This window comes from Rhamphochromis sp. 'chilingali' (genome assembly GCF_963969265.1).
Source record: "Rhamphochromis sp. 'chilingali' genome assembly, chromosome: 7".
Taxonomy (NCBI): domain Eukaryota; kingdom Metazoa; phylum Chordata; class Actinopteri; order Cichliformes; family Cichlidae; genus Rhamphochromis; species Rhamphochromis sp. 'chilingali'.
The window spans coordinates 27,921,588-27,993,676 of NC_137934.1; the positions used below are offsets into that span (position 1 = coordinate 27,921,588).

At 40.5% G+C, this 72,089-nt stretch overlaps 3 protein-coding genes across 3 annotated transcripts; 1 reads left to right on the forward strand and 2 right to left on the reverse strand.

Moving 5' to 3' along the window:
* Positions 1-1,463: 1,463 nt before the first annotated feature.
* atpaf1 (ATP synthase mitochondrial F1 complex assembly factor 1) lies at positions 1,464-6,126 on the forward strand (the record flags this gene model as incomplete). The annotated part of the gene is made up of 9 exons (XM_080886620.1): positions 1,464-1,678; positions 2,299-2,407; positions 2,607-2,669; positions 3,038-3,100; positions 3,195-3,245; positions 4,512-4,559; positions 4,905-5,000; positions 5,317-5,424; positions 5,568-6,126. The coding sequence occupies 9 exons, from the start codon at positions 1,464-1,466 to the stop codon at positions 5,748-5,750; spliced, it is 936 nt and encodes a 311-aa protein (XP_080742746.1). The 3' UTR covers positions 5,751-6,126.
* A 137-nt stretch (positions 6,127-6,263) lies between these two features.
* Positions 6,264-27,337, reverse strand: rhpn1 (rhophilin, Rho GTPase binding protein 1). The gene is made up of 16 exons (XM_080886619.1): positions 27,111-27,337; positions 26,821-26,920; positions 23,982-24,097; positions 19,287-19,415; positions 18,646-18,721; positions 18,194-18,271; positions 17,897-18,021; positions 17,270-17,436; positions 14,475-14,662; positions 14,236-14,392; positions 13,565-13,690; positions 13,220-13,414; positions 13,060-13,136; positions 12,821-12,967; positions 12,201-12,353; positions 6,264-11,723 (listed from the first exon to the last, which is right to left on the reverse strand). The coding sequence occupies exons 1-16, from the start codon at positions 27,128-27,130 to the stop codon at positions 11,511-11,513; spliced, it is 2,067 nt and encodes a 688-aa protein (XP_080742745.1). The 5' UTR covers positions 27,131-27,337; the 3' UTR covers positions 6,264-11,510.
* Positions 27,338-34,629: 7,292 nt separating this feature from the next.
* On the reverse strand, positions 34,630-43,814 carry LOC308400271 (uncharacterized protein). The gene is made up of 3 exons (XM_080887863.1): positions 43,706-43,814; positions 39,821-39,874; positions 34,630-35,752 (listed from the first exon to the last, which is right to left on the reverse strand). Exons 1-3 carry the CDS (start codon positions 43,782-43,784, stop codon positions 35,529-35,531), a joined length of 357 nt encoding a protein of 118 aa, XP_080743989.1. The 5' UTR covers positions 43,785-43,814; the 3' UTR covers positions 34,630-35,528.
* Between the last annotated feature and the right edge of the window lie 28,275 nt (positions 43,815-72,089).

Sequence of the window (72,089 nt, forward strand, 5' to 3'; positions counted from 1 at the left end):
TTTACATAGACTTGCAACGCTACTTTTACTAAAGGAAAAAAATTAAATCCACCAACACTCTTCATTGACTAATGAAATAATAATAGTGAAGATTTTAATAACAACTATAGAAATAAGAATATTTTACAATTCTTCAGGTGAAGGAGTCTATGCAGAGTGCATAAAATATTGAGAGATAGCGCAAAGTCATTAAATATTGTGTTTTAATAAGGTATTTAAACAGTAGCAAACATGCATTTTTCTTCTTTTAAAGGAGGTGGTGATCGTTACCTCTGCTTCTTGCCTTTCTGTAAAATCACAACACACCAACAACACATACCAAGTTCACTTCTAGCAGCGCTAAACACATGTGCTGCGTGCATAAACTGTATACATACAGTTTCCCCTAAAGACGTTCAGCAACATTATCTTGGATCAATCAATAAAAACTTTTCCTGCAGACAAAAAAATCTTCAGAATTCATCATCTCTTATTTAAATGAGCTAACCTCCTTAATAGTGTTGTCTCTTATATATGTTATGCAGCATCTGCTACACATGAACACATAACCTCACAACCACGCATGCCATAATCATCTGCTGTGAACTGCTCCCAACTGCTTTGTTTATTGATTAGTGATTGAAAAATGATTGGCTGTGGAAAGTAAACACAGGAGCACTCAGACAGTCACCATGGAAACACACATCTCATTAAATTTACAGCCAGCATAATACACACACACACACACACACACACACACAAAGTCAGAGCTGTAAGTGACTCTTCGGAGTTGGAGCAGTTTATTATATAGCTGATAGTCTTCAGTAAGTGAGGGCATTAATATAACAAAGGCTGCTTTGATGTATAGTGAAAACACTGAAGTTTTTATTGAAAGTAAACAGTGACCTCTACAGGTTACAGTGTGTCAGAACAGGTATCAGACTTAAAGCAGTTCATCTTTCACCACTGCTGTTTGATACATTTGGAGATACATAACGAGAATAATCCTCCAGCTTTTAAGGGAATGGCTGTAACATAAGGATGGAAATTGCAGGCGTCCACTTATCTCTGAGATCATCTGCCTAGAGATACAAGCATTGTAAAAATGTACACAAACCCGCATGGATTGCCTTCATCTTATCTTATCTTCCCAATTGTTATACCTATATATATTTGAAGATGAATTTTAAAGGATTACGTGTTGTGAACTATTAATTTTTCATTTAATTTTACTTAGTTTTACTTTATTTACACATTTTATGAACACGAAGTTGTAATTTTCTCTCTCTCCCTCTCTCTGTGTAAAAAGTCATATTTTGCTACTAAAAAACATGACTTTGTTATTGTGGTGTAAATGGGTAGTCCAAGTACAAACATGTTAAAACAAGTCGATACTTTATTTGCGATAACTGTTTGTTGTTTTTTTGTTTTGTTTTTTTAGCGGAACCAATATGTAAACCGTTCTCTCCGCCGGAGTATTATAGATGTGGGACGGGAACGATGGAAAGATGGCGGCCGCAATGGTGCAAATGTCATGTTTGTACCGGGGGATGTTAGCGGTCAGGGCCACTGGCATCAGGACGCTGATCCCCGGGCTGGTCCCGGTCCAGTTCCGAGCCTTCTCGGTGCGGAAGGAGTCCGAGCTAGAGGAGAATCCGTACTACAGCAAGTACCAGGACAAGATCCAGAAACTGCGCAGGTCAGCCACCAGCCACACACCACCACAACCCCCTTACAAACGATAGGTTTCCCGTCGTTTACAGTTTCACATTAACGCTGAGGTATACGGAGTATCTCTTCAAAGATTTCACCCACAGTGAAGTTGTCTAATATTATTTATTGATAGGTTTTTAATATGAATATCTATTGTTAAACTATAATGGGTCGGCGTGTGAAAATGCAGGAGAAATCCAGCATGTAGTATATATGAAATATATATAAATATTAAAAATATCCATTGAATTCATTTCATAAATGTAATGTGAATCTTTTATCATTTGTTTACTTTGAGAGTTGTTGGAATAGTACCCAGTGGAAGATAGTGAATGAATTTCTGCTTTTAACAGTTTACTTGTTTCATTATGTTATCATTATAAAGCCACGAAAATGGATTATAGTATAACTACAAACACTCTCCACTGTTACCGTTGACTTATTGGTTGTTTTAATGTTTTCATCAAAAGTTCCTGAAGATAATAATAACTGTGATCAGATGATAATGATGTGTACAGTTACAGTCATGATAGAATAGTGATATTAAACACAGATAGCTAGTTAGTTAATTTGTTTTTACACTGACTTTGTCTGAATCCTCTGTAGTGCCAAACCGCAGGAGTACAAGACCCGACTGGAGAAAAGGCATGAAGCCAATAAGGAAGTGCTGGGACACTCGAAGCAGGCAGAGTTTGTCCGATTTATGGAGCAGGAGGTGGAGTATCAGCGGGGCTCACAACTGAACAACATGATGAGACAATGGACTAGTTAGAAACTGTTTCGTTTCTAACAACCACTTGTTAACAATTGTGTTGTTGCGTAGACAATTTTATTCAGATGTGTGTAACTGGTTTGCATTAGGATGGTCTGGTTGTAGTCAGTGAATTTCCTTTTTGCTGTGGAAATCTTTGCAGCTGGAAAAAAGGGACAAGATGGCAGCTGGTGACGCAACATCAGGAGGTTTTACAAAGAATAAGGTGAGCTAAAGATAGAAGAGGTTTAGGCCTCAGTTGGCAGCAGTGGATCTTGAATAGGACACAAATGGAATACTGAGACAGTTCGCCTTCAATTTAAGAGTTATGTCTAACTGCTACAAGCAAAGCATTTTAAAAGCTGCAGCTTTTATTTTGAAGGTGAATTGTCTCTGTTTCTGGTTTACATCGCACTTTCCACTGTTTTACATCACTTGGCATGTAGCGCACAAGTGTCTGCAGGCACATTAGCATCTTCCTTGCAAGCTGTGAGTGACTGCAGTAGCTGGTTAGCAACTTAAGTGATTACAGTGAGGTTCTCAAGTCACTTTCCCCTTTTGCTGTTGTCTCAGACTGTGATGTGTTTTCTTTAGACTTTGGGCTCCATCCTCAACTTGGAGATGATCAAGGACAAGACAGGCGAGGAGATTGCAGAGGTGATTGTGTGGGATTGGCCTGTGCACATCAGCCTCAGACTCTCTGTACAGAAACCTTTTGAAACTGTTTTCACCTTTCCTGTTTTTCTCTCAGCTTTGGATGAAGTATTATTCTACCAAGGATACAGTCAGCGCCATCATCCCAGTGAGCTTTATGTTTTTATCTCCTTTATTTTTTGCTTGGATTTAAATGTGAAAATAATATTCATATTTGGTGGCTTTCTGATTGTTTGTTTTTGTCTATTAGTCTTTAGAGTAAATCTGATGGTTCAGTGAGCTTTGATGGAAAGATGTGCTTTTAAACACCGAATGTGACAGAGAAATCAAGTGACACAACATGCTCATTGGCTAAACAGTTGTGATTAACTAATTGGCCAATGAACGTAGCGTAATTTTTCTGTCTTTCTGATTCTAATAATGAGCTCAATTTCCAAAATGAACTTTGTGCTTTATTTAGCATAACTTATAAATAGGAGCTGAGACCACAGACTGACCAAAAAAGTGTTTACTTAGGTCACAGAGTGACAAAGCTGAGGGCCATGTTCTTCCTCACAACCAAACCAAGTAGGAGGAATCACCCCCTGCTGTCCATGCAAGAGAATGCAGGTTTTTGTAAATTTAGCATCGGGTTTAATTTTTATGATGTGATATTTTATACAAATACTTAAAAAAAAAAAAAAAAAATTCGATGGTACTGCATGAGGTGGTCAGCAGTGATAGAGAAGTATGTGAGTTGTGGTGCAGGACTGGGTGGAGACGAGCGCCAGGGGTGATTTGTGACAGAAGGACATGAGCAAGGGAAGGTTTACAAGATGGGAGTGAGACCAGCTGTGATGGTCGAACTAAAGACAGGAGGCAGAGATTCACTTGGAGTGACCAGGATGGACAAGATTGGAAACAAGTGCATAAGAGGCACAGATCCGGTTTGGAAACAAAGCTGAGATGGTTTGGACGTGTGCAGAGCAGGAAGAAAAGAGAGAAGAGTCATGGATGTAATGAAGGATGTTTGGTGAGATGGAGGAAGATGATCTGCTGTCTGACAGGGCAAGATGATATTTTATATACAGTCTGTGGTCTCATTGCTATTTAGGTAATGCTAACTCATATATGATGTACAAGCAAAAGGACAAGCTGTGCAGTGATGCAGAGAGTTCCTTTGACATGGTGTCAGTAATAACACAGGAAAAAAATAAAGTGCTTGCTTTCATAGAATGTTTGTTTTTGACTCATCTACACATTTAAATTGCAGATTTTTTTTTCTTTGGGGCTTTTCTGTGCAGTTTGGTATTGACTGATAATAACACTCTAACACTGCAACGATGCCATTAAGATAATATTTATAGTTGCAGATTAAATTGTGATAAGCACTGTTCATAATGATCTAATATTCTCTCCTCTCTTGTATTTGCAGACACAGATCTATGAGATGATTTTCAGCAGATCACAGTCCTGCCCAATGGTAAGATCAATGCAGCAAGCTATGGAAGCTAAGCCAACGTTATTTCTGAACACTTTAATAACAGCAACACTGACCAAAGTTCGGAGCGAAGGAATAAAAATACTGAAGATAAGAAAAAAAAAAGCTGCAGAAAGTGATTGATGGGTATTTCAAAAGCAGCAACAAAGTTTGGCTGAATAGCTGCAAAGTACTAAACTTTAAATTGTCATACCTGTGATTATTCATTAACCATCTGATCATCAAGACTTTCATGATGCTGTTATTGTTTTCAGGCAGCCCAATTTTTTTCCCTCTTTTTCTAAGTCGTCACCTCGGTGACTTTTCTCTGTTTCTCCTTCATCTCAGTTCCTTTACGCTTTGCCTCAGAAAGAGGGTTACGAGTTCTTTGTGGGTCAGTGGTCCCGACACGAGCTCCACTTCACCTCCCTCATCAACGTCCAGGTAAAGTGCTTCAGACTTACAACACCTCGACATGCTTCTGGGAAAGGTCATTACTCTCTGGATTCCGGAGCTTGTGAAACTAGGCTTTACAGAGTCATTCCTTCTGGCACCTTTCCTTTGGTATTTTTAACCATAAAAGATGGAAAGAGAGTCTTTATTTTGTTTTTTTACATTTTTGAAATTAGCAATTACGTTTTTTGGAAATGAGTTGATCTGTTCATGCTTGGCTATTTACAGTAACAGCAACTTTGCCCAAACTCTCGTAATTCCACTTTGAGTTTATCACGGTAAATTACCTGATGGTGTCTGTGTGCAGACGCTGGGTGAGAATGCTCCCAGTCAGCTGATCCTATACCACTACCCAGACCTGAAGGAGGAGAAGGGCATCGTGCTCATGACAGCAGAGATGGATCCCAAGTTCATAGTAAGTCCACATACGAGCCTATATGAATAGACTTCAGAGGTTTTATGTTCTTGAGAGATTCACAAATACAGCGATGCAGCGGATGTAGTGTGTCACACCTGATGTGTATTTAAGGCCTCAACATCTGTCCCTCATCTCCACAGACCGTCCAGCAGGCTCAGTGTTTGGCTAACCAGGTGCAGCTCTTCTACGGCACCCAGAGACAGGAGACTTACCGATTGGTGGAGATGTTTAACCACCACCCTGCAGAATTCAAGCACATGTCAGTCATAGCAGAGCTGGAGCAGAGCGGTTTGGGGCCTGCAAACCCTTCCACGGGTTCCTGAGATGGACTGAAGTTGCCACCAGACAGCCTGCTGAGGAACTGTTGGTCTCCGTGTACAGTCGCAAAGATATCCAAGCTTCTTTGCTCAGCACGCTCCAGTGGGATATAGCTGCTTCTTGCTCTGTGTGTGCAGTCTCCAGCAGCAGCTGTGAATTACAGAAAAAAGAACTTAAAGAAGCACAAACAGCTTCTCTCAATATTTACTACACATCTTGTGTGTTGTCAGTTTGCCTCAATGGGAAAATAATGTTGAAGTGAGCACTTCTATAATAAATAGTTCTCACTTTGTCTTGTTTTTCATATCAGACTGTGATGTAAGCAGAAGAACATTGTTCATAGGAATCCAATTAAGTAATAAATCATCTTCAAAACTGTAACCTGTTTATATAGTCAGCGTTCTAACCAGAAGAAAAACTTTAAACACAATACTGAGGCAAACAGGAAAGTCTTCACAGCCTGGATTGTGACTGACCACTTATTAATGATCAGTGTGGTATCATTCCATACAACTGTTACTGTACGTTAGAGTTCACATTAACCAAATATTTATGACAGATTTTACTTATTTTTTTAACAGTGATGGAAACATTTCACGTGTGTCCTTCCTTTTGACACATAACACTGATGGATTTATCAGAAACTTCCATAATAACACCCTTAACAACAGTGCAGCAGAGGTGGGCAGTCTCTGCATAAAATGACATAAACATATATTCTGGGCCTAAAGTGGAACTTTGCAAGTGAGGCACCAAAGGCTCTGGTGCAGAATTTAGAAATAACTGAAAGTAGAAACGAGTCATGTACAAAATTGTTTTAGCTTTACTAGATTTACTTTCTTTACATGTAAGCTGTGGGCAGGTAACCTGTGCTGCTGCTTCTGAGGTTTGGTATGCTTTGTGGATGTACCCAACTTTACCCTGTAGTATAAGAGCAGATATTACATAAGCCTTTGTGGCTGGTTTCAAACCCTCCAGCCAGAATACAGCTGTGTAAAGGTGGAGTTTGATAAGTGATACTAAAGAGAATACTCAGCAGACTGCGCTACACTGCATAGGAGCACTTTGTATTTGCTGATATTTATTGAGTTGTATGAAACAATGCAATTGAATGTACAGATTAATTTTAATCGATACAGCTTCAATTCACAACAGTAACTTTAAGGTGCTTTATATTTTAAGGGAAAGACCACCAATCACACGACCCCCTGTGAGACTGAAAACAGCTGAATTCAAAGATTAAAAGCTGTGGCTCAATGCATCATGGTTCTATGATGCGTGCTACTGCATGTGTTACAGTAAATGCAACAGTAAGAATGGCAGCAGGTCATTATTCACTTTTATTGTATTTATTTAAGGAAAAAAGTACTGTGCAAATCCCCAAATGCAGTATTAGGGATGGTCACATATTCAGGCAAAAACACAAATTCATTTCTCTTAAAAACAGTCAATTCCAAGCATTTACTCAAATGTACACACACACACACACATGGAAAGCCAGAGAGGACATAACAAAAAAAAGTATTTGGGTCTAATCACAATAAAAAGATTTAAAAAGTATTTTCAAAGAGTTCAAATCTATTTTTCTAATGCCATAAACAAAGTTTTTGTAGTGATAGAAACACATAGTCAACAGACATAAATCTATGTCATTGCAAAATAATGCAGTGCATCTGCAGGTTGCAACACCTTAAATTTAAGCTGGGAGCTGTAAATACAATTATAAAGCCAATTTAAGACTTACTTAATAATCACACAAAAAAGTACAGACAAGGAAAAAAATGAATTTCTATTAACTTAATCTCAACTTTTACTAACTCCAAACGAAACAAGTTAGGCCAGCGTCTCTTCAACAGTCAGCAGTGGCTTCTGGCCCTGGCAGATCCCCAAAGAAAGCAGAATGGATTTGCACGGGGTGGCTGTGATTGTATACCGACTAAATGCTAATGACGTGTTAGGATCGGGGATCGGAAGTTAAATGTAGACAGTGAGAGAAATGAATCTAATGTTAAAGGCTTGTAATGAGTAGTGACACTTTGATGGTACACATTTTAATTCACATAATAGGGAGTGACTGAAAATTCAGAAAAGCAGGTTTGGGATGAAATGAACCAAATTTCTAAATCTAGTCATGTTAAGTCAAAGACAGCAGTTGCTTCTGTCTAAGATGGTTATGTCAAACAAGGTTGGGTTGTCTACGTGAATGAAAATGGATCTCTTGATGATTTATGCCTGTGGAAAAGAGCCACTATTACTACCGAACAAATTTGAAAACAGCTGATGTTGGCTAGAAGAAACTTTTCTGACTGAACTTGGGTCGTTTGGTGTAGAACCGCATTCTGCCATAAAACTGGCTGGATTGGTATTTGTGCAGTGCTAAGTGTTTTGCTGAAAGTGCAGCTGGCCCTAAAAACTGCCATTGAAGCTGGCAAAGGGTGTCAACGTAATTGTGCTGTTGGGCAACTGTGGAGATGTGTGTGGTCACGTTTCTCAGTGGTTTCTGTCTGAAATGGCTTGATCCCTAAGAAACAGGGTGTTATGGATTTGAAAGCATCAGAAGTTTAACTTATCAACATTGGGTGCAAGTAAACCAAAGCCGTGCAGCAGCAGTTCATCAACAATAGGTAGACTGCTTGAGGAGCAATCTGCATTTCCTGCATATAAATGTGTAATCTGAAGGAAAGGAACAAGATCTCATACTGCAGAAAATCCCATCTGGTTTCCATTTGTAGTCAGAGCACTACTGATCAAACACATCTGACCACATAACTGCATGCAACAATGCTTGCAGAGAACGGAAATGCAATGATAAGACCACTGAGTAATACTTTCTGACAAAGATTTAGCTTTCGAGTGAAGGAAGATGGAAGAAAATCATGGCCTAGATGTACACTGGCCTTACTTAAGCTGTGAAAACAGAGAGCTGAAATCAGGTGCTGGATTGTAGCAACGTTCTTTCATTTGAACCAGTTTCCTACAGCACCTGAACTGATAAGGGGTGTGAGTATATTTCCCATACATCCATCCATCCATTCACTTCCGCTTATCCTTTTCAGGGTCACGGGGGGGTGCTGGAGCCTATCCCAGCTGTCATAGGGCGAGAGGCGGGGTACACCCTGGACAGGTCGCCAGTCTGTCGCAGGGCCAACACACAGGGACAGACAACCATTCGCACTCACATTCACTCGCACATTCACACCTAGTGGCAATTTGGATTATCCAATTAACCTATCCCCACAAGCTGCATGTCTCAGAAGACAGACATGCTATATTTCATAACATGTAATTGCTAAATTTTATTGGGGCTAAACACAGTACAGGAGAATGCTCAACAAATACAAATTAAGCAGACAAATATAACAAGTAGAATAGGGAAAGTGTATCTGGAAAACTGCTGACAATGTGAACTGAAATGTAATGGAAAAAATAGGATGTAGAGAAGCATATTTGGTAACTCAGTGTCTCAACAGGGAATTAAAAAATGTTTCAAAAGCAGGATGGAGGAAAGATTATCTGGCAGCCTCGGGTCAAAAACGGGTTATCAAGAATGTTCAAACACAGGATGGAGAAAATGAAACTGTTATCTCAGTTCCAGAAACTGGAGTAGTTGATGTTAGTGAACAGAGGAAAGAAATTAGCATCTCTGTGCTAACACAAGTGGAGAAAAGTAAATGTTAAATGGACTGGTTGTTATATAGTGCTTTTCTACTATAGCTGAGCAATCAAAGTGCTTTATACAACGTACCTCGTTCATGTCTATTCATACAAGCAATTTTTTCTATGCTTAAGTGTTTTTCTTTCTATCTAACATTCATACTCTGGTGGATGCACGAATCATGGTATCGCATCGCAATAGTCTTCTTACTGTCAAAAGTGGCACAAAAGTTGCTAATTTCCAAAGGAATGTGAATATCATCATTGTGAAAGAAGTTGTCAGACCTTTTAAAACTATATTTAAGATTTTCTAGACGAAACAAGACTCAGATAAACACTAATTTTTGCTCTTGTCCCCTCATGCTTTCCACACTCATGACTATGGACCGTCATGTCACAGTGAACACGACAAACTCAAATAACATTCATTTTAAGCTGGAACAAAATGCTACTTCAAGTTGTATCAAAATTTTACAAAAAGTTCAAACAGCATTGATTTAAAGAAAGAAACATTTTCTCAATACAGCTCTTACAACTACAGATGCAACATTGGCTGTTTCTAACATACAGTACAGTGGCTGGACATTGTTAAACACAGTGGACTTTGATGTAATCACACCTCATGTCATGCTTTTCCTACATGATCGCTCTCTATCACATTTGACATCCAAACACACATCCTCTCAATGTGAGTACATCATAGGCATTATTGTAAAACCTGAAACTACATTTACAAAATATTTGTCACAGTGCATTCAAAATACTAAAACTACATTAGAAAACAGAGCAAAGTTCAAGTGCTTTAGTCACCTAGAAATGATAAAACTAAACATAAAAAAATGATCTAAGGATTAATTCCAACATGACACTTTTAGTAATAAATCCAGGTTGAACTGACTGTCTGAATTAATCCTAATCTATTAAAAACTGAATGTGCTTTCTGTCAGAAGTGAACAGATTAACCGTTGGAGGCCTTCAGTGGTTAATCACAGGTGACTGCTGGTCTATTCGGTCCCATCAAGAATACAGTACAAGAAATTTTGTGCTTCCTTGCTAATTCTGCTCTATCTTCTTCAACGATTATTAACATTTAGAGAAGCTACTTTCAGCTGTATTTACAAGGGATCATCACAGTGGGTAGCACCACATTGGCAGGTTTTTACACCAGATATCTCTTCTGACGCAACCCCAAAGTAATTTGTGTAAACCACTACACTCTGACAGAAGCTGTTTTTTTTTTTTCTTTATTCTTACCAAATAACTTTGCCAGCTGTATCAGGCAGAATTGTACAGTGCTTGAACACTTAAAGTGTGTCCATAAAGAAGGGTACTGTACAGCTGTCAGCTTCAACACAGCAAGCATGTATGTTTGTAAAGCCTTGAAATTAATTAAGAAGAAGCCTCAGTTCTGTTATTTTGCTCCCTTTATACTTTTGTGCTTTTATTTTTGTAGCTACTGCACTTATATGACATAAAGCTCATTGAAATTCTACAAATGTAACTTTGCTAGGCCCTGTGGAAAATTTGCATCTATTTACTCACACACTTACTGACTTTATATACATTGCCACCACATTCTTCCTAAACATGCAATTTAAATTCAAAGTCAGGTTACCCCAGTGTAGGAACTGGGGACACTGTTCAAGGCCTGTACAATGTAGACAGTCCCAAAAAGTGAAGCCATGGTATCTTGGATGTGGGCAGTGCCATATTGTGCTGCTCATTTGCAAACAGATCCTTCATAGTAGTGACTTCAGGTGAGAAATTACAGACATATTTCCACTATCGACTTCCCTACTGCGCAGTCTCTGTTAGAAAGATGCCAGGACACAATTCTGTGATACTTCAAATTCACTTTTGTACAATGGGTAAAAGTAATAAACATCACATTTCAATGATTAACTGACGAAGATGTCAGATATGCTGGAGTGTGCAAGAAGAACCTGGCACAGCACGTGTTCCTTGACTATACATGTTTTTTCTTTTCCTTTGTCCCAGCTTTGCATCATCACCTACCTCCTCAACTCAGGAGAGGCTGTTTCTTTGTGTCTGCTGTACTTGTACCGTGTGCTCCGCTGCTATTCCCTGAGTGATTCTTCTGAAGTCGTCTCTTAGTACATGGCCTCAGTGTCTCGGATGCTTCCGAACGACAAACTGAAAGCACTTCCAAGTCTTTTTGTGATCGTGCTGTCTTCCCTCTTTTTCTTCCTGTTCCAGTTCAGCAAAGAGGCGGAGCTCTGGCCTTTAGCCCCAGACAGCAGACGATGCCGAGTGTTTTCTTTGTCGCTGCACAGCGACAGCATAACTGCCCTCCTCTCCACCTGCTAAGAAACAAAAAAGCATACACACAGGTACACAACCACTGAAACAGCAGCCAAACCCCACAGATATTTCCACAATTTAAGGAATCAAAGAAGAGACTTTCAGTTTTGATTCAAAGGTTTGAAAATAAAGTATTGCATTGACCTGAGCCTTCAGGCTAATACTAGGTTAGTATAAAGATGGCTCAAATGTAATCAAATGACAAACACTCATATTCCCTTGTTTCAGCATTTTACAGGTGAGGGGTAAAAAGCATCCATCAGAGAGACAGAAGGGTAAATTCTGAAAAAAGGTCACTGAGCACGGCCTTTTCATGCTGCTTATGCTGGAAAAGGGCTAGACATCCATGGAAAACAACAAAAAATAAATGCCACCAAAAAGCTTTGCAACAATTTATTGTTCTCTACGTCTCTACGAAGGAAGTTTATCTGAAATCTACATGCTTATGAATACCCTACATAGCTCATACACATATTTACCTGTGTATCATGTGAGTGTAATGTGACCACACTGATCTCCACCCCTCTGTCACTGCAGCTCTTCAGCATGTGGACCACCTCACCATGTTTGGCCCACTTACAGTCCTTTCCATCTACTGCTACTATGTAGTCTCCTTCCCTCAGTCCAGCCTCCTGAACACATCATGTAACATCATTAGTTCATCTTAATTACATGTTTTGACCTCATTTTTTTCATGCAAGTATGCAGGCCCGCAATATATTCCCACAATGAAGAAGGAGACAAAAGAAGGAAGTGTATTGCATTTTGTCTCCTTCATGTCCATCACAACTCTTTTCTAAATAACAAATGAATGGCTCTTTTTTGCAGTTAACTACTTAATCAAGTTCAATTCAACTGTATTTATGCAGCGCCAAATCACAACAGTCACCTCAAGGCACTTTATATTGTAAGGTAGACCCCATAATAATACAATAAGTAGACAGGAAAGCAGGTCTTAAAATATTTAAATCTTAGAATCAAACTGCAAATCAATTCCTTTTGAGAGGATAAAAATAGAATAGAAATAAGACTACAAGAATACAAGAGAAGATCTTTTCTTCTCACAGAATCTTCTCTAGATGTGCAGGGTATATCTCACCTCTGCCCAGCCTCCAGGCACCACTCCAGCCACCAGGACAGGAGAGTCTCCTCTGAGCGTGAGCCCCAGTCCTCCTTCTCTCTTATTCAGGCAGATCACACGCATCGGGCCCCAGCGAGCCCTCGCACAGAACACTGACAGTGGACCCTAGAGCACAAGAACAGGAAACAATTTTAATGGTTACCTAACCTGGGTAGGTATCTGCCAAGTGTGTATTATTTCTTCCCTGTGGGACTTACCAGTCTTTGGAAGATATCAGTAACCTTGACTGTGGAGAAGTTGGGTGGAATGACGTCTGGTTTCTGGTGGGTATGAGCTGGTAAAGAAGCCAGTTAGTCACTATGATTTAATCAAACAGAAAATGTAATCACTGACTTTACGATTATACGTGACACTCACACTGTATCTCTGGGGCCTCTGCAATTTCATCAAAGTCGTCCTCTCGGTCGAGCTCTGAGTATTTGTCCAGGGAACGTTTGTGTGTGACAGAGAGCACATCCTGCAGGATATCCATCTTTCTCAGGATCTTGCACAGACTGTGGACACGCATGGCCTCCTCATGTCTGATTACAGCACGCCGCAGGTGGGCCTTACCTTCATGTAAGCAGAAATTATTATTAAAAAAATAAAGGTTTCAAAGAATGGGAATATAACTATTCAAGTTATAACATGAGCATTTTGGTTCATTTTCAAGATGCTTGCACAACGCAGCTCATAGCAGCTACGTGATGAATACAAACTCACCAAGTTTTCGTCTTTTTTCAGGATCTTGAAGAACCTGGCTGAGTTGTGGCCCAGCAGGAACACTGGCATGGCACTGAAGGAAGGCCTTCTCAGCTTCCTCCTCCTCTTCCTCCCCTCCTGCCAACACTATGGAAAAATATATACAGCTAAGATCTGTTTAGAAATGCTAATTAGGTGAGCATTATCTCTGGAAAAGAATACAATAGTTAGGTTTATTGGGTAAATCACTAGAAATGTCAGTTTTCTTCTTCAAAACACAGTGCTTTTGATGCTGCATAGGTGATACACAGGACAGAGGTGTACTCCATAGGTGACAGAGGAAAACAGCTTTGTTGATGAATTTGCCTCATTAGGCATTAACAGACTGCTGACAAGATGACAAGCACAGACAAGATAACGTCGCACACTGCCCGCTGGATCAGTCTGACACCACTCTCACACCACCAAGAATGTCAGTCTTTGATAAAAAATATTACATTACAGTCTGTTTATAAATTAGCAGCAAAAAGTGTCTTACGTATGTAACAAGCTTCAACTTGATTTTAAGACTTTTTAAAGACACAAGTGTACTGCTTTAATTCAAAATTAAATATAGTCAAGGCAGAAGGTTATCTACAAAACAAGAAGTATGAACTCTCCCTAATGAACATGTGAGTAAATTTTGTACTTACACATGTGGTCGCAGAGTGCAACAGCAGCGTAGTAGTGGGAGAGAGCGCGGAAGTGTTCAGATTTTACCTGAACCATGGACACCCATGAAAATGGCACGTAGTCCTTCATCAAAGGCTGTGTCATAGTCTGCTGCACTAACAAGTAAACATCTGACACCTACAAAAAACACACATGCATACGGTTAAACATAGGGCATTAAGGGTAATAACACAAACAAAGCACATATGTATTTACTCACCCGTGCAGCCTCCTGTGCCAGCCGGAGCTGGGAGGTAAAGTGCGTGTCCTGTGTGGTCAGGGTGATGCGCTCAAACACACACTCCTGTACCTGGGCAAGCATGAGCCGCACCAACATGCAGAGTGATGGACTACTCATGTCCAGACTTGGAGCGTTGGAAAAATTCTCTTTAAGATAATTAAATGCACCTACACATTAAAAAATAAATAAATTACCAATTAGCCATGTGAATTCAAACATCCTGACATCAATGTTTATTATATCAAAAGTATATAATAAAAACAACTGAACAAAAGCTTTAAATTTACAGGATTGGGTACCTCAAAATCATCAATAGCTGATTATAAACAACAACAAAATCTGTTATATTAATGGCAATCTTCTTGTTTTGGCTGCTCCTTTTAGGGATTGCCACAGTGAATCATCTGCCTCTATCTCGCCCTATCCCTAGCATTGTCTTCTGTCACAGCAACCCTCTGCACGTCCTCCTTTGCTCCTCTGAGGTCTTCTTCTTTTCCTTCTGCCTGGAAGCTTCATCTTCAACATCCTTTACACAATATATCCACTATCCCTCCTCTTTACATGTTGCATTCTTCTCTGTCACTCCTGACTTACTCATGCAATATCAATATTTCCTATTCTTGGTACCCTAACACATGCGTTCTCTAGATTCAAAAAGACAACAGTGAAGCTCTTTCTGACCTCCATCAATACTCTCAAAGCAAACATTGCATGTGTAGTTCTTGCCACGAAGCCAGACTGCTGCTCGCTGATCAAACCTCTTCTTAACCTAGCTTCCACAACTCTTTCCCTTAGCTTCATGTACAGTGGGGCAAAAAAGTATTTAGTCAGCCACCGATTGTGCAAGTTCCCCCACCTAAAATGATGACAGAGGTCAGTAATTTGCACCAGAGGTACACTTCAACTGTGAGAGACAGAATGTGAAAAAAAAATCTATGAATCCACATGGTAGGATTTGTAAAGAATTTATTCGTAAATCAGGGTGGAAAATAAGTATTTGGTCAATAACAAAAATACAACTCAATACTTTGTAACATAACCTTTGTTGGCAATAACAGAGGTCAAACGTTTACTATAGGTCTTTACCAGGTTTGCACACACAGTAGCTGGTATTTTGGCCCATTCCTCCATGCAGATCTTCTCGAGAGCAGTGATGTTTTGGGGCTGTCGCCGAGCAACACGGACTTTCAACTCCCGCCACAGATTTACTATGGGGTTGAGGTCTGGAGACTGGCTAGGCCACTCCAGGACTTTCAAATGCTTCTTACGGAGCCACTCCTTTGTTGCCCGGGCGGTGTGTTTTGGATCATTGTCATGTTGGAAGACCCAGCCTCGTTTCATCTTCAAAGTTCTCACTGATGGAAGGAGGTTTTGGCTCAAAATCTCACGATACATGGCCCCATTCATTCTGTCCTTAACACGGATCAGTCGTCCTGTCCCCTTGGCAGAAAAACAGCCCCATAGCATGATGTTTCCACCCCCATGCTTCACAGTAGGTATGGTGTTCTTGGGATGCAACTCAGTATTCTTCTTCCTCCAAACACGACGAGTTGAGTTTATACCAAAAAGTTCTACTTTGGTTTCATCTGACCACATGACATTCTCCCAATCCTCTGCTGTATCATCCATGTGCTCTCTGGCAAACTTCAGACGGGCCTGGACATGCACTGGCTTCAGCAGCGGAACACGTCTGGCACTGCGGGATTTGATTCCCTGCCGTTGTAGTGTGTTACTGATGGTGACCTTTGTTACTTTGGTCCCAGCTCTCTGCAGGTCATTCACCAGGTCCCCCCGTGTGGTTCTGGGATCTTTGCTCACCGTTCTCATGATCATTTTGACCCCACGGGATGAGATCTTGCGTGGAGCCCCAGATCGAGGGAGATTATCAGTGGTCTTGTATGTCTTCCATTTTCTGATGATTGCTCCCACAGTTGATTTTTTCACACCAAGCTGCTTGCCTATTGTAGATTCACTCTTCCCAGTCTGGTGCAGGTCTACAATACTTTTCCTGGTGTCCTTCGAGAGCTCTTTGGTCTTGGCCATGGCGGAGTTTGGAGTCTGACTGTTTGAGGCTGTGGACAGGTGTCTTTTATACAGATGATGAGTTCAAACAGGTGCCATTCATACAGGTAACGAGTGGGGGACAGAAAAGCTTCTTACAGAAGACGTTACAGGTCTGTGAGAGCCAGAGATTTTCCTTGTTTGAGGTGACCAAATACTTATTTTCCACCCTGATTTACGAATAAATTCTTTACAAATCCTACCATGTGAATTCATGGATTTTTTTTTCACATTCTGTCTCTCACAGTTGAAGTGTACCTCTGGTGCAAATTACTGACCTCTGTCATCATTTTAAGTGGGGGAACTTGCACAATCGGTGGCTGACTAAATACTTTTTTGCCCCACTGTATGGCTCACCACCTTTATCCCTCTCTGCTCATGCTTAGCTACAATCTACAGAACACTGCCTTGCAGTCTCCTTTATCTTGCAGTTTGCACATGCGGCATAAGGGTTAGTATGCAGTCATTGTTAACCCAGACCCGACAAATTCAGAATGAAAAATTCATTTTTTATGATCTGCATCTTTGATCTGGTCAAGATTTTACATCAGCTGCACTTCCTGATGCAACCCTCCCTATTTATCTGGACTTGGGACCAGCACTAGGACTATATTGCCTTGTGCTGTTTTGTGTAAAAAACAAGCCCCTCGTATTTGAAGGCTCACAAAACGAGAAATCAAGTATTTTGATGTATGATTTTGCCATTGTGCTACCTGCAGCACGCTGAAAAGCATCTATAGCTCGGTCTATGCCAGCTGTTGCAGAGCGGTCCTGTCGTGCTCCGATCTGCGTGTACAGGGCTCCGATGTTGAACAACACACTTCCCTTCTCGAAGGCCAGCGCACGCTGACACGATGGAACGCCAGTCAAAGAGTCATACCTGAATGACAAACGAAAAGGGAACCACCAATGAGCAAAGCCCCTCCAGAGTTTAAGCTGCTGGAACAAAAGTTTCTATTAAGCTTAAGTTTTTTTTTTTACAGTCATGGAATGAGACACTGCCATCCATGCTCTGCTTCATAATTAGCACCTTCAAGCTCAACTAAAATTTGTAGCCAACCACTTAGAAACATAAATGAGATTTTAATTCTGGAAAAATGGTTTTATAGTCACATTACATAAATCTGTCCCTGGAAAACAACTATTGAATGCTTCGATTTTCTCCTGAAAGAGAGAGCAGCAGTAAGGCACCAGGATGTAGTAACAACACGGCTAAAGTGCACATTTAAAAAACTGTTCCTTTGCCCATTTTTATTTTACTGCATATTGCACATACTGTAAAATGCATGTTAATGATTATGATAACCCTTCAGTATTTAAATTATGCTATCATATAATACCAGTGGAAATGAACACCCAGATTCTTCTGAGCAGAGAAGAAGCGTTGATCCAGGTAGTACAGCTGATTGTAGTACTCCATTAGCAGCTCCAGACCGGCCTGGTTTCGACTGGGTGTACGCATGGCCTGATTGAATAATCAATAAACTAAATGTTAACACTCATTTAATGTCAGCTACGGACAGCCTAAAAGAGACATCAACTTTAAATAAATCAATACTTTTCATTCCACTTGTTTTTCTACCCATGATGAGCAGAATGTTTACTCTGGATCAAACTGTATGGGTGAATTTATTAACCTGTCTAAGTTCCATAAGCTCTTTGATTTCCTTGTCATAGAGAAAGCTGTCCTCCCCGTAGTGCTCACATATGAAGTCCTGTGAAGGCAGACAGAGACACGGTGACAAAAGAATTATCTTCACGTGTCCACATGAAGATGATTTTGGTTATTCTTCCATACTATCTGGAAAAAGGAAAGCAAATAAGCACAAAAATATGATATTTCATCAAACTACCCATCTGTGTCAAATGTTTAGTAATGAACAAGTAATGAAAAGAAGTCAGGCCAACTAATGTAAATTAGCATAAAAATATAAACACTGCTTGTAAAATAAGCTTAAAAACATTGATTCAGTAACTTTTATTAGGATACATTTATTGCAATAATCTTTTACTCAAACACAAGTTTTTCTTGAAAAGAACAACAAACTGGATAAATAAAGAGAAGGAGGTAGATAGATGCTGACTTCACCTTGATAGCAACAGTGACATCCACCTCTTTGGTTTCTTTTAAGCCAAGTGGGATCATTGGAACATTGACAGCCTCACTACAAAAAGAAATTAACAGAGGTAGTGTAGGTTTCGGCAATGACTGCTGCTGCCATCTGCTTGTTTTCAAAACCAGCGAGCACTATTCTCAGTGCTTCATCCTGCTAATCAGAAAAGCTAAAGCCAAGCAGTAAGCCTGTCACCCCCCACAGTTACCTACTGCCATTCACAATAACAACAAATGTGCACACTGCCACCACAGGGTTATTGACTATACTCTAATCAGGGGATTTTTCCCTCACACGATACGGAGCCGTGGAGGCAAAAATCTTATGGCTGTGACAGAATGCATGACACACATGTGGATGCTTCTTTCCTTTAGTCTGTTTAAATAAATGTGACTGAAACCCAACTTTGACTTAAACCCCATCCTATTATTAAAAAACAAAGATAACATTTCTAAGGACTGGTCATCACAAATATCCAAGTACAAGGAGGTTATACACCCAGTGCCAGCGTCACTACAAAAATATAATGGATGCTTGTTTTCCCCAATTATAATGATCATTAGTCTAATAAGCACGGCCTGGAATTAATGGGACAAATACGCATGCATTTGTGCACCTGTCTGTCTGGTAGACGTCCATGCTGCTGTTAAGTTCCTCCAGCTCCTCTTTGAGCAGCTGCAGGTTGGAGTTGACAAAGCTGAGCTCTAGAGCCACCGTCTCCTTCACCTTGTTGTTGGTTGTCGCCCTGCAGAATAAAACACAAAGACGTCCAGGTGTTTTGTTTTGTTTTTCAGTTCTCAATACTTCTTTGTGGGCTTTCTAAAAACAGTACTTGGGCTGATTCCTAATCTGCTTTGTCGTAGAGCCCAGTATCACAATTAGAACAACACAGCTAAAAACTGACTTGCTACTTTCATTCAGTATTAGTGGATGCAGCAAACTTTTCTGAGAACATAAATTCAGGATGGGGTGAAGGCAAAAAAAAGCCTCTCTTTAATTTATGCAGCTCTCTCCACCTTCTCCTCCCTCTGTCAACCACTTTCTCCGGTTCACCCCCCAAAAACAATGAGAGGGTCGATGACTAATGCCAGCTCATACTTCTATGGGGTACACAATGTTCCCAGAAATCTGAAGCATCTCTAGTTTACAATGTTGTTGTTTAGAAAAGTGGTAGAGAATTCCTCCATTATTGGTCCTAAACAGTGCACAAAATTATTGGGACTTTGCAGTCATAAAGACATTCTATCCATGAAGGAGAGAAATGCATCAAAATGGGCACTGTGTCAAATTCACAGAAATGTAGAAGAAATGGTTGAGTTTAGATGAACTGAAAAAATAAAGGCCTGCAACATCAAATTTACTTACATTTCCTCTGGCCCATCTATCCACCCCATCTATTCTGTATCTTGTTTTAGCGGGAAATCTGGTGTCAGTTTTGGAGATGTTTCTACAAACTCCACGTCGCCTTGTTTTCAAGTTATCGATTTCACAAGACTTTCAGAAAACTTACTCTGACTTTGAGAGTGAGGTCACTGAGATTCGAACTCATCCAAGATTTTCAGTAGATGCACCTGTGGTATGAATATGAATACACTGTCGCATTCTGGAGTTATCATATTCAAAAAAAATTCAGAAAACTAAACCTCTGACCTCGACTTTGAGGATTCAAAATCCTCAGATATTTCTAGGAGATACATCGATGATATCAATTTGTAGCTCCTACGTCGCCTTGTTGTTGAGTTATCACATTCACAAGCTTTTCAGAAAACTACCCCTCACCTTTGACCTTTAGGTTGAGGTCACTAAGACTCAAACTCATCCGAGGTTTTTGGTAGATGCACCTATGGCATTTGAAAATCCTAGGTGACTTCCTTCTTGAGTTATCACAAACTTAGGTGTCCAGCCTGCCCAGCTGCCCATCTGGAGGGATGACTACAACACCCCATCAGCCTTTTATGGCTGAGCGGTAAAGAGCTAAAAAAAAAAACATATGTTTGAGTGTTTATCTTGAAATAGCACTTCAGCTTCAGTTGCATATACCTGTTACCAGAACACTCACATCACTTTGAATTTGAAAAATTTGTGGCATTTTTTCCATGTTATCCTTTAACACATGACCAATCTCAGTTCAAACACACAACTGAAGCTCACTTTTGAGGACTTTTTAAATCAGGTTAAGCTTTCCAGTTAGACCACTTCAGCTTCACCTCTCTCCTCATCTGTCACTGCCTCTCCCAGTCTCACACACACAAACGCCGATATGTAGGATCAAGCCAGGGCCAATCTGATTAGTCAGCATTAAAAAGGCTGCCAAATATCCCCTTCACACACATCCACTTACACACACAACATGCTGCAGCTCCGGAAGGGTAACACAAGTATTTCTTGCTTATGAGATGAAGAATCAGAGAAGTTTAAATGTTAGAAGTTTTTTTTCCTGTCGCCATAACACATTTTAATTATTTTAAAAGCACTAACCAAAGCAGAAACAGAAAACAATGTTTTGATATCATTAAGAACAAACTGATCGACAAAGTCATTAAAAAACTGAGCAATAGTCCTTGTCACATGACCTGTAAATAGTGTCTCTGTATGTTTTTACTAACTTGTGTTTAACACCAACCTGCCAGAGGGTCTGCAGATGGAAATTAGCACAAGGCTATAATCTGGCATATTTACATTTGTTTAAATGTTCATTAATATCTATTGCCCCTCTTTCTAAATAAATAAATGAAATAAATTATATAAAGCACCTGTGAGATAAGAAAAATATCTCACATGCAGAGATATTTTGCAGACCTCTGGGGTCTGCATGGACCCCTGTCACTGGGATGATGTTTAAACAACATTACAGCCCCTCAGCTGAGCTCCTACATGCAGCACAAAACATGACGTCTTCATTAGCCAATCACAAACCCTGATTAGTGACACCCCCTCCCCTGTATTTAATTAGCATCCCAAACCCCCCTACATACAAACACACACAAACATCGACTCCCACACACCAGCACTAATACCATGACACAGTTCCACAACAGTTTCACAACAAGTGAAGTGCAAGTGAAAGCTACATGTTTTTGTGTATGTGTGTGTTCATGTGTCTATGTGTTCCACTTGACTGGAAAAAGAAGGACAGAAAAAAAAAGGTCTGACAGCACCAGACAAATAAGTGGGGGATGAGCTTGCCAGAGCACCGCTGGGAATCTCTGCATGGGAACAGGACGGGGGCAGACACAAAGCTAGCTGATTACAGGCTGACGGGTTGTGTGGGGGTCTTTGTCTATGTGACCGGGCGTCCCAATAGAACGGGAGAGAGTGCTTGTTTTATATCCAGTAAACTGAGTCATCACCTTTCGGGATAAGAGCCTAAATAGGTCAAATGTGGAGCTAGGGAAACATTGAAAAGACAAATAAAAATAAATTAACACCCTGTTACACAGTAATTACTTTAAGGACTGTTTCATCATTTGAAACATTTAGAAAACAAAACAGCAACAGCCACTGCAGTCAGGCCACTCAAACTGGCTTGACTATGAAATAAGAATTTGCAAATAGAACGACAGATAGGGCATCAAAAGAGTAATTTATTAATCTCATACCAGCTGTGGTTTTCTACACTAACTAAACTTATGGGAGCATTTTGAAGCATCGTAATAATACAATAAAATAATACAGAGTACAGAGTAAATAAAAAAGAAAGAAGAAAGCTTTTTTTCAACTTTACCAGTTGTTGCAAAAACAAGTCCTGAGACAACAGTGTCTGTCTTAAATTAAAAACATGGTTATTTTGATTAGATTAGATTTTAATGCGGCACCACTGAGGAAGCAGAAAGGAGCTCTTTGCTTTAATTAAGTGGCTCCTCCTACTCCTCCTCCCGAATAGTCCTGGAGCAGCAGCATGTCCCATGTCTTTCCAGAGACTTTTGCACAGCGGTCTGCTCATACTTTAAACATTCTAAAACTGCCACGGCAGAGGTTTAGAGCAAATGTATCCACATACTTCATGCATATACTCTGAGGCTCTGTACTAATTTACCTCTGAGTGGGCAATAAACATGGACGTGTTGAGAATGAGTTGAGGAGACAGAATATAGAGGAGAGCCATGGAGAGACACTGGACAAAGATGATGCCAATGTCCTCGGAGACAAGACCTTGATGCTATGTGAACATTTCATTTTTAACTTCGTTCACTTTCCTCACCAGTAAAACTCTCTGGTTTGTGTGAATGACAACTGGCTGCTTCAAGACACAGGGCCAGCAGTTCAGAGAGTTGGGAGATTAGCTTCAGTGGTGCTCATGCTGCCAAAGTATGCAGTGTTCACTCACTGTTTTGTTTGAAAAAAGCATTAATACAAAAAAAGCAAATATTTGCACAACAGGGAGGAGATAAACCAGCACAAGCACATAAACAGCCATATTCACACACAGTGAACAGAGCTGTAAAACTGGGTGGTGCTGGTGTGTGTGTTTCTTTAGGATGGGAGTGATCTCTGACCTTTTCCCATCAACCGACTGAACCAAAAATGTGAGGCAACTAACAAAGACGACAACACAGATGGCACCTGAATGGCATTTCTCACAAAATCAAACAGAAAAAGTTGCTGTGTGATGAGTGAATATACATTATATTTAAAGCAACTGTGATACAGCTGACAAACACAAAGCTTCACTATTTTTTACCCATGGGATTGGAAAAGCAGCTCAACACTACAGCACTGCATCACTTATTTCCAAGAAGATTCGTGTCCATTTTTGCCTCTCCAAACTGTGAAACAGACACGCATGCAGATGTTGCATTACTAGAAGGAGGAAATAATCTATTTAAAGCCACGAATTCGGTAGTGAGAAAAATGTATGAAGTACATTCCAGGGTCCTTAATCATCAAAATTGATTAAGCTAGGCAGCTAATATGTATATACATATAACTGTTAATGTTAATAATGTCTGTTAAAATGCTTTTCCACGATTATGTTCATGTTGGCTTGAAATAAAATATCTTCCTCTGCCGTTACTGCAACTTCTGTGCGCATGTACGTGAAATGGACACCGTGGACTGCTGTGTCTATTTCAAGTTCTATTGTGATATCAGGTTGCAACCACCCTACCTATGGGAGTAAGCTAAAGTTCCTGGAGAGAACATGCAAACTCCACACACACAATAGATTCAAACTCAGGTCCTTCTTGCTGTGAGGCAGCAGTGCTAACCACTGCACCACCGTGCTGCCCTCGTGTAACATTACAACAGAAAAGTAATTAAAAATAAAATAAAAATTGTGCGTGCAATGTTCTGATCCGTCGCAATGTCTCACCTGAACAGGTTCTCCGCTCCAGTTCTCATACGCATCTCCTTGTTGATCTGCTGGTTGATGCGAGCCCGTCGATGCTGCAGCTTACTGCGCTGAGTCTGAGCCAAAGGATCACAGCCCTGCAGATGAAATAAAGAAATGGAGGAGGTAAAAGAATTACTGAATGACCAACTACAAAAGTTGCATTTCCCACAGAATTAGACTATCTTAATTAATCTACTCACCGGCAAGAAAGCAAACCCTTTTCCAAGCAATAGCGTAAATGATGCTGTATGTTATAAGGGTGTAAAGGTTATGGGGTTATCGTTTTTATCGGTAACTCGGTTTCCCTGGGTCTTTCAATTATGTTTTATGATTAAATCTTCTATTTTTTTGGTACCAGTACTGGTTTTATTTTTGTTATATTTATCCGCGACACCTTAAAGGCCGGTCCATGAAAATATTGTCGGACATAAACCGGTCCGTGGCGCAAAAAAGTTGGGGACTGCTGCTCTAAGAACAACACAGATACTTCCAGACACCAGTTTAAAACCATCCAGTTGACTACAGGATGAGAAACTCAAGCAGCTGACTAATATCAAAGATAGCAACAAAAGAAACTAGCAAGTGGACCAGACTGTAAAGAAACACGATGGTAAGGGCATGTGAACTTCCACTTATATCGTTATCAAGTCCCTGTATGAGAAACACTGGAGTCTGGAGAGGAAGCTGAATGATATCGAGCCTTAGAGAAACACAAAGTGGAAGGGTCAGGGCTGGTTGAGTTAATGAATTTGCAAAACCGGAGCAAACTGATGTAGTACCAGTAAATCCATCATGGAAGCTGCTGAAAAACCTAAAACTTAAAAAAAAAGACAGCTACACTAGACTACCAAATATACTTGGTGGCTGTTAATATATTTTGGCAGTCTGCCCAAGAAAACACAGAACAGCTGTGCAAATGTGACAACATTACTTCATGCTGTATGATCTGAGTAAGAAGTACTGGAAGCAGCATGGCAGACTTACAACCAGCTAACTAATGTTTTCCCCGATGGAAATTATCCTGTCCAAAAAAAAAAAGAAACCGTAAGAGACACAGCCACAGTGGGGATAAGATTTGATATATCGAAAATAAATCTCAAACAGACTGCGGCGCAGTGAGAAATTACTTTTTTTAAGCCTTCCTGTTTTCACATGACACTAACCCCAGTTTTACCATGGCACCATGGCATGTCATTACTGCCAGTGGAGAGCAGTCTGAAAGAATTACTTCGCACTACAAACCCAGTATAGCATAGAGATGATGGACGTGACAACACGTGAAGGTCATTGTGACTGCTTAACATGATAATACTGTGCCACAACAAAGCAGAGGACATACATTCTCTCAGAAGATAAAAAACTTTAACAGGATCTGTACATGTGTTTGAAGATTTAACAGCTTTTTAAAATCTTGCTTCAACAGAGGCAATTTGCTCACAATACTTTAAGAACTGCCTCACAGCTGGTAATTTGTGTGCTCACTAAAACCAGACATGTGTCATACAGTACAGCACACTTTCACACTCTGAGGTAAACAAATGTACAGTTACATGACAGATGGCGGAGCTGTACTGTAAACAAGCTGAATACTCCCTTTTTCTTATGCCCTACTGCTCCTTCCATCTTCTTCTCTATCCCTCTTCCAGGAATCTCAACAGTATATAGTTGTTATGTTTGTCTCTCTCTTTTTCTTCATATATCTCTTTACCTCCCAGTAAAGGAGTTTGTTTAACATGCGCACATCAAGTAACCCTCCAGTGAACTGAACTGATCTCCCACGACAGGGCAGGTTACAAAGACTGAAAATCGTACTTCTGATTGCTTTGGTCACTAACAGACTGGTGCACGGAAGATGCTGACTGTCTGTAAACACTTGCTGTTTACTCTCCAAGCGTTAGAGAAACTTGTGAAAATGTGAAAAACTGCCAACAGGAGGCAAAGAACATTCGCCTTCAACAGTGAAACTTCTGCCTGACTGCTGAAAGAAACACATTTTTAAAAATTGCAAATTTTTTGGAAGGCAAATGCTCACTCATTTTGCTTCTTGCTTTTCACAGACAACTTGGCAAGTAGTTTGGAATTGTTTGCAGACATGTCACAATCCTCCAGGTACACTACTTGCAACCGTGGCACCCAGCTAATGACTAAAGCAACCACCAAGAGGTTTTTGGTACAACACACTATTATATACATACAGTAAGCAAAGTAACTACACACTGCTGTTAATACAGCATGCATAGATTATATATCATCTATTATTTTTTTATTGGTAAAAGTGATAACTAACAGTTTGGTAAATGTATATTCTGTGATTTACTTATTTGTTACATTTTATTTAACAATGTCAGGAAAGCAATGTTTCAGGGGATCCTGATGTCACACAGTCTCATAAAAATAAATAAATTACAGACTAATAATTTAACAGTGGTATACGATCAGCACTCTGTGAACATCTACACGAAACCAAGGTATATGTAAATATAGAGCTAGATCAGTTCAGCCCTTCTCTGATGTATTGGGATGGTCACTATGTCAAAACTCAGAAAATGTGGTCAGCGAAAACATGTGCTCTTTTTCCCAATAATGTGGGTATTATCCCTGCTGCTAACTTTCTTTGTTCCCTAAGTTAAAGTTTACATTTGCCAATTTACATGATTATCGATGACATTCAGGTTTCATGTTCTTTAGTTTTAATTACAGGTCCAATAAGATCCCCATGTGAAGCCACACAGCATCATCTCGTGGACTGTATTCTAATTTTACTTATCCAGTATTTTTTTATTTATTTGAAATGAATGTAAGAGTGTGGGTGTCTGACCTTGCGGATGCTCCCACTGTGGCTGCCATCTGTGGGTAAAGTCGACGGGAATTCGTCGTCGTCGTCAGAGGGACCGTCTGACAGGGACATCTCAAACTCTCTGCAAAGATTCATGTCAGCATTTTTATTACACTCAGGCACGTTTAGACGCACTTCTCATACACCACCGCACTCTTGGAACAAGACTCTTAGCTTAACTCGCCATTTTAAAACGTAAGTTTTATCCCAACGTAAACAAAACAAAAATATCCTCCCCAAAAAGCGTTAATTTGGCTAACATTAATCCTTGCCTTATCGCTGGCTCCTCCATCGTCAAGCTACAATACCGGCGATCAAAAAGTCTCTACATGTCTCCCAACTTTCCCACCACTTTGTGAATTTCCAAGTAAGCGTACTACTCCAAAAACAGTCAACCGCAGATTAACTTTTTTACTCCTGAAAACAACTAAGCTTTCGCTTTAATGTACAACGTCGTCCGCACGACTCTTCCCGACGTGTGTGCAGCTGGGAGCGCTTACTCACAGAGGCGGGCCGCGAATGTAGAAGGTAGCCAATCATGTTGCAGCTTCTAAGACGGGCAATACATGAAACAAATCATAGGGGAGGTTGGGACGGAACAACGATCCGAGGTGACCAATTGCGAGTCGCTCGTGGCATCTCCCATACTCCGCGAGTCGTTTCTATGGTAACGGCAGGGCTTTGGCTTCTGTGTGTGGGCCTCGGAAAGATTACAGAAGCTCCGCCTCAACCTAGGACTGAAAACAATTTTCCACATTAGATCACTTATTCTGTTATTCATTGTCTCCGTGCTCTGTTCTGCTGTTGTCATATGGCAGCGTTTTTTGCCTTTTTAAAAACTTTTTAACTTAGAATGTATGTAAAGTTCATCAACAGGAAACACTAATAAACAGGTTACAACATAGGTTACAACAAGGTTACAAATAAAAAAAATATTGAATATGATGTAATAAGTTGGGTTTCATTCTGTAAATGGTGATAGAGTTTTTGTTTTATACGCTAAGTCTATATCTGAAGAAGCCACGGCAGAGAAGAAGTGGGTAAAAAGCTCAATACTTGCATGTAACAAAACATGCAGGAAGGAAGGTAAGCCAGTGCTAAGGTGGCTTAAACATGCATCCCTCCTAATAGTCAGCAGGGGGCAAATCCTCTCGATGGGTAGTAGTCTACGGGAAACCGAGGCTTTTCAGCACTTTCCTGGTGGGTTTATGGCCTTGAGGGGTCTTTACCCTTCACAGATTTGCCGTAAGGCAAAATAAATTTTTCTTAAAACCATCGTCCAGCGGATGTCTTTTTAAAAGATTGTTACCAACCAAAGTGTATCAGTGAAATAGGCTTTTTAAATATAACTGTTCTGTCTGTTATTGGTTTATACAAAAATGAAAGAACAAACATAATTTTAATAATAATGCTTAATAATAATAATGGTAATAATAGTAATAGTAATAATCGTAATAATAATGCTTTTAATAAGCAGTAACACATGAAAGGCAATCTTGTTTGTTTATTAGTCACGAGAGGATGTCACATAAAAACAGATGAAAGGGGCAAAATTGTGTGCCATAGTCAGAGGTTAAAGTGGGCATGTTTTTATTTATTTGTTTTGTTTGTTTGTTTTGCTACTACATTGGAATGACTGTGGGTGTCCATAAGTTGTGGTACTTCAGCATCTAGCTAGCCATGCAGAAGAAGAGTGAGCATAAGTGTGTAATTTTTTTGTGTCAGGACATGTATTTCACAGGGAGAGAAAAGAAATAGAGTTAAATTTACTTAGACATGGAGCAAGGTAAGAAAGCCAGAACTAGAAAGGAAGAAGAGAGGTTAGACTTAAAGGTAAGGACTGCTCAGTGGTGTTTGATAAACTGGAAATGTAAAGCTTATATTTAAGTACTCATGTATTTAAATACTGGGTCTGTATATGTGCGATTGTGTTTTTCAAGTTGTGAAACATGCTGCAAAAAAACAAACAAAAACAGCATGGATTTAAACCAAAGAACAGTGTGTGACTAGCGCACAGTGGCTGTAGTCATGGTCAGAGTTTGTTACATAAAGGGTAGCAGAGATGAATTTGAAGTTAAGCTGATGATGTTCAAATTCATTCACTGAATTCCACATTCATACCAGCTGTATAGTGCACAAATGAAATGCAGAATCAGGGACAGTACCTACAACACAAAGGCAAAAAAAAAACAAAAAAACAAAAACACACACACATAAGCAAAACAATGACATGCTAGATGCATTTTATTTATTTATTTTAGCTATAACACTGGTCAGCAGATAACTTTTTATATGAGTATATAAGACATTAAGACATTCTTCCTGAACCAAGAGAGCTCCAGCTCCAGTAACATTTACATCAACCTCCAGTGGTGCTGTAAAATCTGTAGCTGAGAGCATTGGGGCAACAGAATAGAGCTTTTACACAGTGTGAAAAGACTATGCACACTTTGCTTCTCAAATCCAACCCTCTGGCTTTTTGTGGGACAATGTGAAAGAGCTATAGTGGTTATATTGCCATTTACTGGATATACTTTACCCCAATCAAATTGTTTGCCTTGACAGGTGATGGTAGTCTCCATAGCTCATATTTAAAAGGCTCTTGTAAACAGTAGACAATATATGCACATGAGAATTCAAGAAAGTATAGAGAACTACCACTTCATCGATGGATATGATGCAGCTTTAAGAAACTTTTTAACAAAAAGGGGAAAATGATTGGTGTGAGGAAGAAGCTACGTATATACAACAAACTCCAATAAATAACCAAAAAAAACAACAGATTTTCCATTAATTGTGGTGAATTGTTATTACATGGAATGAAATAAAAACCTAAATAAATATAAATAAAAATAAATAATCTAAATCAAAAGCTCTAATACAATAGTTGGTCACTTTTTTAAAGTATTCCACTGTCTGTCTTTGATTTTTTTGATTGATCAGATTTTCCCTTCTCCTTGCTTTGTACCACTTTGGTCACTTGGGGGCAGTTTTTTCCCCTTTTAGCCAGTAAAATACTATCCTGCAAACACTTCTCTTTTCTGTGCGCTCTGTGATTATTTGTATGGAGGTATCTATGGTTCAAACTATGTACATTTTTACAGTTACTACACTGTGGTGGGGTTGGGGGCTGGTGATGTTGTTGCATTCAGTAAATCCAAATGCCAACACATAAAGGTAGTAATTTCTGTCCACCTGTGGATCCAGAACACAACCTGCCATCTGTAGATTTGACCTTTTATGCTCAGTTTGCACCTTTTTACTCTTTGAATAGCTGCCAATTCAAATTTAGAAATGCTTCAAACCACTGTGATGAAGCTCATTCATGTACACTGTTCTTTACAAAGTTTGTAGAAATAAAAATTTTTCTGCTCACAATGGCCAAGTAATATAGGAACATCTGTGACATTTTCACACTGTCAATAATTTAGTGTTGTTCTCTCCTTCACAGCAAACAATGAGGAGGACCTGCTGTCGATGTGAAAAATGTCTTCGTCCTCACATGCAGGGGGGAAATGGACATTCTGTGCAGGCCGAAATGGATTAGGGCAGAACAACTGTCATTTCAGACACCACCTTGAGGTGGCTGTCGTTGTGAATAAGAGGTATATGAATAAAGCTAAATGGAATTGAGCTGAAAAGAAAATAAGGTACTGTGCAAATGTTCCACCAGACTTTTTGGACATTTTTAAGTGGTCTTGAGCAGTAGTTCAACAGGCTTCCTGAAGGTCTTTTTGTGGACTTTAGCTGCTTTTTCATTCACTATTAGTCGGGTCCTTGTACCTTATTATTTTTGTTTGTATGTTTGTTTGTTCTCTGCATCACTCAAGCATAAAAAGATACCTAACTTAAGTGATGGACCAGTGATGTGTCCACACATAACAGACAACTTAGAAAAGAACATTTTAAATTGTAGCTTTAAGCAATTTGTTAGCAGTGACCTGCTGCAAAAATAAACTTTTTGTTCTCATTTCTTTAGTTAAATGCCACCAATAACACAGACCGGCATAAAATAGTAATTTTGCACCAGCAACATGTTTCCAAAAGAGCTATGAACCAAAAACTTGGCATATATTTGGTTGGTGTGCAGGGTGTCACTGAGGAAACTGGAAAAGTGGAGGGCAAAAGAAAAAGCGGCAACCCTTAAAAATAATCTACAGCAGATGAACAGTATCAGAAGACATGTCCTTAAGCAATAGGGAAAAATCCGGAAAAGACCTGAGACAGGACCTGAGAAATGCTTTTGACAATTCAGCCAATCCATCTACAGTACTGTTCGTCAAAGCCTCACCAGAAATGGTCTTAATGGAAGGATGGTTGAATATAAGAATCAGTCCATTATCTGTAAAAAAAAAAAAAAAAAAAAGAATGGTGGTGGCTCTGTCATTGTTTGGTGCTGCATTTTAGCCAGTGGTGTTGAGGAGCTTAATGGAGTTACGAATGCAGAAAAGTACCATCAGATTAGGATCCACCATGTATTGCCAACTAGAAAGGCTTCCCTTTTCAGTGTGACAGTGATTCAAAACACAGTGCCAATGAGGTACAAAACATGCCTGGATGGAATAATATACACTGTGAGTTGTGGACTGCTCTCCCCACAGCCCTGGACATAAGCATTAGTGAAGCAGTGTGGGATCACCTTGACAAAGAACAGAACAAACAAGCAGCCAATATCCAAAGTAGAGCTGTGAATTTCATTCAAAAAGCCCAGAGCACTGTTCTTGATGATGCCTTAAAGAAATTACAAGAAAGCTTACCTGAAAGAGTTCCTGTTGTGTTGAAGTATAAAGGTGGTCATACCAGATATTGACTTTCTAGGCCATTAGAATCTGACAAACTCTGGTTTTGCCAGTTATACTGTATTTCCATTCTTCTTTGCACATAAATTACTGCACCTATTTACCATTTTTATGGCAAAATTTAAACCACTGAGGGGTGACTCAAGAATTGTACAAGGTACTGCATACAAACTTTAGTCTTCTCTAAGGAAAGGGACACTAAAGGTAGCACATTCAGGGGTGCTGGTTGTGAGGTTGAAAGCACTTCACTGGGAAGTGGTACTAATGAAGCAAGGTGACAGCTCTTAAGACAAAGCCACTGAGGTGACAGGAGGTCCCACAGAGCAAGCTAGGGGGCAGTTTTTTGTAACAGAAGGTTACCTGAGCGGGCAGGGTGCCTGACAGGCCTTGCTGCCCTTTCATTAGCTTGCGTGTCATCCAGTCTTTTAATGGGGGTGGCCCCTGACAACAGCTACACTCAGCAGCATTATGAGTACAAAGCTGGATTGTCCTCTGCACACATGAAGACTGTAATACTTCAAACTTAGAAGGTGCTTTGGGGTGATGAAAAATTCAGACCGGGGTAGTCTGTGATGTGTGAGCTGTCAAATCAGATCAAATAATTAGCTTCTTTAAGAGGAAGATTTTTTTTAATCTTGTCTAGCAATAAATGTGTGAATTTAAATAATACAATAAAGAGACACTGATTTTCTATCAGGTGTTTATTTATTTCAGGTATAACATGAGCAACAGAATATGTAGCAGCAATTAGCAGGCTGCTGATATAAGCAGCACGGTCAGCTGCTTATATAAACTCCACACGCATGTATATGTATGTAGATAGATAGATAGATAGATAGATAGATAGATAGATAGATAGATAGATAGATAGATAGATAGATAGATAGATAGATAGATAGATAGATAGATAGATAGATAGATAGATAGATAGATAGATAGATAGATAGATAGATAGATAGATAGATAGATAGATAGATAGTGCAAGTTCCCCCACCTAAAATGATGACAGAGGTCAGTAATTTGCACCAGAGGTACACTTCAACTGTGAGAGACAGAATGTGAAAAAAAAATCCATGAATCCACATGGTAGGATTTGTAAAGAATTTATTCGTAAATCAGGGTGGAAAATAAGTATTTGGTCAATAACAAAAATACAACTCAATACTTTGCAACATAACCTTTGTTGGCAATAACAGAGGTCAAACGTTTACTATAGGTCTTTACCAGGTTTGCACACACAGTAGCTGGTATTTTGGCCCATTCCTCCATGCAGATCTTCTCGAGAGCAGTGATGTTTTGGGGCTGTTGCCAAGCAACACGGACTTTCAACTCCCGCCACAGATTTTCTATGGGGTTGAGGTCTGGAGACTGGCTAGGCCACTCCAGGACTTTCAAATGCTTCTTACGGAGCCACTCCTTTGTTGCCCGGGCGGTGTGTTTTGGATCATTGTCATGTTGGAAGACCCAGCCTCGTTTCATCTTCAAAGTTCTCACTGATGGAAGGAGGTTTTGGCTCAAAATCTCACGATACATGGCCCCATTCATTCTGTCCTTAACACGGATCAGTCGTCCTGTCCCCTTGGCAGGAAAACAGCCCCATAGCATGATGTTTCCACCCCCATGCTTCACAGTAGGTATGGTGTTCTTGGGATGCAACTCAGTATTCTTCTTCCTCCAAACACGACGAGTTGAGTTTATACCAAAAAGTTCTACTTTGGTTTCATCTGACCACATGACATTCTCCCAATCCTCTGCTGTATCATCCATGTGCTCTCTGGCAAACTTCAGACGGGCCTGGACATGCACTGGCTTCAGCAGCGGAACACGTCTGGCACTGCGGGATTTGATTCCCTGCTGTTGTAGTGTGTTACTGACGGTGACCTTTGTTACTTTGGTCCCAGCTCTCTGCAGGTCATTCACCAGGTCCCCCCGTGTGGTTCTGGGATCTTTGCTCACCGTTCTCATGATCATTTTGACCCCACGGGTTGAGATCTTGCGTGGAGCCCCAGATCGAGGGAGATTATCAGTGGTCTTGTATGTCTTCCATTTTCTGATGATTGCTCCCACAGTTGATTTTTTCACACCAAGCTGCTTGCCTATTGTAGATTCACTCTTCCCAGTCTGGTGCAGGTCTACAATACTTTTCCTGGTGTCCTTCGAAAGCTCTTTGGTCTTGGCCATGGCGGAGTTTGGAGTCTGACTGTTTGAGGCTGTGGACAGGTGTCTTTTATACAGATGAGGAGTTCAAACAGGTGCCATTCATACAGGTAACGAGTGGGGACAGAAAAGCTTCTTACAGAAGACGTTACAGGTCTGTGAGAGCCAGAGATTTTCCTTGTTTGAGGTGACCAAATACTTATTTTCCACCCTGATTTACGAATAAATTCTTTATAAATCCTACCATGTGAATTCATGGATTTTTCTTTCACATTCTGTCTCTCACAGTTGAAGTGTACCTCTGGTGCAAATTACTGACCTCTGTCATCATTTTAAGTGGGGGAACTTGCACAATCGGTGGCTGACTAAATACTTTTTTGCCCCACTGTATGAGTGCATGTATATGGATGTTCACTCATAATATGATACTTGTCTTTGTTATATAACAAAAAGATTTTTTTATTATCTTAAATATTAAATATTAAAGAAGCACAAAACCCAAAACAAATACTTTTACCAATGAGTATTTATTCAATGATCCGAAAGGAATACAGCGATTAACAGCATGGTAAAAAATGAAAGAGCATGGGTTTTTATTTGTTTGTTTGCTTTATTGCTTTCTTTTGCAGACTGTTTTCCACTTTTACACTCACAGATCAGTGTGATTAACATATTTGAGGAACAAGACTCTTAAAAAAAAAGTCTTGCAGATTGGGGAAGGGACAAACTAAGATCTTGTTGATGTGAACCAGACGCCTGTTCCTCGAACCTTTTATTCAAACCTATTATAAATGAGAGAGAAAATTGGAGTTCTAACATCAGTACTTTCAGGTAGAACAGACCCTTCAAAGATACTGTTTATAGTAGATCCATGTGTGCAGAGGATAAGGACCACATGCAAAGGAGAAATAAGCCCCATTATTTGTGTCTGTGAGCAGTGTCATCAGCAGCAGTATGTAGCCCTTAACAGTGAGGTAATAAAGGTAAACAAAGGCTTTGACAAAAGCCATTCCATGTGACATGTAACCAATAATGACATTAAAAGCAATGCACATTTTTTGAGAGTTGACAGCAGGTATAATCAGAGCTCTTGAAGGTGACTTAGCACTTGTTTCCTCTTACATCAAGCTAATACCATGAAACTACCAAATGATTTTATTTAATCTTTAGGGATAGACTTGCCTTTGGTAATTACAGTATCATCATATAGAAAGAGATACAAATTTATATAGATTATGCAAAACCTCATCTCGCAGCCTCAGCGAAAATGACAAAAGTGTTAATCTAACTGTTCTCATGAGGGTGAAGTTTTTCACTTTGCTATCAGAAATGTTACAATAAGCACTGACCACCATGTGTTGTATATCTAGAGCGATTAAATATTGTTTGCATTGGTGTTTTCATTTTAAATGGATGAGGGGTAACTTAGAGAAATAAAAGGGTTGGCACGATGAGGACTAAGCATGAAAAAATAACAGTTGTCTCTCCGGCTGCTTGTCCAAACAAGCTGTAGCTGCCCTCATCTGTCATTTCAGCCAAAAAGAATCAAGTCACATACAAACATCAGCATCTCATGCCTCCAAGTACCTTCTGGCCCAACATTACACAGCCACCTGCAGGTGAAGAAACAGTGGATAAAGCTTCCATTTGTGTCAGACTTGTAAATCCACTTTAACACAAAAAGCAAGCAAAGATGCTGCTTGATTTCTCTCAGTGAAGATCAGAAGGTTGCAGTTAAGTCCCAGAGGGAGTGTTTGGAGGTTGCTGCTGTAGTGTTTCATCTATGGTGACCACTACCTCCTCCTGTCTGTTGGAGCTCAGATGGTTGGTGTGGTTCAGGGATATGTAGCTCATTTCCACCAGCGGGGGCCTCTCACTCATCTCATTCATGGTGTTGGTGATTGAGTTAACCTCGGTCTTGTTGCGGTTGGCAGCACGGCGAGAGCCAAACACCCAGTCTGAAATAGAGACAGTCATAGTGTTGCTTTGATAGGCATCAGTTCAAAGCAGATACCTGTACTACAAGGAAGGATTAGGGATCTTACTGATCTAACTTCAGGTAATATTTTCAGCATTTTTCAAATTGGCTCACTTGTACTTGTTAGTACGTCATACTGTCACTTAGGCTACTGACCTAACATTCCCCGAAGAAGATAATGTTCACATGCAAAACCACCGCCTACTGAACAATCCCTTCAATCACCACTATTCCTGGAAGATCCATGAATTAATTGAGCACACAGTAAGAGAATCTAAAAAATATACCCAGTTCCCGAATATAATCTCTTTGCAAGCCAAAAAAAAGCTCAGAATTGCAATTAACTAAATACAAATAAAAGATAAATACTCAGTTAAAAAATGTATACTAACCTTTCAATATAAACATATTCTCTGTTTTTTTCTTTGTTTGTTTTAATAAACCTCTTATGTCTGGCAGTTTTAGCAAGCAGAATCATGGTCTTAATGGCCTGCTGTGGCATACACATTTGCTTTGCCAAGAGGAGGTCTATAGGCTCTCTACAGGCTTCTCTTCTAAGTCTTTTCCCTTTTCTCTTTCTTTTATTATTCACATTAGTATCTGTGGCGTCATACAAGGTTGGAGCAAATGGGGAGAAGTGACAGGTTAGAAAAAGAAAGGGGAGGCAAAAAAGAGAAGGAATAAGAGGAAAAGATAAAGAAAAGGGACAGAAAGAGGTGGGACCTCAAGAGAGTCGTGTAAAAACAAGCTCAACGAAGTGAAGCAACGCTGTGAAGAAGAGCAGACCAAAATTCCCCTACAATGATGTGAGAGATGGAAGTTAATATTGCTAAAGGTGGTTCTACAAGCCACAGATGCATCGGGTATACTTTATATCAATGGTTGTTTTTTACAGACCCTTACACAAACTTTCTTGGATGTAATTAGAATATATTAATCAACATAATATCATAATAATTTTCCTAAGCTAAGTGTTAAATAATTCCCACTCTTATGCCTAACCACCTACCATTCCTTAAGTCCTTTACCCTTCAAGGTGAGTTTATTCAATCTGACACTTCAATGTTAACAATAAAAACTCACAAGGTCTTTCATTTTCATTTTTTAGGTAGTTTATTTCCTCGACCCATCCCCAAATTCCAACCTCAAATTGCTATCCCCTCCCCACGGCTTGCTGTATGTCATCCCACTTAAATAATCCTGGAAATACAGCTGTGTTTATTATTGTAATTTCAAAACCCAATTTCAGGAATTTCACAGGAAGAGGTGTGAAACTTGAACTCTCCATGTAAGTGAAGCTAATAAGCACTTTTCATGCCATGGTTAGTTTATGATAAACCATCACAGATGATGCTTTGTGGAAGGGAAGCATAAACTGCAGACCCATACATTCTGCAACGGGGCAAAAACAAGCATGCTGAGCATTTATAATGTGCACTGAACAAGGCTGTAAACTTCATCTAACAAAAAGTCGTGATGGGTTCAGCCTCTGTAATTCCATTAGAGGCAAAGCACCATAAAATTGTTTCTGGGGGTAGATGTCTACTGCACAGCAGCCCCATCATGTGTGGTGGAGCCTTTTTGAATTGGAACCCATCAATCATTGTTCTGTCAGATTAGGATCTGAGATTATAGCTGACAGTCGTGAGTGTGAGGAACAGAAAGAAGGCAGGGCGGGATTCCTCAGACCCATAGATTCCCCTGTTAAATCATGCATTTCAGACTCTGCTGCAAAGTGACAGAGAAAAACTGAAAGTGAGCCAACAGCATGCTACACTAAAAATTCACATTTAGATTCATCTGATCTGATCATCAATAAATTCTAAGCCTATTTTTGAACTGATGCAGTTTAGGTGTTATTTGGAAGCCCTGCATTTTTAGCAGCCAGCAGGGTAGCTGTGGACCAGGTGGTAGAGTGGGTCATCTACCAATCAGGTCAGTGGATCTATCCCCAGCTCCTCCTATTCATATGTCAAAGAATTTGCACAAATGATACTGAAACCTCCATCCTGCATCCATCGCAATATGTGGTTAGATAAAAGTGTTTTAGCATGATATACATCATCACTTTAAATCCCAGCTGAGCAGAGATGTGGAACTGTAGAAAGGAGACTTCAGAGTGTCATGAACCTGAGAAGAGGAATACAGATACTGTAAAGTATGTTTCTTTGAGTCAAATCTCGACTGATGGAGCTCTAGAGACAAGTTTTATCACAGGAGAGGAAATATTTATTTCATATTTTTAAGACATTTCCCTCTCTTTATTGAGTTGTCGTGTTCAAGCTTGTGAATCAAGTTGTGTGAGACTTGTAGAAAAAAAAAAGACCTTTTGGCCTTGTAAATATTATCTTGATTATATATTGAAATTCAACAAGACCTTTACTATTTTGATGCATTTTCCATTAAAAAGTCTTTTATTGGAAAACTTTTATTTAATGGGTTACTTTTGTTTGTAATTTGAAAATGCAAATTTAACCCATCATACTATGTACTATTAACTGCTGAAATGTCAGACAACTAAAACCTGACAAAGTAAGTGAAATGTATTTGAATTCTCAAAAGTGAACCAGAGACGGTATAAAATATGGACGTAGCTTCCAGGTCAGAAAAATAAAGTCACAAGCAGGAGTGCTTTAAACCTTCATTTTATCCTAAAACCACCACATGGTGAATTTTGGGGCATTCTGAATAAAACATTAAATATGTTTTATAAATCTTGGTCATACCATGGAGAAATATCTGTAGCTCATTGACTAACCTGGTATCAATCACAAGTCACTAGTCAGTAAGAATGTGACTTCACAATCAAAATTTGTGTGCAGCATGTCTTTAAGCAAAGATTGAATAAAAACCCATAGTGTACACTACAGCTCATAGCATAACAGCAAATATTTGAACACTTCAGAAAAGAGTCTGTCAGCTTGACTAAGATTTTAGTGTAGTCATTAAACTAAGGATTAAATCTTTTTCATAGTGAGTAATCCAAACCCCACAGCATCTTAAATGTTCTCTTGATTAAATTCTAGTGTGTTTTTGTAGGCTTCTTAATGCTTATCTTATATGATGGTGTTTATCTCTGCTCATGACCCTCAATATGCACTTTTTTTGAGAGCAATTTAACGCTCATCCTAAATGTTCCCGTTAAATTTGAATTTTCAATTCAATTTTTCAATTCAATTCCTGAATTGTTTTTATGCTCTGTAGCTGTTTTTATGTTCTTTAGCTAGCCACCAGGTAGCACACATTTTATATTAGCTAGCCCAATATCACTAACCCACCATTTTTTATTTTTTTTGGTGCTGGTGTGCTTGCTAGCACCAAAAGATGTCATATTAAAAAAAGTAAGACTGATGCACAACGACGAGTTTTTAACAAGAGATTGACAGCTAAGTACTTATTTACTGAAGTCAGGGGTAAAGCCATGTGCTTAATGAAGAACACATTTAACAATTTACAATTTGAAACACCATTCTGAAACTAAATACGCAGAGTAATACATGAACTTTACCGATGGAGAGCAGGTATCACTGCCTCTGCTAGCTACAAAAGCATAAAAGACTCTTCTTCTTTTTTTTTACCAAGCTGGACTCTACCATACTAATATGAAAAAGCATTTAAAATGTGCGCTTCTCCAGGCAAATTTGCAAATCTGGAGCTTTAGTTAAAAAAAAAAAGAGAACAAATTTGACATTCCTCCTTGACTCTGGACAAGAGCTGTGCTGTCCGTGGAACAGGTAATTGCATGCTATGATGGGCTTGATGTGAAATGGGACAAATTTGAGAGCATCTGTGAGGCTTTGTAGTCTTTTTAACCTTCCTGTGGTGAGAAGGAAAATGTCTGCACAACACAGATTCTCCACATTTACACCTCAGCAAAATACCCAGGAGGCCAAACACTCTGTTTGTGTTAGTGCATGTGTGTCAGTTTGAATGTTCATGTGAAGGTGAACAGTTCAGGTGAGGTGAAGGAGACAGAGAGGAGGGGCAGCGTGTCTCTGTGGCAAATCTAAGTGCTGCAGCGTGTGACCCATGTGGACATTTTTTTTACCTGGTTCACTGGTGTCTGTACCGTCACCTTCCCCAACAATCGACCTGCCTCCACCTGCAAACAGTGAGCAACAGAACAAATGTGTAAGATTTGGCGCACACTACCTTCTGAGTGTTATGAAATGATAAAGACAGAAATCATATGAACACAACAGGTATAATAAAAGGTAATGAAAACACACCAACATGGCCACTGTGGTGCTGAAGACCAGTACAGTTCTGCTGTACTACTGAGTATAATTCGTGACACTTAAAATGCATACAAAGGATGCAAAGAAAAAAGTGATAAATGTTGAATAATACCTGTTTTATTTGTGATGGGAAATACCAGAACAAAAAGTACATAAAAATAGTAATATATGGTGATGCATGTTTTGTGTTGTGACAAAAGAAAGTGATAGCTATAGTGTATAGATATGAATTTAATATACATTTGCAAACTATTTTCCTTACAGCAAGACAAATTATCAGAAGAAAAGAGTAGTTGTGCTCATTTTTCTAGAAGAAATATTACCATATTAATGAAAGAAATTAAGCATACACGCTTAACCCAAAAGTCAAAGGTTTTCGATACATATTATTGTTAATATTATAATTATGTTAGCATTCAGATTATGAAAGAAATAATATCCAGATTATATCATAAATAATTTTTATATGCTGTTTTTAAATTATGACTTCATTAGTTAATGGAAATAAAGCTACCCAAACTATCTGGCCCTAGGAACTGTACACAGACATTAAATCATGAATTAACTGTGATTATTCAGATTTTTTTGGAAGCTGAGTTCAGCTTCACTAGCCATACATACCCAGGCCAAATATATATATATATGTCATCATGGAAGGACAGGCCCCTGCACGGTATGTACCACCGGCAGATAGAGGAGGTGGCTGATATCCAGAAATCCTACCAGTGGCTAGACTGAAAAGACAGCACAGAGGCACTAATCATGGCAGCACAAGAACAAGCTCTGAGCACAAGATCCATAGAGGCTGGGGTCTATCACACCAGGCAAGACCCCAGGTGCAGGCTGTGTAAAGATGCCCCAGAGACAATCCAGCACATAACAGCAGGGTGCAAGATGCTAGCAGGCAAGGCATACATGGAACGCCATAACCAAGTGGCCGGCATAGTGTACAGGAACATCTGTGCCGAGTATAACCTGGAAGTCCCGAGGTCAAAATGGGAGATGCCCCCAAGGGTGGTGGAGAATGACCGAGCTAAGATCCTGTGGGACTTCCAGATACAGACGGACAAAATGGTGGTGGCTAACCAACCGGACATAGTGGTGGTAGACAAACAGAAGAAGACGGCCGTAGTGATCGATGTAGCGGTTCCGAATGACAGCAATATCAGGAAGAAGGAACACGAGAAGCTGGAGAAATACCAAGGGCTCAGAGAAGAGCTCGAGAGGATGTGGAGGGTTAAGGTAACGGTGGTCCCCGTGGTAATCGGAGCACTAGGTGCGGTGACTCCCAAGCTAGGCGAGTGGCTCCAGCAGATCCCGGGAACAACATCGGAGATCTCTGTCCAGAAGAGCGCAGTCCTGGGAACAGCTAAGATACTGCGCAGGACCCTCAAGCTCCCAGGCCTCTGGCAGAGGACCCGAGCTTGAAGGATAAACCGCCCGCAGGGGCGTGCTGGGTGTTTTTATATATATATATATATATATATATATATATACACACACACACACTTGTGTGTGCGTGTGTGTGTGTTTTATACTCCCCTTAGGGCCCCCTATTGCTGCTTGATTAATATCCTCCTCTGTCCTGATCACTTAGTTACTAAGTGCATTTTTCTTTAAACAATTTAATGGAAGAAGCTGACTATCAGATCAAGACAGCACTGAGTGTCTGTGCCCTAAAAATAGACTCATTGTTTCATTCTTTCATATATTATGTATCAGTCACAGGAAGCTCCTCAAAAATAGAAAAAAAAAACAAAAAAACAGCAGCTTTGAGTTGTCAGACAGTGGTTTGTCCTCCACAAGGTCAATGGCTAGGAGAGCAGAGCTACTGTACATCTGCATTACAATCATTTAGGATTTTTTGTTTTTGGGGGGTTGGGGTGTGTGTGTGTGTGTGTGTGTGTGTGTGTGTGTGTGTGTGTGTGTGTGTGTGTGTGTGTGTGTGTGTGTGTGTGTGTGTGTCGGGGGGTGCTCTCACTAAAGCTCCTGTAGATATTCCTTTAATAAACAATGTTGCTTTTGCTATTTCAGGTAGTCCCCAAGTCACTTCCTTCATGCATTCCTTAAGATATTTTGATTCTTCTGCGCTGCTGTGTCACTTTCAAGCAGCAGTTCTTCTAGAATAAGGAAAAGTGACTCTCAAAGGGGGCTCAAGGGACAGTCCTTTAAGGCTTCTAGTGGTCTTACTGACATTTAGAGATAATTTAGTCTCACTTATTTATTTATTTACTTATTTATTTTTACAAATTCATGTAGGGGAGACCGGGGATAGTTGTAACGTGGGTCAGTTGTAACACTTCCAATTTCTCCAATCAGGGATAAGTTTCAAATGATGTGACTCATCCTGTGTATGCCCAACTGAGTTCTGCTATCACATGTGAAAAATCAGCACATTTCGTCAAACACAGACAATTTAACACGAAAAAAAGTAATTTGTATGCCAAAAAGTAAGTTTTTCTACTTTATTTCAATTTCTAATAGCATTATCTGCTTTGCAGCTAAACTCATCAAACTCAAATTATGTTATTTGTATGTCTATGGGGATATATTCTGTGTAAGTCTTTAGTGCTAGTGTTTTAGCCGTTGGCTGTAATGTTAGCTAGTTCATGGCTATAGGAGTCTGGGTCAGTTGTAACAGCAACAGTCTGGGTCAGTTGTAACAATAATGCAGATGTTAAAACTTACCACACTATTACTTTAACTTATATTAAACAAGTTGGGGCAACGACATCAGCAGAGAGAGGTTCACTGGTCGCATTTGTATATGCGGTTAATGCCATTGGCAACACAATTACTTCACTGTTTGTGTTCCCACACATACATTATGCAGACCTCTGTGTCAGAGATGGACCAGTAGGAAGTACTGGTAGTGGAAATAAGTCAGGATGGGTGCAAGAAACAGATTTCCTCATCTTTCTGAAGCACTCTGCAAACCACACCAAGGTAAGCCATGATAAAAAGTAATGGGATTGCGATGCTGGTGAACAACTACATTTTTTCAGCTTCATTGTTATGTTCAAAATTGGTGCAAGAGTTGTAGGTTATAATGCCCACTGAGCCAATGAGGCCAAACTCAAGGAAGACCAACCAAAATTAATGAAATATTCAGTTTCAGAAAATTTTATAATTTGTCTTCTTTGGGGGGTTGGAATATGTTCAAAGTTAGATTTCTGCATTCTGTCACACACACACACACACACACACACACACACACACACACACACACACACACACACACACACAGCTACATAAATGGATGTAAGTGCATTCATGTGTTGAATAAACAAAGATTACATGTTAATATTTTGTCAGTACCCTTATTTCATTGTGTTAGATTTCACCCCAGGATATGTTACAACTAACCCAGACTATGGGGTTAATTGTAACATTTCACTCTTTGTGTTTGAGGCCATACCATGCAATGGGTAATTGTGCTGCAGAGAAAATAGCTGCACTATTTAATAGCAGAGACATGTAAATACTTTGCATTACATTTTGAATCCACTACCTTAAAAGAGCTCCAATTTACAGACAGAAATGTGAAAAATGTTACAACTATCCCCGGTCTCCCCTAATGATATTACACATGAACGTTTTTACCACCTTTCCATGCTTTACGCTCTTTATAGTAAACCCATTGGCACTGAATGTACACTCAACACACACATATAAGCACAGTAGGTGCCACATACCGACGAAGTCATTCACCACATCTTTGACCAGGTGTCCAACTATCGCATACGCCACTGCCACTACTACCAGCGCTGCCATGACCAGATAGAGCACCGCTTTGGGAAGAGGCATGGGATCTCTCTCCGGTGTCCGATAGTCCGTGTACAGCAGGTCACTCTCCGAGTACGAGTACTGAAAGACGTGCTCCATGCCCGAGGTATGGTTGGAGTCGATAGGGGGATTACTCGCGCTCATGGCGCCGTCCGGCTGCAAGGATGTCACCACAGTGGTCGTCACAGCCTCCGCCTTGTCGATGTTGACCATCGACAAAGCGGAGGCTGTAGTTTTATTCATCAAAGGCAATATCTGAGACAGAAAGTAGCTCCAGTCCTTTATGGCACTCGTATTGCATGAAAACATCGTTTCCACCGTCATACCACACCACAAGAGGGTCACCAAGGCGCAAAAAATCCACTGAACACGGACCGATCCAGTTTCCCTTTAAAGTAACGTTTGTATATATATTTTTTTAATTCCAACAGGTACCCTCAGATGCCAAAGTCTCACTCCGACAGTAGCTCATCGGTGCCTTTGAAAACTTGCCCCGCTCTCAATGATGAAAGGCAAAACGCGTCACCGTAGCCTTACCGCGCGGCTATTACGCACGAAAGAAGGAATTTAGTGCATTCGATCTTTGGTTTATTTGCTAAAGTAAAACAAAAAGAGTGCAGTAGCAGAGCGCACCAGCCTGCAGAGTCATCGTCAAGTAAAGGAACAGAGAGTGTCCGCAGTCAGCAATCCACGTCCCTGTGCCTCTCACGTGCGCAGATGGTGACAGTTACACACTAAAAGCCCGTCCTGCACCTGCGTTATGTACGGCAAGGACGACTGCACGGTGCCAGCAGGACACTTCTTCACCTCTCTCGGATCTGAAATAAACAGTAGCCCTACGGCTGGTGTCAGAGCACTTGTCCGTTCTTCCTCCAGACTCCGGATGGAGCGATTCTCTACAGAAGCCACAACTAGAAGTAAGTTCATACCAGTTTCCTTATTCTTCCTCAATCTGGCGTTTCAGATCTTTGTTCACTACTAGGTTTAACTCAGTATTCAACAAATCCAGTGATAACTGCTGATGTTAGTAAGATGTGAGAACTATTCCTTCATGTATTTCTTATTTCAGAAAGAAGAAAAGGGGCTTGTATAGCCCCTGGGCAAGTGGATGATTAACTACCATTGTACCGGTATTACCATTCACGGTAGATAGCAACCAGAAACAATAAACATGGTCTATCTTTGCTTTGAGGATGAAGGATTTGTTGTCAAATTAGTTTAAGTCATATTAATTTACATGAGATGGAAGTGGGAGACAGGAATTATGTTCACCATCTATATTTAGCTTGTTAGCATATTAATATTTACTGATTAAAGACAGGAGAGTTAGGGCAAATGAAAATATACTTGATCTGCTTATACCCTAAATGAAAGCATTTAACAATACTTCCGATTGATATGGGGTTGATTACAAGTCATTGTGATAGCAAAATGCAAATCTGGACTAAATTTGATTGCAGTCTATTCAAAAAAGTAGGAAACATTTCACACAAAATTAAAACATGGTGGCACAGGGAAAGTTAGGGTGTCATTAAAGCCTTTGTAAATCGTATTAAAGTTTATTTAGGACAGATAGCATGTAAGTCTATAACAATATACTGCCTATGACCAGTAGCAAATGTAGAGAAGTTCAAGAATGATAACACTCCAGTGATGCAGATACTGTCATTCCCATTCAGGAAGAGAGAAATACATTCCCAGAAATAATGCACTATTTTCAGAGTGAGTGGAGGATGCGCTATAATACAAACTAAAAAACTTAATCATTCACTAGAGGAACTGAAGTAGATTCATTGAACATTACTGAAGTTACTAACTATTTCTTCACTTAGTATCCAAATTTAATCCAACTATGTGCCCCGCTGCTCCCCCAAATTGTGTCACATCAGTGCAACAGAAATTTACATGGTGGGACCTTCTCCTGTACCCCTGACAACTTGCTGGTTTATAAAGGCACTATGGCATCATAGCCTATATCACACCATGATTTGTTTGCTGCAAAGTTCTTCCTCACACAGAGACAGTGAAAAGTCAGCACTGGCACCCTGAGCTGGTATAATGCAAAAAATTTTTTAAAAAAAAGGACACTAACTGCATCTGTAACTTGAACACTGTCTTCCGCCTTAAACACTATGGACTCTAGCACTGAAAACTCCTGTTCTCATGTTTGGCATTCACCAGTGTTCATTCTGGACATGAAGGCAGGGTTGACCTGACATACATAGAGGTTGATGTTTTGCTATCTACTCATGTGTAAGGCCTGTGATGAAACTGTACATGTGGAAATTCTGTGAAGTGATCTAAAAAAAGAAAAGCAGATGTGCTGAAAGCGGTCCAGGGGTGTACAGGAAAACTACTTTATTAAAAAGATCTGGCATATTTAAACCACGAAAGGTTTTTCTATGAACAGAGTTGCAGAACCTTGTTATCATACCTCTGTATCTGTTCTAGACCAAGCTGATGACTTTGTGTACCTGTAATTATATAATATATTGTGTATCACAATAGTTACATACATACATACAGGTATCAAATACATCAGTTGTCATGCTACTGCAACATTTTAACAAATTGGATATAGTCAAACAACAGTGCTGTTGTTTGGAACCAGAAGGGAACAATGTAATACTGTGAGCATCAATTATCTCTGTGATGTTCCTTATACCTCTGAGGCCTGTGTATTTGTCCCTTCCTTCTCTTTTCCTGGGAAGATGTAACAGACTCAATTAAGATCACATCAGTTCTTCAGAGATCAGCTCAGATGAAATGTATTGGACTCACTGACCCTTAAATCAATCATGATGTCCAGTGAGGCACTGACGAAGCCACTGTGGCCTTCAAAGGTTCAGCTGTCACAAATGAGCGTGACATTTCCTTTAAGATTTTTAACATCAAGCATCATCAGTCTCAGAAAGTAGGTCATTTTCTTTTAACTTTGCCTGTAGTGAAGCTTTTAAATGTGATGTGTGCAATGTAGAATCAAGCAAGTCAATATAATAACAAAATAATAGAAAACTAGAGCAAAGATGCATTTTAAAATACCATGAACCAAGATCACACAAGATAAAAAAATTTTTATCTTAGATTCCTGCTGTTATTGGCCATCTCCAGGGCTCAATGAACAATGTGGAAGTGACAAAAACTGCATTTTCTCATCCACTTAAGAGTGTAACTGCTATCACTAGCTACTTTTAAGTGCAGTGCACACATTTTCAATGGGGTTTGAGTTGGGGCTTCGAGAAGGCCATTCCAGAGGTTTAGTGTTAGACTGCTTCATCCATTCCAAAACTAGCTATTTGTGTTTGGGATCATTTTCCTGGTGGAACACACAAATGTGTCCAGGTTTTAACTATTTAGCTGTTGATTTGAGGTGAAGTTGAACATTTCTTTCCTCATTAAATTCTATTCACAATCTCTCAGTATCATATCAGCAAGACAGCCACAGAGCATTAAAGTACCACCACCATACTTGATAGCTGACATTAACAAGATCTTTGCCAAATCAAACTTGCGGATAATTAAGAATGAGATTTCCAAACTGGACCCTATTGACCAACAGGATATGGTGGAAAGTGTGATACTGTTGACTGAAAGTGAAAGAAGAGGTAAGGGGGAAGGTGGTTTAGGAGGCAGCGAGAGAGAAGAAAAAGCAAGAATGTCAATGTAAGAGTAGGGACTGTACATAGGGACTATGACTGGTAAAGAGAGAGAGAGAGATATTGTGCACAGAGGAGTCCGGGTGGAAGGGAAACAAAGCCAACAGCAAATTGTTCTACCACTGGTACAGTGGTACACTGTCTTAGTAAAGTAAAACTCCCTGTGGACAGTGACACTGGGTTTCCAACAGTTTCCAATTCATGCCAGTCTCGAGCATTGATGGTTCCTGGGTGGTTCCGAGATGTCTTAACTAATTTACTCTCATCTGAGGGTGACAGTTTGGGTCTTCTTTCAGACCTTTTAAATGTACGCATCAGAATAACTTATATTTATGAACAGTTGTTTAAACTAATGACCTTTGAATCTGCTGTTGTTTTGCTACAAGAGAACTTCTCAACTTCTGTAAATCCAAGATGCTCACTGATGACAAATTAAAGTCATTGGTAAAAGATACTGTAGAACCAATTATTAAAATTACTTATTAAAAGATTTAAGTGCATGTATGTATTATTTTGACCCTGTACAGATTAGCAAAAATCCAAAAATAAATTCAGACTTGACCACCCGGTCTGTGCTTTTTAAAGTCAGTAAAGGTGTATGCTTTACAATGACTATCCTGAAATAAACAAAACAACAACAATTAAACAAAACAAAACAAAAAAAAGATTAAAAGTCCAAATTCTTTATGATATTCATGCCCTTGATCTGTGTATGCAACTTTTGATCATAACTGTATGCATCTCCGTGCATTCAGCTTATCTGCCAAATATGGTCACTAACTGGTTGCAAAATCTTGCATGGACATTAATTAACATCAAAATGTAAAGTTCAAATTTAGTGGGTTTGGTCACCCAATTTTTTTGTTTTCCCGTTTATAGGTGAAGCCTGAACTGATCAGCTTGGGTTTTTTTGGGACTAGGCAAAGTAATAATGGTTTCAAAATGTTACAATTTTTCATGGATGAAAGACTTTTTGGTATGGAGCTTTGTCAGGCATCGATTGATAAACATTACAGTCGAGATAAAATAAAGTGTCATTGTTGGGCTGACACTGAGTAGTCCACCTGTTTTAGGGCCTAACATTGTTCAGACTATGAACATTGTGAAGACTATGAACAGCATTCCTGAGGGATTTTCAGTATGAATATAATGCCATTTTTAAATTCATCAGCCCAACTCAGGATCTCTGACACGTCTCACCCTCTCAATACACACACACACACACACACACACACACACACACACACACACACACACACACACACACACACACACACACACACACACACACACACACACACACACACAAATCTATACCTATCTAGATAGATGTAATTATATATATTTATATATAAAATCTGAGTTATGGCTAACTTAGAGAAAAGAAATACATAAATAAAATCCCTGTTTATGTTGTGACTTGATCAGTAACATTTTACTGAGTCTTCAGCTTGGGAGAGTCAGAGTGCAGTGATGTAGCAAATATAATTCTCTGCAAAAATGAAGCAAATAGATTATGAAAATGAGAGCAGTATAGATGCAGAGACACAAATGCCCATTGCAAACCCTTAAAAATGGACAGAATAAAGAAAGCTTATATAAATACAAGTGAGGCAAGTGTTGACCAAGTAGCAATGTCTCAGGCAATGCCTCATTGCAGTTTCTGTAATGGCTAAGTGAAGCCATTTTGAAAAGCATGTCAAGCTCTATAGATTTTCTAATTAAAATGTCTACTTAAATGCATTAAAAAGCATGTTCACAGCCCCGGTGTGTCCTGGGTCTGCCCCGGGGCTTCCTCCCGGTGGGACATGCCCGGAAAACCTCGCCCAGGAGGCGCCCAAGAAGCATCCTTGTCAGATGCCTCAACTGGCTCCTTTTGATGTGGAGGAGCAGCGTCTCTACTCTGACCCTTCCCGAATGGCCGAACTTCTCACCCTATCTCTAAGGGAGAGGCCAGCCACACTTCGGAGGAAGCCCATTTCCACTGCTTGTATTCACGATCTCATTCTTTTGGTCACTACCCACAACTCGTGACCATAGGTGAGGGTAGGAGCGTAGATCGACCGGTAAATTGAAAGCTTCGCTTTTACACTCAGCTCTCTCTTCACCACAACAGACCGGTATGGCGTCTGCATCACTACAGCCGCTGCACCAATCCGTCTGTCGATCTCCCGCTCCCTTCTCCCATCACTCGTGAACAAACCCCCGAGATACTTAAACTCCTCCACTTGGGGGCAGGGTCTCATCCCTGATCCGGAGTGAGCACCCCACCCTTTTCTGGCCTCAGATTTGGAGGTGCTGATTCTCATTCCCACCGCTTCACACTCGGCTGCAAACCGTTCCTAGGCCATCACCTGATGAAGCCAACATCATCTGTAAAAAGCAGAGATGAGATCCTGAGACTACTGAAGTGAAGGCCATCCACCACTTGGCTACACCTAGAAATTCTGTCCATAAAAATTATGAACAGAATCGGTGACAAAGGGCAGCCCTGGCGAAGCCCATCACTCACCAGGAACAAGTCCAACTTATTGCTGGCTATGTGGACCAAACTCTTGCAATGGACTGGATCAGTCACCCCATATTCCCAGCGCACCACCACAGGACCCCCCGAGGGTCACGGTCGAAAACCTTCTCCAAGTCCAGAAAACACATGTAGACTGGTTGGGAAAACTCTCATGTGCCCTCGAGTATCCTTGAGAGGATAAAGAGCTGGTCCAGTGTTCCACGACCATGACAAAAACCGCATTGTTCCTCCTGTATCCGAGGTTCGACTAACTAACTAACTCTCCTCTCCAGCACCGTGGCATAGACACTCCAGGAAATGCTGAGGAGTGTGAATCCCCTGTACAGTGGGGCAAAAAAGTATTTAGTCAGCCACCGATTGTGCAAGTTCCCCCACTTAAAATGATGACAGAGGTCAGTAATTTGCACCAGAGGTACACTTCAACTGTGAGAGACAGAATGTGAAAAAAAAATCCATGAATTCACATGGTAGGATTTGTAAAGAATTTATTCGTAAATCAGGGTGGAAAATAAGTATTTGGTCACCTCAAACAAGGAAAATCTCTGGCTCTCACAGACCTGTAACGTCTTCTGTAAGAAGCTTTTCTGTCCCCCACCGCCCGGGCAACAAAGGAGTGGCTCCGTAAGAAGCATTTGAAAGTCCTGGAGTGGCCTAGCCAGTCTCCAGACCTCAACCCCATAGAAAATCTGTGGCGGGAGTTGAAAGTCCGTGTTGCTCGGCGACAGCCCCAAAACATCACTGCTCTCGAGAAGATCTGCATGGAGGAATGGGCCAAAATACCAGCTACTGTGTGTGCAAACCTGGTAAAGACCTATAGTAAACGTTTGACCTCTGTTATTGCCAACAAAGGTTATGTTACAAAGTATTGAGTTGTATTTTTGTTATTGACCAAATACTTATTTTCCACCCTGATTTACGAATAAATTCTTTACAAATCCTACCATGTGGATTCATGGATTTTTTTTTCACATTCTGTCTCTCACAGTTGAAGTGTACCTCTGGTGCAAATTACTGACCTCTGTCATCATTTTAGGTGGGGGAACTTGCACAATCGGTGGCTGACTAAATACTTTTTTGCCCCACTGTACCCAACACAGATATTGACATTAATATTCTTAACATGCTTCACCAAGAGTTTGTAGCATTTGGACTTGTAGCAAAGAGATTCACAACCAGTCTACACGTGCTCTATTTGCCACTGTTACTGTTGGAAAACAAAAGCTGGTTATTTAAAGCTAAATAAGAGTAACTTGTAAAGAAAGAGAAGCTAGAGTTAGTATAATGCTTACCATCACAATATCACACCACAGATATTTTTAGCTTGGTTTTCTTGGGTTTGGTAAAAAAACAAAAACATAACTACATAAATTAGGGTTTGGGTTAAAAAGAGAACATTCATTATAATGCTTAGAATAATAAGCACTTGGTTACACAGTGGGGGAAAAAAACGAAAACTGGAAACTAAGAGTGGCACCGATGTCTAATGACAACCACGTTTTCAACTGAGACCAGTTCTGATGAGGCTTCAGAGAGCAGTGGAAGGACCAACTGAAGAGCAAGCTGCATCTGTCAGGTCCTGTTTCAGGCCTTTACTGTTGTTGTTTTTTTTTATTTCTTTTCAATTTCTTCAGGGCACGACATTACAGTACTATGTCACATCTACTGTAGTTTATCCAAAGGTCCCCAGGCCATGCCCCCCAATGCTACCCAAGCCTAGCTTGGATATGAGCAGCAGACATAATTTAAGCCATACATTATATTATCTGTGATCAATTCTTTTTTTATTGTTTTCCTCTATAAGATTTGTGAGTTTTAGCAATGGTGCCTATGTGCACGAAAATCTCAGGCTGATAGCTGTTACATACATTTCATCAATGAAAAATGAAACAGAGGTTATTATTTACTGGAATCAAGCCTACCTTTAGATTATATAAACATTCATCCATAACTGAGCCAAAATCACAGGCAACCATGTCAAATGTTTATGACACATAGATTATGGAATATGATTGTATGTTTAGCTTAATAAAAAATAAATAAAAATCACAGCTTCCTTTTTCAAACAAGTCAGTCACAACAATATGTGAACGAACTGCCTCGTTAAGTTGCTCAGGCATGGATCTATCTTGTTTGAATATTTACTTACAACACATTTGCTCCTGAAGATATTTTCAGTCTGACACTCCAGTGGGGCTATGAGGATGGATTATGTAAAATATAAATCTCCTAAATATATTGCTAATTCGCCCTAAGGGCTTGGTGGTAGGTTACCAGGTGCTCAGGTGAAATAAACACACTGCAGATAGATTTAAGGAACATAAATAGAGCTGAGCCTGTGTCTCTTGAAGGGTTGAAAACCATGATTAGTAGGTGATGATTTGTCACTAGATGCCTTTGAATTCAGAACATTTCTGCTAGGGTAATACCGACTAAGGTTTCCATTTGACGTTTTTCAAACTGAGTCATTCTTTGAACCACCTGACAAACATTTAGGTTCACTGTGAGGTCTTGCACGGGTAAGACACTCATTAGGTCACTGCATCACACTTTTGTTCAGACCATTTTACTTCAACAGCTGAGTCAGCAAACACACAGAGAGGAATGGCTACAGCCATGCTGCAGATGTGAGTCACTAGGGATGAAAAGCCACACCTGTGATTTCAGATGTGGAAACATTACGTACACCAACAGAAACACATCTAACTGCAATTTGTTTTTTAACCATTAAAAATGGAAAAACTTGCTTTGTGTATGCAAATCACAAAAACTTCCATGAGACTGTCTTGAATAAATGCATGACAAAAAACATTAATTTGAGGTGACCAAATAAATAAGACAATTAAGACGAGGACAGAGAAGATGATGTAGTGAGTTTTTACCAAAAAAACGTTTTTAAAAAATGTGTCAAAGAAAGAGAAATAACAGTGGAACACTCTTCCTACTCCTAACTAATCAGCCGGGACTGTGATAGCAATGGAGGACACATGCCTATGATTGAGTCTTGCTGAATAACAAAGAATCCGTGTCTTTGTGATTCTGACTTATCTGGCTGCCTGATGAAAATTACCCCTCATACTGGACTCATATTTTAATCAGATATAACCCGAGCCAGACAAATGTGTGATTCCACCTACCTTCTCATCCTTTCTCTTTATCCTCCATCCCCTCCATCCTGCAGACTGAATTAAGCTCTCTTGTGTCACTCAGCACCCTTCATCTTTACAGCCAGCCTGGATGAAAAGTCATTTGCTCTCCCTAAAACCATCAAGGTCACTCTCTCTTTCCCTGTCATGTCAGATCCTAATCCTCAGCAACTCTTAGGTGAGCCGAGTCTCAGAAAGTGGATTCACTTTCAGCTCGTGTTCTCCATGATCCTATCTGCCGCTCTTCACCCTTTTTCTTGACATTTCCCTTCAAATGAACATGTTAGAGTTCAACAGCTGTTTTATTTTTTTTAACATTTTTGCACTTAACAAATGTCATATGTTTCAGGGGAAAACCTTAAGAGTGCTTAAAAAGCAGTTGTATAAAATAACTTAGGATTTATTGTCAATGAAGAGTCGCAGGATTTTTGGTGAATTGTGTTAGCCTTATGGCTTTAGATTAAAAGATCTTACAAAACCTTTAATTTGGTGTACCCTGACGACAAAAAACTGGATAACAGGTTTGATCAGTCTTGCCTTCATGAAACTGAATGATTACACAAAAGAAAGAAAGAATACCTCATCACATATTGTGTAAAAATTACTGCTCTGAAAATACATTCAAGAAACAAAAGTAAACAAACCTGGGCTCACCCATATGGAAAAGATATATATAAATCTTATAAAGTTTGTATCTGTCTTGTGTGAAACAAGTATGAAAAGCATACAAGAGTGAAAATAGATATAAGATCCATTGAAAAATTATATAATGAAACTTGTATGTTTTGGATACTTACTAAAACAATATATGAAAGTAATGAAAGTGGCCACTTTCATGAGTAAATCATATAAGTTTTTACTATTTCTTTTCCATATGGGCATGGGGAAAAAAGATATTTAGGAGGATTTTGAGATACAACGTGTCTTAGTCCTCATCACCACTCCAGGCTCTGGTTGTGTATCTAATCCTCTAAAGTAGTTACAAACCCATCATTTGTCAGTCAACAGACTCATTAATCAGAAATTACTCTCACATGCTTTGTCCTGTGGTCTCAAAAGACCACAGGACAAAGCATAAAATTATCGAAGAATCCTGCTGTCTTTGTATCCATTCATTTTGCCTGTCACCACCGCATGTCACTGAATTTCATTAACATTCCTTGGTTCTTGATCATCGTGTGCAGTGAACTTATGATCTTGTTGCCTTTGAAATAATTGTTTCAAAGATGGGGATCAGGTCTGTAAACACTTGTAATGTATTGCCATCTATAAGGTAAATTTATATGTCAAGGTGACAATAAGAAAAATCAGATTCTTTTATGAATCTGTTGCTATCGAGACAGAAATTCACATTAAATAGAATTCCCATTCACTACTCTTGTAAAGTTCCTTCACAAACAGGGACATAGTTTCTGCAGGACAGCATAAAATGGCAACTTTGGCATCTCCTCTCATATAGGAAATACTATCAGAATGCAACCAGTTGAGTCAGTTCTGTATTGCAAAGATTGCAATTAGACTTTTCCCTTAAATCTCTTAATTTAAAAAAAAAAAGAGGTCATATTGTCATAAAACTGAGCGGTTTGCCTGAAATGCAGACACACCAGGAAACTATTTATAGAGATTTTATTTAACTGAAATAATCAACTGGTTCTGGAGAGGGGATCCTAAGGGCTGGATCACAGAGGGGAGAGTGGCAACGAGGAACAGAGGAATGAGGAGGGGTCTGCAAGAAGATGGAGAAGCATTTTTTGTCATGAGGTAAGGAGCTGGTAACAGAAAGGAGTTTGCTGGTGAGTTTTTTCTTCATACTTGCAGGGCTCTGAGGAGGGGAGGTCTGTGGAAGTGTTCAGAGGTAGTTGAGCAGCCAGATTATCTGGGATGCAGTGGCAGGCAGGAGAGCAGGCAAGCAGGCAGGGAAGGCAGCCAGAGATTCCCAGAGCAGAGGAAAGGAAGTTCACTCCTGGCAAGTCCAAATTATGGAAGTGACACCCTCTGTACACAGGGAGAATAAGGTTACATGAGGAAAAGTCAACTACCACAGTTATACAAGTGAGCTGTCCAGTTACTGCTGGAAGGCACATAACAAACTGGCAAGGAATGGCAGACTGCTCCGGGTTTAAAAAGCCCTCCTGCTGATTGCACGTAGACAAGGCCCAGGTGAGACGTGGGAAGCTCCACGCCAAAGGGGTGGACAGCCACAATTGGAAAAACCCCAAACAATCCAACTGACCATGAAACATATAAGGTAGTGAGGGTTAAACCGTGAATTATATCAGGACTGTCAAAATCTCAAGTTTGTCACATAGATCTTCTGGGATCTGAACACCAGATTACTCTTAGCACAATCACAAATATGTTCAAGTCCTTTAATTACAGACTAATTAATCAGCTACAAAAGTTAAAAAGTTGCTGCTTAATGCTGTTTCCCTGTGTTGCTCACATTAGAAGAGAATTTGAATTGAATGCGAATTTGTATGGAGTATCTGTATAAGTAACACAACCAGCGTTGTTGTCAAGGTCACAGATCCTAATCCTCAGCAACTCTTAGTTGAGACAAGTCTCACAAAGTGGATCCACTATCAGCACGTGTTCTCCGTGATCCTTATCTGCAACTCTTTGCCCTTTTCGTTGACATTTCCTGTGAAATGAACATCTTAAACCTCACTTGCAATAAAATTGTATGTATTTAAAGCACACTGAGAATACTTTCTATTTAACACAGACCACACTGGATTATCATTGCCTTCTAAGCCTACTATCATGTAGATGAAGGCACTTTCCGGACATAGATGTGAGACTGGTCACATTTAATTCTATTTAAATCCATTTAATCTAACATAAGGAACCCTATAATATCATCAACTACAAAAAAAACTTTCTTCCTTCCTGACACCACATGTCCTCATTACTGCATCTTATACATCTTTATATTCAAAATATTGTTTTTATACTTCGCAAAACAATGGTGACTTACAATATCAGGTCCAATTAATCCCAAATAGCAAAGAGAAATTAAAGATATCAAAAACAAAACAAGTTCAGGGCCCTATACTACAAAGCTTGTTCAGGATACCAGGATATCTTTCCATTATCTGGATTCCCTTACCCTAATTGTCAGTCAGGATAAATGAAACTGGTCGTTAACTGGCTATTTAACCCAGGTATTCAATTGCGCATTTACACAAAAGCCGTGGCATTGGCAGCATTTGACCATTTCATTTCATGGATCTTATGACTCTTCCACTGAAAATTATCCCTGTGACATCTACAACAAAAACATAAAATGGTCATTAAAAGTCAATAAAGAACATAAACTATACTAATAAAATTCGACACTGTCAGAAGGACAAGACATGATCATTAATCTGGTGATTTAGCACAAAGAGCCGTAAAATAAACATTTAAATTCTAGTTAAGTATTTTAATCACTGAGTGTGCTCTCTGTGCTGCTATTTATTTCTAAGGTGTTCTTTAAACATTAAAGCTTATTGCGTCAAATAAAAGAGACGTGGGAATCATTGCAGTTTGTCGCAGTTTAAAGTGAAAGTATTTTGATTGGTTGAGCAGATAGCCTTGGTGTCTTCTGTAGCTGCAATTCAAGAATCAAGCATGACATTTTAGTGCATATTAAAATTTTGCATTGCTGTGGTGTCAGATCCCAGGTAAATATGCATATGATATGATAAGAAACAGTTTTGCCAAATTTTCTTCAAGGTGACAAGGTGTAGGTTTTTCAAGGTGCAGCTTGGAAGAGGTTCATTGGTATTGTTTTCACGAGTCATGAAAATTGAACTGTGTTGTACAATTTAAGATTTGTTGGAGTTGTTATGTGATTGTGGTTGTCCTATGGGTGTTCAACCCTGTTGGGGAACCAAGGTTGCTGCATTTATTAAAGAAGCTGCCTGGTTCAAATGTATGTTGCATTGATGTGCTTAAGTTTTGTTGTGCCATAACTTACAGAACTGCAGTTACGAGTTTTTGGAACTAATTCAATAACCTCAGTGTTTATTGATCCCCTCTTGTCTGGTGAGCAAAGCAGACTTACTGTATTTCAAACTTCTCTCAAGTTTGTTTTATCCTGAGCACAAGGTTGTTTATTTTTGCCTCAAAGTTAAGTTCCCACTCTTCATTACAGGGTGGGCCATCTATATGGATACACCGTAATAAAATGGGAATGGTTGGCGATATTAAAGTCCTGTTTGTGGCACATTAGTATATGTGAGGGGGCAAACTCCTCAAGATGGGTGGTGACCATGGTGGCCATTTAGAAGTCGGCCATCTTGGATACAACTTTTGTTTTTTCAATAGGAAGAGGGTCATGTGACACATCAAACTTATTGGTAATGTCACAAGAAAAACAATGGTGTGCTTGGTTTCAACGAGAAAAATAATTGTATGTAGATACAATTCTGGAAGGCATTATTCCAGAGTTTAAACAGCAGTATATTTCTATAGTTTTATTTGTTGTTGTCAGTAGGTATAAATAATTTTAGGGGGGACATTGTTGCTCTTATTGATTTTACAGTGACCCACTTTATCTGTTTCTGAAGCTCAGAGAATTGCAGAGTCATCTATAACATGTATTGTTAGACCTTAGGTGACAATAAATAATTATTTACATTTTTCATTAATTTAACTATATGAATATGGAGAATGATACTGATTCATATTCTGGGTAGCATGTACATAATGAAAGTGCTTATGTGTGTCTTTGTGACAGCACATGCCAGCTCTAAAAAGCTACAGGTGACGCAAAATCTGGATTTACCTACCATGATCATTATCCCTTGATATGTCAACCAGTCACTATTTCCACAGCATTAATCACATCAGAGAAATCCCTGTTCTCTAGGAGATTAATTTAAAAAATTGACTTTACTGTTTGCATTTTGCTCTTAATATTCCAAATGGAAAAAGAAAGGTGTACATGAATTCAGTGAGTGAATTGTGCATATTTTTATCTTTCAGGTCACGGCTATCAGTCTGAAAGCAGCAGTTTAAGGCGTTTCTACGTTCAGGACGAACATGTGCCTTTGTGTTTCTGATGGAAACTGCTTTTAGTGGTGCCAGCTGACATTTAGGACAGACTGACTCGCTGTTCACTTTTAATGTATCATTGCAACGGCTGCATGCTGAGGGATCACAAAGTTACAATAGAAGGATCATAACCAAAGCAGAGACTGTTTAAACTTAAATGCCTACTGTCTTATTACACTCAAAGGGTTGGGATTTCCTTAGCTGACTTACTGAGACACATTTTAGAAATATTATATATTTAAAATGCAGTCATAGATTTGGACCTTTTTGGATGTTTTTTGTTTTTGTTTATTTTTTGCCTGCTCCTCATGTGACTGTCTCTGTGATCACTGCCTGAATGAAAGGTTTGCATTATTTGGGACTTTGATTGTGCCTTATGTATCTTGTTGTCGGTTCACCTTCCTTGTGGACTATTATGTTCTTTTTAGTGTAATTACTGTGAGTCACACATGTATACATGTGTATATATGTATAAGTAATGGATCAAGACTCTATGCTGCGCTAGCTTCTGAAACTGCTGCTGGGTATTTATGGCTAGCCTAAGCAACATGCTAATTACCCTTTTAACTGCATCTGTGTTCTAAAAATAACATCCCAGTATATCTATATTACATTTTGAAGGTAATTCTTTTTCCAAGTTACATTTGTGTCTCAAATATTACAAGTTTCTCTACTATAGTTACTAGCTGTGTTTTTTTCAGCAACCAATAAACTGTAGTTTTCAACAGGACTTAGCTGTTCCCTTCTTTTGTTAGATAACAAATACATTTTTCCAGATTTTTGATTACTAAACAATAGTTCATTTTTATTGAACATCGGAAAAGGAGTTTAAGGTTAGTACTGGTTAGCTATAGCTACCTTTAAGTTACAGTAATTGATTTGTTAAATTCTGTGGTGGTTTAAAATTAAGCTATGCAGTATAAAAAAAAAATTTTCTTTATAATTTTGGATTCACTGAAAAATTATCTCAAAATATGTGTCACCCAGACACATGTTAACTATTACATTTTGACATTGTTGGTAAAGGTAAACCTTTCTGTCCTTCCAGCTTTAATGCAAGCTACCAATTAGCAACATAACATAAGCCAAGTTGACAATTTGACATTGGTGCTGACATTATTTAATAAACAAGACAGTATGACAGAACCCAAATTATGTATGTATGATCTGACTTGAAATTGCATATAATGCTGCTAGATCCCACAGATACTTTAGTTCAGTATTATTCCAATTATAATCATGTGTTACATTAAATTGTTTATTACATTAGTATTATTTATAAAGTCGATTGTTCTCTGAACTTAGTGTTTTATTTTACTTCACAGGTTAACTCTGATATAGATAGGTATAGGAAGTATAAAAATCCGATGTATTTTGTTTCTAATTGAGCTATATGCAACTTCTGACCATATTTAAATGTAATCTGTTTGTTTTCCATCTAATTTGATAAAAAAAATATGTATTTTACATGTTATTCGTGTACCATTAAAATACTGTATAGTGCTTCCTAGGACATTTGATATTGGTGCACCTAATGGTTAATTTATGATCAACATTTAACATAACATTTATGATGGACTGTTGGAGGAGAACACCAATTGGAAAGACTGCAATTTCCAGCTGACCTGTTGCCAGATGAAATCCATATCAGTGACCACCACGTCCCACCCCCGACCACAGTCCACAGTATTCTGATGCTCACCTCAAAGGAGGTATGGGGCAGATTTTTACCGAGACAGTAATGGGGATTCATTCTGTATTCACAATAAAGTCCTAGAGGCATTTCTAGCTCAGCTTAGCTAATTACTCTTCTTAATGAGCAATAAAGTGAAGCTGTCACTGTGTAAGTTAATGTTCAGATGTGTCTGTCCCACAGCTGAACTCACAGGCACAGCACATCTGGCACAGGGAATTCCCCAGCAAGTGTAATGATCCAAACTGTTTTTGTTTAATAACGGATTTGTTGCTTTGTTTTCCTGCACTAAATGACTGATTAAGGGTTTATGGTGAGCCGCTGTGTCATTTCAGTTTGAAGACTTACAGCGCAACCTTACAGCGCAGTTCATGTCAAACTGATTTCTTGAATATCATAAGAAGTTCAGTGTCCTTGAACAGCCTCATATTCACCAGATCTTCAGTTCAGTACAGGACTGTCGGAGTTTTGTGTCATAGATGTGTAGTATAGTTAACAGATCTGCAGCAACTGCTTAACACTATGATGTCAATATGGACTGAAATCTAGGAGGATTTTGTAGCCTTAAAGAATTAAGGTAGTTCTAAAAACAAAAAAAGGGTTGCAAAGTTTTCCCAACTGACACTCATCCAGAGTAGCCAGACTGCTACCAGTCTGGCATCTAGCTAGTGCTGTCATATTCTCCACAGCCTGTTTAGTTCACTGCCTCTATGTCAGGTTTCTGCCTGTATGCAAGTATCAAGTGAACCATGGAACGGTCTGAGAATCTGAATGCAGTGTGAGGAACACGGTGACGACAACTGGAGCAGACAGAAAAACTACACTAACAACAAAAGATGGAAAGCAAACATGGAGAGCCTGATTACCACCAATGAGATGAAGACAATCTTTCAGAGATACTGCCCATCCAGCCTTCAAATACTGCACGGCTGATGAGATGGAGAGGGTCCAGGAAGGACTGTCTGGCTGAATACTCTGCCCAAAGGCAGAGCACACCGCTGCACCTGGAACTTCAAGGCAAGTTAGTAGAAAAGGGAAAGAACAGTAAATCTAATAACAGAGGGGACAGACGCAGTGCTCCAGGACAGATTTAAAAACACAGACTGGAATATGTTCACCCACACAGACCTGGACCAGTACGCCTCATCTGTACTGGATCACATCTCCAAAACCACAGACAGTGTCACCACCCAGAAACGGATCACCATGTACCCCAACCAGAAGCCTTGGATGAACCGGGATGTTCGTCTCCTCCTGAAGGCCCGCAACACTGCCTTTAGGTCAGGAGATGCACACGCCTACAGTACAGCCAGGGCTAATCTAAAGAAGGGCATCAAAAAAGCCAAACACCATTACAAAAAGAAGGTAGAAGAACACTTCTCCAACTCCAACCCCCGATGCATGTGGCAAGGACTCCAGACCATCACAGACTACAGGACCACCAAACCCTCCCCCGCATCCTCTGATGTCTCCTTCCTCAACGAGCTCAACAACTTTTATGCTCGTTTTGAGCGAGGGAACCCCACAACCACAACCAAAGCAGACATGACGCCAGACCACCAACCTATGACTCTCTCCCCCACCGATGTAGGAGCGGTGCTGAGCAGGATCAATGTCCACAAGGCTGCAGGCCCTGATGGCATCCCCGGGCGTGTTCTCAGAGCGTGTTCTGGGGAGCTTGCAGGAGTGCTCACAGACATATTCAATCTGTCCTTGGCCCACGCTGTGGTACCGGCCTGCTTCAAATCCACCTCCATCGTCCCGATACCCAAAAACTCCAACCCATATTGCCTCAATGATTACCGCCCAGTAGCACTCACCCCCATCATCACTAAGTGCTTAGAGCGACTGGTCCTAGCACACTTCAAATCCTGTCTCCCCCCCACCCTGGACCCCCACCAATTCGCATACCGCCGGAACAGGAGCACAGAGGATGCAGTCTCCATCGCAATGCACTCTGTCCTCTCACACCTGGACAACAACAACACCTACGCCAGAATGCTGTTTATAGACTTCAGTTCAGCATTCAATACAATCCACCCCTCACAACTCATCAGGAAACTGACAGACCTGGGTATCAGTTCCCTCATCTGCAAATGGTTACTGGACTTCCTGACCAACCGCCCCCAACATGTCCGGCTGGATAACCGCTGCTCATCTACCATCACAATGAACACCGGTGTACCACAAGGCTGTGTGATGAGCCCTTTCCTCTACTCCCTCTTCACCCACGACTGCAGACCTGCTGATGGTTCCAACACCATCATTAAGTTTGCAGATGACACCACGGTGATTGGCCTCATCAGTGACAACGATGAGGCCGCCTACAGGGAGGAGGTGGATCATCTGGCTGAGTGGTGCGACAGAAACAACCTGCTGCTTAACACCGAGAAGACCAAGGAGCTCATCGTGGACTACAGGAGGAATGCTGACCCACATCCACCCATCCACATTAAGGGGACGGCTGTGGAGCGTGTGAGCAGCTTCAAGTTCCTGGGAGTCCACATCTCCGAGGATCTCACCTGGACGAACAACTGCTCCAAGCTGTTCAAGAAGGCTCACCAGCGCCTCTTCTTCTTGAGGACTCTGAGGAAGAACCACCTGTCCTCAGACATCCTGGTGAACTTCTATCGCTGCACCATCGAGAGCATCCTGACCAACTGTATAACAGTCTGGTACGGGAACTGCTCTGCCTCGGACCGGAAGGCGTTGCAGAGGGTCGTGAAAACTGCCCAGCGCATCGCCGGAGCACCACTTCCTGCCATAAAAGACATCTACAGGAAGCGGTGTCTGAAAAGGGCTGGGAAAATCATCAAAGACCCCAGTCACCCATCACATGGACTCTTCACCCTCCTGCCCTCTGGGAGGCGCCACAGGAGCCTCCGGACTAAGACCACCAGGTACCGGAACAGCTTCTTCCCCACAGCTGTCAGACTCCTGAACTCTGCCTCCTGACATCTGACCCACGTTAACTCATGGACTGAACATACACACACCCACAATGGACAACTGTACCCTCAAACACACAATAATAACATGGACTGAACCACCACTCACAACCACTAGCACTTTATATAGCCTCTGTAGAAACTATCTACACCCTCACTTATCTTAACTGCACTACTGTATAGCTCTGTGTAAATAATCATTCTGTACATTCGATAATCTTTAATCCTACAACTGTTTACAACTTGCATAGTTCCCATTTCTGTATAGCTGTATATCCCAGATTCTGTAAAGTTATTTATTTCATTTCATATTCTGTATAGTTTTTCATATTTATATCCTGTTCATATCCTGTACATAGCTTGTACTCACTACAGCCTGTACATACTTATAGTTATAGAATATTCACAACATACTTCATACCGTGTACATTATAACATACCATAATAGACCCATTTCTGTAATATACTCACATATCTATATTATTGCTAATATATATTGTAATATATCTATATCACTAAAGCACTTCTGGATGGATGCAAACTGCATTTCGTTGCCCTGTACCTGTGCATGTGCAATGACAATAAAGTTGAATTCTATTCTATTCTATTCTATTCTAACAAATAACATGAAAGGGAGTTTGTGGCTGAAGTTTCAATTAATGTTTCTGTTGCCACTGTTCCAATATCTGGGATGGACAGGGAGCATCTAGAGTTGAGCCGAACAGCCAAATATGGATTACTCTTGACAGAACATAAATTCTGTTCTGACTAAAGTGTACCTTTTGAAAGTGCTGTGAGTTTACAGTCGATCATTTTAAAGATCAGCTCATTTTTGGTGTTCTCTCAACAGCTGTCATTGTCCCTGTGGTTTACCACAATTTCACTGGAGGGTAGTTTCTATGAAGCAATTGAACACTGGGGGATCATTTATATTTGTCATTTGATAAACATAACATGCAAGTGATGTCTCTCAAGTACTACGATGTACTACACCTGACGTATTTTGGATTCATAGGAAATCCTGTTTTATTTTAACTTCCAAAACATATTGTTTATACAGTATACAGTATTTTTTTGTTCTTTATAATTATGCTAGTGAGTGGCAAAAAACAAAAACAAAAAAAGTCCCTAATGGCTTGACATTAAATTAATTATAATTTAAATTCTGATGTAGTTTTATTGGTGGACTTTTTTTTTTTAATTTGCACTCATGCACATTTTCTCTCAGTGTGGGAGTTCTTCTCAGGGAGTGACTGCGACCTTTTTGTTTGCATCAGCTGATAGTAACGTGACTATGATCAATAGAAAATTAATGCATTCCCCTTGTGCTCTCTCCTTCCCATGCACTCCAAGGGTACCTGTCTGAATCCAATCAGCAAAATCACTCAGTTCCTCAGTCACCACCGCCATGAATCATTAAACAATCCCACTCTCTGCTGCTGCCATATTCTAAACATGTCAGAAGTTTACCTGGTATTATCAGTGATGGAGTGATTCCATTTTAAATTGATCACATAGAAATCAAAGTTTCAGTTCCATTTTTTTAAATTAAAAATGTTAATAAAGACAAACTGTTCCTTGATGTCAACAGATCTGCATCTCAAATGTATCCATAAGTACTACTAGCCAGCTAACCACAGATTAAAAAACAGACCGACTCTTTAAAAGTCAGCATTTTTGCAGACCACATTTATTACTTTAGATGAGATTCATTTTGTGATCTTCTCTCCCCTGCTGGTGTCCTCCATCACAGATGTGATAATGGAAATCTCCTGCAAATGGGATTGTTTTGAATAGCCTTTCAGGCTGTCTCTCCCCTGATGAAACACATTTGTTTCAGCTGCTTTTCCCCCCTCAGATGTCTTCGCTGGGAAAATGGTCTTTTCACAGCTTCCCTTGATGTGTCAGAAAGACAAAATCTGCTCTCTGAAAATTTCATTATCACAAATGGTGAGCTTGAGGAGCCAGGGCTTGCACAGACAGGGCCACCCTGTTCAGTTTCAGGAAATTCCCCCAACCTCAGCACATGCAGACATCATGCTGAACCTGTGCAGTACTATCTACTAACCGTATAAATGATGACACTGGACGCAGCGTGTTCGGGTGATGTGTTCCAACTTTACTCCTAACCCGGAAGCTCCCCCCACACACAGCCTTATGGGAACAGTAGTCTACCGCTACACCTCCTCCTTTTAGCTAAAGACATACTTCATAACGTCTCAAACAGCTCACTAGAACAGAAATGAGGAACATCATGAAACATGAAAATTATACACATCCCTCATTTGTTCACTTACATTTAAACAAAACACATTATTGTAAACATCTCTGACAGCTTAACCCAGCTTTGAATAGGGAATGAATGGATAACTTCAGAGAATTACACATCCAGTCTTTCAGGAGGTCTCACCACTCGACCAGATCTGGTAATAGTCCCTGTTGGTCTGAGGTGGCTCCTATTTCTCCTCAGAAAACCCCTGTCTGTCTCTACCACATAGGATCTGGGAGCACTGGCAGGTCCAACTACTGCTCCGGTAGTTCCTTCAGTGGTAATCCACACTTTCTGTCCTGACGATAGTTCCGGAAGTGGTCTGACTCTATGTCTGCGGTTGTAGTGTTTTGCCTGCTCACGCCTCCCCTCCTCATCTTTTTTTCGAAAAGCCTGTAGGTCAGGCCACTTTGGCACCAGCTTTGCCACAGCCTGTGGCAGCGTGGTCCGCAGGTGTCTCCCCATAAGCAACTGCGCCGGCGAGAGCCCATGTTCCAGTGGGGTGGCCCTGTACGCTAGCAGTGCTCTGGTGTAGTCACAGTCCTTTTTCCACAAGTCTTTAATGGTACGAACAGCGCGTTCTGCCTCCCCGTTGGCTTGGGGGTACCTAGGGCTGCTCGTTTCATGTGCGAACTGGTACTCTTTGGCAAAGTGCTTGAACTGTTCTGATGAAAATTGTGGCCCGTTATCCGATACCACAGTCTCGGCAACACCATGTCTTGCAAAGGCTTCTTTTACAGCATTAATAGTGACCTCTGCAGTTGTGTGTCTCAGTTCAGCTATCTCAATGTACCTTGAGAAAAAATCAATAATCAGCAGGAAGTGTTTCTTTGACCACTCGAACAGATCCATGCCGACTTTTTGCCATGGGCGGTCGGGAACAGGAGTTGCCAGCATTGGTTCACGGCACTGTAACCTATGTTTTTGACATGTTTCGCACCTGTCTACCATTTGATGTATTTGGGTTGAGATGCCCGGCCACCACACAGACTCTTTTGCTCTGGCCCTGCATTTTGAAACGCCCTGGTGGCCTTCATGCAAACGTGACAAAACCTCTGCTCTCATTTGAGGTGGTATCACAAGTCTCTCCCCTTTCATGAGAAGACCATGGACTAGATTGAAGTCCATTCTGTATTGCCAGTATCCCTTTAACTCTGGATCTAGTTTACCTTTTTCTGGCCAGCCTGTCCCACATTGATACACCACCTTTCTACACAGGTCATCCATTTCCTGCGCCAACTTAATCTCCTCCAGCCTTTTATCTGTTGCTGGGAGATGGGAAACTACACCGTCCACGAAAACCTCCACCTCTTTTTCCAGCTGAAGATCCCCAGCAGAAGGAGGCCCTGCCAGCGGTGCTCGTGAGAGAGCATCAGCAGTGACAAGGTTTTTCCCTGGAACATGGACAATGGTGAAAGTAAAGTGCAGCAGCCTGAGGCGGAATCTCAGGATGCGTGGAGGTAGGTCATCCAGGCCTCTTGTGCTCAGAAGAGGGACCAGGGGTTTGTGATCTGTGATTAGAGTGAACTGTAAGCCCATGAGGTAAGATGACAGTCGTTCACACGCCCACGTTACAGCTAGCGCCTCCTTTTCTATCTGCGCGTAGCGTTTCTCTGTGTCTGTGAGACCTCTTGAGATATATGTGACCGGTCGCCAGGAGTTGTCAGACTGTTTCTGAGTGAGAACAGCCCCGACACCGTATGGCGATGCATCTGCAGCGACTCGTGTATCTGCTGAGTTGGAGTACTGAGCGAGCACTTCTGGAGAGCTTAATATCCCTTTTAGTCTCCTAAATGCTGTTTCCTGTGGCTCCGCCCATATCCAGTCATTTCTGTCTTTTAGCAGTTCCTTTAATGGTGTGGTGATTGTGGCTAATTGTGGCATAAACTTGGCAAGATAGTTGGCCATGCCCATAAGACGGCGCACATCTTCCACACTCTGAGGCTGCGGCAGCTGCTGGATTGCTGTTATCTTGTTGGGATCAGCCTCAATGCCTGTTGCTGACACTTTGTGTCCCACAAAGATTATTTGACTTTTAGCAAACTCACACTTCTCATTCAGAGTGAGACCCTCCTTATGAAACATTTGGAGCACACAGTGCAACCTCTGGTCGTGCTCCTGCCTGTCTCTGCCGTATACAAGCACATCATCGGCGTGACAAATCACCCCTTCAAAATCTTCCAGCATCTGTGACATTCGCCTTTGGAAATGTTCCGGCGCCGATGCAATGCCAAAAGGAAGGCGGTTGAACTGAAACCTTCCAAAAGGCGTGATGAAGGTAGTGAGTGGCCTTGACTCTGGCGTGAGCGGAATTTGCCAGAATCCAGACCGGGCGTCGAGCTTTGTGAACACTTTAGCATCTTTCATCATCGCTAGTGTTTGATCTACTGCTGGGAGGATGTGTCTTTCTCTTTTGACTACTGTGTTCAGGGGTGTGAGGTCCACACATATTCTGGGGGGCTTTCCTGCTGGTCTGGGGACCACTACCATGCCAGAACACCACTCTGTAGGCTCAGTGACTTTGGAGATAACACCCATTTCTTCCATTCTGTGCAGCTCATTTCTCACTGCATCTCTGAGGGGAAGAGGAACACGTCTTGGGGCAGATAGGGCTATTGGTACAGCTCCTTGCTCTATCTCAATGTGATAAGGCTCCCTCAGCACGCCTAAACCTTTAAAAACGTCTGGGTATGCTGCCCTGAAATCTGTCGCCGATTCCGTTACTGTGCTTACTCTGTACACAAGACCCAGAGCCTCACACGCTGGCCTGCTTAGCAGTGGCTGTACTAGACCTGACACAAGGTAGACGTGTTGAGAAACACTGCGCCCTTTCACTGCTAGCTGTGCCTCGAAGCAGCCTTTAACATTAAGTGGGTTACTGCCCGGCCCTAGTAACTTCTTTCTGGGTCTCTGCAGCTTACCATCCCTGTCTGGACTGTACAAACCCTCTGGAATAGATGTAACATCCGCCCCTGTGTCAAGTTTAAAATATACATTTTCCCCATTTAACTTGACCTTTTGCACCCAGGGCTGTGACCTCCCAGTCTCTACTTCACCCAAGAACACACAATCCTCGCTGTCTGCATCTTTCTGATTTTCTGTCACTTCGCGTAGTGCTGTAGCTTCACTACTGCGACAGACCGCAGCAAAGTGCCCTTTTTTCTGACATTTTCGACACTGTACCTCTTTGGCTGGACATTCTTTCCATGAGTGTTTGTTCTTGCGACCACAGCGGCCACATTCCTTTCCACTTTGTTTGATTGGCTTTTGTTCTTTCTTCTGCCACGTCTGCGTTTTCCCGCGTGTTGTATTTGTCCGTATTGTGTCCATGTTCAGTGTTTTCTCCACTGCCGCGCTGCTGTGAAGTATTGATTGTTGTTTCTTTACCGTTTCGCTCTGCCTAACTTTCTCAATGGCTTTAGCAAGAGTCAACTCTGAGTCCATTTGCAGCAGCTCGGACAGTCTTTTGTCTTTTATGCCAACTACAATTCTGTCCCTTATGAGTTTGTCTTTGAGTGCTCCAAATGCACAATTTTCTGCAAGTTTGTGCATAGCAGTGATGAACGACTCTGTACTTTCCCCTTCCTGTTGCCATCTGGAGTTAAACTGTGCTCTTTCAAAAATTACGTTGTGTTTTCCTACGTAATGTTTGTCAAATGCCTCTTTGACAGTTGCATATTTCTTTTTATCTGCATCGCACAGTGGTAAAACTGCCAAAACATCATCAGCAGCGTCTCCCATAGCGTACAGGAGTGCATTAACTTGATACTCGTCTGATTTGTTATCAAGAGCAGTTGCAATGCGAAATCTTTCGAACCTTCTGATCCACTTTGGCCATTTGGCAGGATGAGAAAAGTCAAATGTTTCTGGGGGTGTTATTTGTACCGTGGTCGCCATCGTGACGTGTGGATCCCTGGCTTCCTCGCGTTCAGAATCCAAGCTTTCCGGTGCGCCGACCTCGTCTCCTCCTTCCGACATGTGAAGCTCGTGCTCGACCGCGCGCGCGCACGCGCCCTGTTGCTAGCGCCGGTCACAGCCTCGGCCACGCTTCACCTGCTTGCCGGTCTTGTTCGGGTTACCGATGCGAAAACTTCTCTCGCAGTTAACTGCACCGTACTGTACTCGAAAAAGAAGAAGAAGAAAAAAAAAACTGTGGAGACCGCCGTTCGCACTTCTGACACCACGTATAAATGATGACACTGGACGCAGCGTGTTCGGGTGATGTGTTCCAACTTTACTCCTAACCCGGAAGCTCCCCCCACACACAGCCTTATGGGAACAGTAGTCTACCGCTACACTAACCTTTCCCCACAGGTCCTGGTGATAACACTGGCTCACAGTCAGTTTTAAACAATAAAACAGAAAGAAAAGAAAATGGACAGCAAATCACTCTTCTTATTGATACATGTCAGTTGTAATCCAAAGAACTCTCTCTCTCTCTTTACTTGCATGATTTTATTTTCTCCAATCATATCAGATTTCAATAATTCTGTATATGTTTACAAGTGGAATTAGGAGTCTATTTTGCTTCTTTCTTTCCTGTGACTTTATTGTAATATTTAATATATTCTAAAATAATCTTTGTTTTTTGTTTAAGCCAACATCGATTGACGAGCTTTGGAAAGTCCTTCATGACGTCAAAAGACCTTGTCATGGCACTGGGTCTGTGACCCAGCGTTTATGCAATATTAGGTTTAAATGATCCTCTGTGATTTAGAATTGTTTATGGTTCTGTTTCCAGGTTTTTCCTAGTTTAGTAACTTGTATTTCTAGTTCTTCTTTTACTTTTCTTGTTTCTTTTAGTCTTTTTGCCCTTTTCGTGCCTCCATGTGTAGCCTTTCTTGTCTCTCGTGTATGTTAAGTTCTGTCTCCATGGTTAGTCATACATCTCCCCAGTCACTGTGTTAGGCTCGCATATCTTGAGTCTGAGTTTCTGTCTGTGTGTTTCCTGTTTTTTTTATATATATATAGTTCCTTGTCCTGTGTTCAGTGTATTCAGTTTTGCTTGGTCCTTGTCTCCTTGTGTGTGATCTCTCCCAGCTGTGTTCCCCATGTGTTTCTGCTTTTCCCTCATTACTCCACCGTGTATTTAAACTCTTTGGTTTCCTCTGCCTGTTGTTGTGTTGTCCAATGTTGCTTTGTCTTTTCTCTGTGCACCTCGTGTTCCTGGTAGCTGTGTGTTTCCTCCATGCTCCTATTTCCTATTACTAGTTTCCCAGTTTCCTGGTTTTGGTTGTTTCTTATACTTAGTGTTCCAGTTTTTACAGCATAGTAAAGCTGCCTCCCTGAGTTCACGCCTTGGTTTAGAGTCCTGCATATGGGTCCTACTCCTGTCTGCCACAGCACTAAACATGACAGAACGACGGACCACAACATGGTCCCAGCAGTACTCACTCATTCGTCCAGGAGGATATGGTTTTCATGGTGCAAAAGTAATGTGAGCAGTGGCTGTAAAGGCCCAATTGGGAGTACCAGAAAGCAGTCGCTCACAGGCTTCAACGCCTGATCTCTGGCCTCCTCTGGTTACTGGACTCCTTACATCTGCTAATATTGGACTTTACTCCACCATACTCATACTCCACCTTCTAACAAACCTCTTCCCAGGATTATTCCTTCACAGACTGTGTTTCCTGTTTTTGGGCCTGTGTTCAAAAAATACTGTTTTTCTCCCACACCTCCTGAGTCTGGAATAATAATTACTAAGACTGTTTTGTCAGAGTGCTGAGCCAACCCAGCCTCCTACGTCATCTGCTGGGACCTTAGGCAAGCCAACCTGACCTCCTGCAGCATTGTCAGCTGAGAGCTCAGTAGCGAACGAAATGGCTCTTAGAGCCGGATCTTTGAAGTGAACAATATGAGCCGGCTCCTTATTGGGAGCCGTGGTTTCCTTTTTATTTTCTTTTTTTTCTTTCTCTTGCCCTCTCTTTCTGACACTGCAAGTCACCCTTGTGTTTGCGCCCCTCCCCAGTGTTACCAGCTTAGCAACTTTTCACTATATTTAGCGAGTTTTCAGACCCCCTTAGCGAATTTTTTTCTAAAAAGCGACTAGCGACAAATCTGGTGACTTTTTCTGGTGTTATTGGAGACTTATTTATGACGACTTTTTGGCGTGAAAGCGCGTATCGCTTTTACTCTCAACAAGCAGCGGGTGCTGCCGTGGGCACCTCGCCTGTTCCAAAGCACTCTCGGGTGGAGGATAGTCCTCCCCCAGCTGCTATCAGGGCAGGAGATGCGTCCGAACTGCAAATGAATCGCGCATGAGCGAAGCCGCTGCTCCCGCACTGACTGTAACGCAGTCAGTTCTTTTTTGACTCTTATGCTGTTTTGTGGATCACAAGATTTAAAACTACTTATAAACACACACAAAGTAACTCCACCAGAGAAACTGTTATTTCTCTCTCCAACAACATAGGTTACAATTACATTAGTATGACCAATTATGCAAATTAGGCGATGACGTCATTTAGCGACTTCTAGCGACTTTTAGGACAACCAATAGCGATTTTCCATACTGAGGAGTTGGCAACACTGCCCCTCCCCCCTCTCCTCAGCCCTGAGCTGAGGGGGCAGTAGTTACACTCACAACAGCAGTAGCACACAACAAGAGCAGGAGGGAGAGGGAAAGAAAGAGAGCCGGGAGCAACAACAAGACACAACACCGTCACATTGGAAAGCTACAGTAAAGAAAATGAGTGACACCAAGAAAAGAAGCAAAGTCTGGAACCATTTCAATCTTATTGACAAAACAAAGGCAGAGTGTAGAGTCTACAAGAAAAGGATATCATACAGAGCTGGCTCCACAGACAACATGCACAGGCACCTAAGAACTGCCCACCCATCAGTGCAATGAGAAGATAAAACGCAGTCAGTTGAGTGTGATATTAATATTTCTAAATGCCAACCTTTCCCTTAATTAAAGATCTGGGCGTTCTTTTTTTTCTTTTCTTTTCTTTTCTTTTTTTTCCCATATTTTAATTTATATTTTACTGTGTTGTGGTTTGTAGTGTTTTGTGTTGT

Coding starts and splice junctions, on each gene's coding strand:
- rhpn1 (XM_080886619.1), bottom strand. CDS start 27,130: ATGGAGGAGCCAGCGATAAG. Junction 14,663..17,269: donor TGCTTTTCAGCGTGCTGCAG/GTAGCACAATGG, acceptor TTTAATGTGTAG/GTGCATTTAATTATCTTAAA. Junction 14,393..14,474: donor TGGCACAGGAGGCTGCACGG/GTGAGTAAATAC, acceptor TGTTTTTTGTAG/GTGTCAGATGTTTACTTGTT.
- LOC308400271 (XM_080887863.1), bottom strand. CDS start 43,784: ATGGCAGCGCTGGTAGTAGTGGCAGTGGCGTATGCGATAGTTGGACAC. Junction 39,875..43,705: donor TGTGGTGAATGACTTCGTCG/GTATGTGGCACC, acceptor CACTGTTTGCAG/GTGGAGGCAGGTCGATTGTT. Junction 35,753..39,820: donor TACAGACACCAGTGAACCAG/GTAAAAAAAATG, acceptor TCTCTATTTCAG/ACTGGGTGTTTGGCTCTCGC.